Raw genomic sequence first — 60948 nt, 5'->3', positions numbered from 1 at the left:
AACTAAACAGTGCTGTGATAAAAATCACTGGAATACCACCTGAACAAATCACATCTGGTTTTCAATGCAGTGTGGATGCTGGTGGTTCCCATTTCAAAATGGATGGAATGTTCAGATGCTTATAAGGAACTGTGTAGATGTAAAATAATCAGAATATGCACCCTGTGATCATGCGTGTGTGTGTGTGTATGTGTGTGTGTGTGTGTGTGTGTGTGTGAGTGTGAGTGTGTGAGAGAGAGAGTGTGTGAGAGTGTGTGTGCGTTTGTGTGTGCGTTTGTGCATGTGTGTGTGTCTGTGTGTGTGTGTGTGTGTGTGTGTGTCTGTGTGTAAAAGAGAGAGAGAGAGATAGAGAGAGATTGAGAGAGAGAGAAAGAGAGAAGTGAAGAGAGATTGAGAGAGAGTGAGAGTGTGAGAGAAAAAGATGCGGGATATCCAGACAGCTGGTCTGAATCTCTGAATAGGGTATGATGTGCCAAACTCCCGCACCTTGAGTGAGTATAGACCTTGTGGGCTCCATGGCTATTGTTCTTGTGTCATTTGTTTTTCCTGATCAACAGAGCGAAGCTACTGCACAGCTGTCCTTATGGAGACCTGTGACCCTCTCCACACCAGCCATGTCCGTAACACCTGCAACAATAGGGACACAAACAAACAAACAAACAAACGTGCAAGCACATAAACACACACATATCACCATGATTAACAACAACAGTTAGTGTCATTATGAATCATGATGATGAAGAAGCACACCGACACTGCACATTTGTACACCCAGTTCATGAAGAGCTAGTTTTTGCCACAAATAAAAATTAGATGCAAATGAGGTGAGCAGGAAGTCATGGTCATGGAACATAAGATGTACCATCATTTTGAGTAATATTATTATTCAAAATGAAAGGAATCAAACAAATTAAACAGATTCAAATGTTGCAGAGTGAAGATGTTGGAAAGCTATCAGAGGAAATGTCATGTTTTCATGCAGACTTGTTTTAAAACTTGACAACTAGCACAGTAACTTTTACACACACACACACGCACACACGCACGCACGCACGCACACGCTCACGCACACGCACACACACACAAAGTGCGCACACACAAACATGACGCAGCAACAACTCCATTGTTTTTAGAATCTCTCCTTATTTTCTTCACAGCCACCAATATGTCACTGCTTTGGGTCACCTTTGTGATTGCAAGGACTTAAGAGTCTAAATCCCAAGTACTGCATAACTTTTCTGATAGCTGCCCAGCCTGTTGAAGTGTATCTTAGCTTTTAGCCCAAATACATAAATCAGTTGATTTTACTCTGAGATCATTCTGAGTCATACAGCTTTTGTGGCTTTGCTTGTTTTCCAAAGAAAGAATTGCTGATGTTCTAATCTCCTCTGATGGTGATTGGGTTAAGCCAAAGTACAAAGAGAAGGGGGAATGACTTATCTGGTTACAGAGTTACTAATTAACCAGACTAAGGGAAAATAAAAATGTAAGCACACAATGCTCTCAGATTCGACACACCATGGCTCTCCCTCTGTCTTCATCCAGAAAACCTGTTCGTTCTATCCCCCCTTACATTTTGACGTAGCTGTATATAACAGGAGCTGTTGGACCAAACAACGTCAGATTCCTGGTAAGATGTCTTCCCAGCCATGTTTCTGGTGGGTGAAACTGAACTTTGCACTTAGCATACAGTGTGCTGCCACTGAATTCATACCTTTCATAGATGTAAGTGGTCTAACACTTGCTTTCAGAATTCAGTCTAACACCGATCTTAAATGTATCATTTACAAGTGGCTTTACTAGATACTCTGAGAGGTGCTTCGGGTTAGGAATGGTCAGTGTTGTTGTTATGCTACATAGTCTAACCCGTATAACACTGGATGTCTTTCTGTTTTGAACCAAAATAAGATCAGGTAGCCGTACCTGAGGTGATCTCTCTTAGTTTCCATTCAGAGAGGAATACGGAACTGGATTGTTCTCCATGGGGCTGGCAGTAACAACTTTACAGTAACAACCAAAGGTAAAACAAAATGCATAATCTGTACTCTATTCATCCTATCTATCAAGTGTGCATGCGCTTGAGGGTGAGAATTAGCCTGTAACTAACTTACACTGTAATGACATGACAAGACTGTAAATACAGGACATTATATATTGTCTGTATTGCATAAGCTAATGGAAACCACAAAATGGTTGAATCTTATCTAAGTATATTACATAACATTAAGGAAGCACAGGAAATTGCCCTCTCTCTGTGTACTGGGTGGTAAATTACAATGATATCATGTAATCTACCTGAGATTTAAAGCAAAGACAAGAGACTGTGTGTATGTACATGGGGGAAGGGAGGTACTTATGGGCTTGAGCACCAAGTTTCGCCGTGGGGGTCAAGTGAAGGACTCTTTGTGTGAGATTTCCGCACTTTGCGCCGTCTGACGAGACGAAAGAAGCCTGGGGAACACATTAAATCCCACTCTTACCAACAACTGGTCAGAGTAAGATAAGGGACGGAGTGTCTGATGCTTTACTGTGGTGGTGGGAAAGATGCTTACTGTACAGGAAAGAGAGCGCAGTACTTTTAAAGTTCCGCATAGGCCCACATAAAACGTATAGACCATTATAGTATGACATAGAAAAGCTTGCAGACATGATTAACTGATGTTTGAAATGTTTTAAAATATATTACAAGAAAGAGGAAGTTAGAGATTGCATGAGCACAAACATGATTTAGGACATACTATTACGCCTGTGGACATTTACTTAAAAAAAAAAAACTGAATTATACACACACACACACACACACACACACACACACACACACACACACACACACACACACACACACACACACACAAACGTGCGCGCACACACATGCACACACTAAAACACTCACTCACTCACTCTCTATCTCTCTCTCACCCTCTCTCTCTCCCTCTCTCTCACAAACACACACACACACACACGTGCGCGCACACACATGCACACACTAAAACACTCACTCACTCCCTCTCTATCTCTCTCTCGCCCTCTCTCTCTCCCTCTCTCTCTCTCTCTCTCTCTCTCTCACACACACACACACACACACACACACACACACACACACACACACACACACACACACACACACACACACACACACAAAAAGCCACTCCTGCTTCACCTCACAGGCTGCAGGGTGCAGCGCGATGTGTTGTTGTGCCTGTGAGCAGAGCAGGGACAGGAAGAGATAATGGGAGCCCCTAACGAGTGTTTACAGCCAACAATGCCGAATTCAATAGCAGGAGGGAGAGAGGGGAAGAGGTCTAATAACAGACCAGGCCCCTCGCTGAAAAATGGCTTCTGTGCCAAGAGGGGTCTACAAGACTAGGGGTGCACACGTACACAGACCTATGGGAGGCATAGGGCATTGTGGTATTGCAACACTTTCAGTCCATGCAGCTCTATAGTCAGTTTGCAATGTGCACTTAGGCGGACCATGCAGGTTATTTCAGCTGTTTTCAAAGCATTGACATTGTCCAAGTGATCAAATTGCCAGTTTTGTGACAACAAATATAGCATGAAATGGTACTGTAATTTAAACCTTTACCCAGAACTGGAAACATTGGCGACTCTCACTCAAGGCATAGTTAAATGACATGCGCTTAGATGTTTCAAATTCTTGCAACAGCACTTTCCATGATCAGCAGACACCTCTCAATGCTGTCAATGTTGAACATGATTCATCGTATTGCCAAAGTTACTCCAACACTGCTCCACTTGTGCACACTGTTAAAAAGTCAAAAGTAAAAAAAAAAGACACTTTCCTCATCTGTTTCCACATGTTCTGTTTGAGAGGTAGCCTATTGTAACTTGAGCGGTAGAGTAACTTGTGAAATTGCCTGGCAAGTTCTCATGCAGACTAAGAGAACAGATCATTTTGTGTTTATGTAATTTTACAACATATGTGTGTGTGTTGAGTTTTGTATTCTGTATTGATTTCTCTATATGATGGGAACTCTATTGATTTATGGATGGAACTGCTAATAACGTTTGAACGCTGTTCTTATAGCAGTTCATTTATAAAGCAGTTCATATAAACTTACTGACCAGCTGGAAAATGCAAGACATTTTACAGAACCAGAAAAGTGAAAATGAAAAGGTCTTGTCATTCAGAGCAGGGTGTTTATGAGAATAGAAGTCAGATACAGCATTAAACTAGATTAATATGTGATTGCCACAAAACGACATTGGGTAAATGGTACTGTCCAGCATTAAATTATGTCAATAGATATTGATTTTCTTTTACACTGCTGGTTAATGATGACTCTGACTCTGACTCTAACTCTATTCTGTCTGTTATCAAGACACACATCTCTAGACCTTTTGGTTTAATGATAACTTCTCCTCCACACCCAACACATAACCCTGTACTATCATCTTCTATTGTTTGCCTGTTTTTTGTATAGTCGTTGTATTGTTGTATTTTCTTATTTTCTTGTGTCTTCTTTGTTTGTACTGTTTCTCTTGGGTTTGAGAAAGGCGCTATATAAAATAAACATATTATTATCATTATTATGGAGGATCTTTAATTTACAGTGACTACATGTCCAGACTGCGAGACAGAGGCCATCATCATTAGTCAGACTGGTATTTGTTATCTTTGGTTGAACTGTGATTTTTTTTTCTCAGGAAGCAGGGGGAGGATGGGGTCGTGGGGTCACCTGGTCTGTGTGTCCCTGCTTCTGTGCGTTTCTGCCACTGTCACAGACGGCTCCCTCCATAGCGTTGGCCCCTGCTTGGTGGACACAGGCAAGGTGTGTGGAAAACATTTGCTTTTTTACCCCTTTTGTTCTCCAGACCACTGAGTGGATAACAGGACTGGGAATATCCTGTTTGTAGGCACAAATTTCCTGTTTTTGATGACAAGTTGACTCTGGAGCAAGGTCTTGTCTAAAGTGTCACGGCACGGGACCTTATGGTGTAATGATTTCACTGTGCCGTTCTCAGTGTAAGCCCTTTTGGTCCTTATAAACATACCCAGAACAATAATTTGGTTGGTTAATATTCAAATGAGTGATTAACAAAAATGATTTAATGAACAGACCATCAACTAAATATGATTTAACTTCAGGTTTGTCTATATATAGATGCAATTGTTTTAATTGATTTATATGTATAAGTTTGATAAAGTATTATGAATATGTCTTAAGTGTGTCTTCATGACTTCTTTGACAGTTCAATAGATATTTTACTTGTGTTCTGATGTTACAGAAATGTTAAACAACATTGTGGGGTTAAATGTATCCTTCCTGTGCAATTCCTGTGCAATTCAGGCATCATTCCACTGTAGTCAGAAGAAGCTCACAAAGATTCCAGAAGAAATATGGACCAATGTGACCAGACTGGACCTCTCAAAGAATGGTCTTATCCTGAGCCATCCCGACACTCCGAGAACACTGCAGAGGTTTGAGAAGCTGGTCCATCTGAATCTGTCAGCTAACTACCTCCCCCTGCTGGCCAGAGGCTTATTCAGCAGTCTCCCATCTCTGGAAGTCCTGGACCTCAGCTGGTGCCAGCTCTCTGTAGTGGACACAGAAGCCTTTGAAGGCATGCCAAGATTGCAGAGGCTCTTTCTAGGGCACAACAGACTGCAACCTTCAGTGTCTACCACCTTGAAGGAACTTAGAGGTGTCCTATCCTACCTGGACCTGCAAGGCAATCCTCGTGACAGTTTTGCACCACATGAAGGGCCAAAGGGAGCCCAGAAAGTGACCAGATTCAAAGCATCAAAAGGACATGTACATGACCATGGCCATGAAGGTTAGCCCTATAATATTCACCTCAGACAGCAGCTCAATTAACTCAAGTAAATGTGTCATATAACAGTTTGGTTTGTGTGTAACTTTCTCAGGGTTCAAGGAGACACATATCAGCGGAAAAGTAAACCACAGGAAACTACTAGCTGAAGATCCCTTCTATTCCACTCCAGCTCCAACAAGCACAACCCTTAATGGTAAGCATTCACCTCTCAATACACTGACAAATATGTTATACAGATCTGTGGGTGACATCTCATTTTCCATCAACAGACACTACAGCTGGTCGCGTTCCCCCTCACAACTGGAAGTTTCTAGTGGGAGTGCTGATTACAGCCATAACACTGTCCATCATCATTGCAGTACTGGCCAAATGCAAACTCCTCCACCAGTACCTGGCCAGCTATCGTCACTCACGCTTTACTAACGTCGACTCGGAAAGCAACTATGACCCAGATGTGTATGAGGTGGGCTTTGCCTCGCAGGGAGGAGCATCCATGGTATCAAATGGAATAGCAGATCATGATGAAGAGGAAGAGGACGAGGAAGAGGATGAGGAAGATGATGATGGCTTCATTGAAGACAATTATATACAGCCAATTGAGAGAGAGAGGGCGGCAAGAGCAGCACAGCAACAGGCGAAAGAAGAGGTGGAGGATCTGGATGATGAGCTGGGTGATGATATGGAGTTCACCATTGGATAAGGATTTTTGACTTGGATTGGAATAAAAGTATGGAGGATGGCCAAAAATCCTGTACTTTTTTTTCCTGGAAAAATGGTAGTCTCTCATATTTGGAATTATGCTTTGTAAGTTGAGCTGAACAGCTCTGAGCTGCCATAAGCACACAACAACTGCCATAAGCACACAACAACTAACACACTCATACAATTCAATGACATCCTTACTTGGAGAATCTGTAAAACAAAAATAACCTCTGATTGCCACTCTGACTTGAAAATGTGCACTCCTTTGTAAATAGTTTGACTAATGTCTTGTGACAGATTATTGAACTTTTCACTCCAGTTTTGAATAAAATATTTTCCTGTTTTCATCTTTCTGATTTCATGACACATTTCAAAAGAATTCTGGTTTTGCAGTTTGGCCTTTCTTACATTGGCCTCTTCGTTTTTCTTATAGAGTAACTCAGTTTGTTATATTATAATTGGGCCATAGCAAGCCTATTGAAATTGGGTGGGGGAGGGGTCATAATTATCCAGAATATTTCCATCTATCCAAAATAATTAGTAATGAACATCAGTAGTCATTGAGCAGGAAAAAAAGTTCATTCATCACGCTTATTTTATGTTCTCAGATCTGATTAACACTTGCAATTATAAACTGTAGACGTTGCCCCTTAAATTTGGGCTCTTCGAGTTTTGCCTAGTCGCAAGCCATGATTCTAACAGGGAATCGATTCGAGGAAGTCACTTGGTAAGACTCGAGTGAAAATTGGAATTAGCAGCAATGTTTCAAGTTCTGTTTCTAGCAGACGCAGATAGGGATAAGGTTCAGAAAAACAACGTTATTTCGGAGTCATCATCTTGGTTTAGGAGAGATGTACTTACCAACTGCTTCAAGGATGGAGAAAAAGTTTGTATCGCATATGGACTCTGCGCTCTGTCTGCACTTGTGTCAGCCGTCGCATGTTTACTGTGAGTAGCCTAGGCCACATATAGGCATTCATCAGTGACATTTAGGCACAAATATGACGCGATCACCCAATTTATCTCAAACTACTCTTTTTCTGTAGCCTGACATACCAAAGATGCTATTTGAGAAAGCAAATTACGGCCGACGCTGCCACCTGCGCCATCTATTGTCTCCTTGGCCATTTGTGCCACAGTGTTGGAGCGTTTCTTTCCAAGCAGTTGTCCTTTCAGGTGAGAATGAGATGTTTTGTATAATGATTGACTTCTGATGTAGCCTATAGTTTTTGTGAGTAAGTGTCAATGTTGTCTTTGGTTTGTTTACAGGTCTTAATGGGTGCGTTTTGGGCAGTGTTGGAGTTCATTACTCTCTTCGCCGTCTTGCTCCCTATGTGCTTGTTTTCTCGCTCGGAAAAGGGTAAGCCCAGAGGACCACTGGGCTTCTTATTTGTGAAATATCGTTTGGGAGCCTCCTAAAAAGCAAATATATGATGTGTAAATGTTTGATTGAAGTACCACCTCTTACGCAAATGGTTATATAGGTCAAGTTTATATAGCCTATTTTTAGAGTCGTGGACTGTGTTGATTGCGAGGAGGATGAGGTGGACAGTATCTGTTATTATACCATAAACTGCTGAATTTACTTTGAAAATGTTGCATTTTATTAATTACCTGTTGAAATCTTTAGCACTGTACTGTTTTCATTCATTGACATTATTATGATGATGTCCATAACTTGCCCATCTGATTGGCAACTTGATATGCAACATACCAGTTAGAACATCTGCTGTCTAATTAGGAAAGAGGCTGAGGATGATGAAGAAAAGGAGGAGACAGAACCTGTTGAGTGTGTGTCTCCTGTTAACGGTGGTCGGAGGGGGAATGCACCTGACAGCCAGGAGTCATGCCCACCCCGTGGACACCTACGGCCCTCATGGGAGACGACTATTAAGTATCATTGTTCAAGTGAGTCAGTGTCATGTGAAATGCACAATTAATACTAAGTGAATACTCTAGAGGTCAGTAAATACACCAGAACTGTTCCACAATGTCTTTCAGCGACACAATTTGTGCACTCAGTTCCAGCCTTAATCTATTGGGTTGTACTGGATAAAACATTAGAATATGTAATATAAACCATTAATGATGGTCTGTTGATGAACTGTAGGCCTATAGATATCTGAACAGTCTTCTCATATTTTCATATCCAATAATATTATGCAAAGAAGTTTAACGTGTCAGTGCTGAGCAATTTGAATATTGTTTTTGATAAAGGACAGTTTGGAGCTCCTGGGTTACGTTCTTGGTCTCCTGAGTTTTGTGATCAGCTGGACCTCCCGTTTTCCAGCTTTTGTGATTGTTGTAAGTGATGCAACATCTGAAATCCAGAAATGTCATAACTGACTGGTAAACAGCTACACTTGCATTATGTTTCAGGTTGTCACCTGTTATATAAAGCTGACAGTTAATAGTGTTTGTATGACTTTTAAGAAATTGTTCAAAATTAACAAAAGACGTGATGGAGGCATTTTATTTACAACTCTTTTATTTACAACTCTGTCTTGCATTGACAAAAATACAACTTCCTAGTACAACAGAAAGCAAAGAGGAGCAATTCATTCCATGGCTGGGATTTTGTATGCTGTGGCTGGTGGCCTTTATGCAGCTGCCATCTTGATCCATGATACAAGACTTCCATTTGTTGTCAAAGCCTTGCCATGGATTATGTCCTCAACATGTTGGGGAGTCTTGGAACTCCTTGTATCCTTTGCCTCTTTTAAGCCAACATAGGAATGGTTTTTACGTATAAAGAAGACCTACTGTAAATGCAAAAGAACTGGAAAGCCTTTGCCTAATTTTTAATGCAATTATTTATTTTCTTAAGCTATGGGATGGCTGATCCACCTCACCCGGTTACCCATGAGGTTGACCAATGTTACTCAAACCTGTTACTCCTCTGGTCTCTTCTTACTTATGGGATCATCAATTCTGGTAGTTAGTACATTATGTAAACAAGTCTTAAATGCATCAAGATCATACAATGATGAATATGTATTTAATCAGCATAATTTGTTATGTTCACTGGATCAAAGTGAAATGTAATGCCCAGGTTGCTTAAGTGCCTTAAGTTCTGACCCCTCAGCTCCTGGCCCTGTCCCTTAGCAGAAGGAGATCTGTCCGTCATCAGACTGTGAGATCTCTCAGCTCGGACACTGTGGCCTTGTTATCTAATGGCAGACACAAAGGGAAGGGGCCCAGGAAACGCAAGGTAAATTGCCATCCAACAATTTCCACTCGATCTTTGATTGAAAAGGAGAAATGAAATGAAACTAAACTTAAAAAAATAAAATAAAATAAAAAAGTCTGCTAAACTTAGTCCATTACTCTTGTGTAAAGTTGTTGATATTTGAGCACAATAGCCAATGTTAGCACCCTCATTTCCACGCTGATGAAGAAATGTGTTGATTGGCTGGAACTACATGGCTATTTCTAAGCTACTATGTTTGTTTCCTATTTACAGAATATGACTGTACAAACATTTTGTTTAGCGTTCACACAGTACACAGACCGCTAGAAGAGCTGAGTTTAGCATAAAGTGCATTGGATAAGAATCACAGAAATATGAGCAGTCCCAAGGCATGTCAGGAAACACGTTAGTGGCACTTGCTGGTCAGACAACCTTTGTGCCCTATCAACACTGAATTTAAATCCAGCAGCAGGGCTGTCTGATGAGCATTTTATTGTGTGCTCCATCCATCCTGTCTAGACTGGGTTTTAGAGGTGGTGGTGGTGGTGGTGGTGACAGCAGGTGTAGCTTGCAAAAATCAAGCTCTTTGCTATATCATCTAACGTTACATTAAAAAAGAAATTAATACAATAAATAATCACTGAAAACATGTTTTCAGCTTTGCATTTGACTGGTTTCTGATCAATATATTTTCAACAGATTTATCAACTTTGAGAGCTGTGTAAAAATAACTGATTGTTGTTATAGCTCCAGGACAAAGATGCACATCCTTTTTACCCAACGACTAACTGTAATCTACCTAAGAGGACTGAGATGGGACACTACATGGATGTTAACATTCAGCCTGTACGCAAGGTGAGTTGTTAGGCTCTGACACAATCTACATATAGTCTGTCTGGACCAGGGATGATACATATGTTTAAAATGTATTTCAAATACAAACTGTAATTTGTATTTTATGGGGTTGAAGAAAATGGCTTCGTACTTTGTATCAAAAATACTTGGGTATGTTTAGGTATGTATTTCAGTTTAGAAACGCTGCCAAATATTTTTGGTAAAACCAATACATCTGTTGATATGAAGACATCATAAAAGTGCAGGACAATGAATATAGCCTCTAACTGGTGCTGCTTGTAATGTGTTGTGATCAGGATATTGAGATTCATGAGGATGATCCAGTGCAAGATGAGTAACGTGCAGGTTGCACACGCACACACACAACCTCAAGTTTGTTGAGAACTTTAATCATCCAATTGAAACACATGGAACTGTATGTGGTTACCATGCAACATTGCTATAAAAGTCGCCCCTTATATCATGCACCTAAAGCAACACAATGATCATATTTATGCCCCTTGATGTCAATACACTGTCCACTTAATCTACAGAGTCATACTGATGAAGGCATAGATTAAATAGACTGATATGGAAGGTTTGTAAAATTATTTCATGCTCCCTGTAAAGACTATTTTTAGTATTTTCAAAATACATGGCATAGTTTGGCCTGGCTACTGTATTTTGTAGTTTATTTTATATACTTAAAATTAGGGGATCTGATATTTTATTTTAAATGTAGTAGCTGATTTGATTTGCATTGAGCTCAATGAGCATCAAACTAATAGGCTAACTGAACAAAACTAAACAAAACACCATACCAATCTCCCATGTTAAATTCCCATAGGGTTACATAGGGGTGCCAATATTTTTGACCCCAGTATTTTGGTTTATTTATTCATAATACATTGTTCATTCACAAAGAAAATTGGTGTCCTTAAAAGTTGGATTTTTCCTCATTGTATTACTTTAAAATTAAAATCAATTTCCAAAAGATCCCTTTTTAGTCAACTTCAGCATGGGGTGGCAACATTTTCAACCATGACTGTATATATAAACTTTTTTTTATTGTTGTAAAAACGGCATATCAGAAGCTGAAGGTGATTATTGAAACAATGCTTCAAATCTGTGTTTCTCCAGCATGGTCGCTGTTGCAGCAATCACTTCGTAACATCTGTCACTGCATCTGTTACGTTTACCAAGCAACATGTTCAATCAAACGTGCTCAGCTGAGGAGATAGAAATGTACAGAAACACTGCCTGCTACATTCAGTGGAGGAGGGGTGCTATAAAATAAAATAAACATGTGCTGTATTTTACATGCTTATATAAACTTAATGCATTAAATTGCTGCATCAGCTTAGAGATGCATTAGAAGCAGTAACAAACCTTGTTTAGTTGGATTCGTCATGGAGTAATACAGAGAGGATATCAATGTCATGACTTCCCCTTTGAGCACTTCACACCTGTTTGCTCTGCAGGTGTGTCTGAAGGAAGTGACGGTGTCCCGTGAGGGTCAGTGTGGGAGTGAGCCGCTCAAGAGGACGGTGAAAGTGGTCAGGGTCGATGACGCCTGTTCCTCAGGCAGCTCCTCAGACTCCTCCTCATTCTACTCTGACGACCTAGAGGTTAGCAGCCATTTCCTCACCAGGCAGTTGCAGGCAACGGTGAATGCACTCTCTTAAGCACTGTTTTTTTTGTGCTGGTGTAAAGGGTGGTTAAAAGGTACAAATTGAGGTTCAGGATGAAGGCATATGAAATGAGAGTGGAAATTCAATTTGTTCGTCACACATGGGAAGTTTTATATTATTATATACTATATATTGTTTTCCCAAATGGCTTACAAAAACAAGCAGAGAATCTCCCTAATATAATATTCAGGTTCAAATATTTGGATGCAAGTATAGATTCCGCCAATAGATGGCGACAAATTGAAGAAATGACTGACTAATGTTGAATTACAATGGAATGTACAGTAGGGCTATATGTATGCTTAATAAATATAAACATTAATTTGAAGCTCTAAATATGGTCCTATGCCCTGACCAGTAAGACCTGTACACATATATATATATATATATATATATATATATATATATATATATATATATATATATATATATATATATATATATATTACATATATATTTTTTATAATAGAGATTTACAATTCAACAGTCTGTGGGAACAAACTGAATCCATAGGTGTTTTCATTTAGGGGTTTCAAAATGAATGTTAAAATGTGCGCTGTTGATTCTTTATGTGAAATATTTTGTGAGATTTGGCCATGGAGTGTTGGCCTCACTCTGATCATGCCAAAAGCTTTCCCAGTGCATGACTCTCTGAGAAGGCCAGTGATGGAGGATGTCATTTAATTCGAGACAAAGGCAAAAGAACTTGGAGTGCTAACAATCGGTACTTTATGCAGTTCACTAAACAGGAAAAGGCAACGCATGTGAGCCTCCCACAAACAAAAGTGTGGCTAAGAATGTGGCACAATGTGCTTTTTGCTTTTCATGTTCCAACTTTAGTGATAATCGGCAATTTGGATGTTTAAAATGTCATTTTGTCCCGGTCCCTGGCAAAGGTCGTACGATAAGATCCAGTGACACCTCCCACTCATACCTTCTCTGTTCCAAAAACGTTCCTCGAAATCTTACCCTGGATTCTGTCATTGGACTGGTCATTGCGTGAAATGTGATTTTAGAAAAAAGTTAACTAAAACAATATTTAGTAGTAACTGACCAGTAACTAAAGATGTACACTCTCTCTGATCAACCCATCTTAGTCTGGTTAAGGAATATTTTCTCTGTCACTTGTCTTGAGCAGTCTCATTTGGACTTGACTGGAATTGTTTAATGACCCGATTGTTCTTCTGTGATAACGTTATGATTAAAATCCGGGGCTGGACCCCTTTTGTTTCGGAAGTAGTACAAAATGGTGAGGTAGGACTCCCTGCTCTGCTATTTTTGGGAGTTGAGTTTAACCTTGTCTCTAGAGAGCAGCGTTAGAAAGACATTATGATGACATGCCTTTCAAAGGAAGTAACTGTCTAGACATGAGCTTGTGCTCCATTAAGTGTGGCACTCATCTAGATGACTGCATCTGAACACCTCTTTTGTTAGGGTGGGCAAATGTCCAGTTGGCAGACATCCAGTATGTCCATGTTCTGTACTTTATAAATGTATCCCATGGCTAATCTCGGTGTTATTCTCACTTCAGTGCCTTGTGTCAAGTCTTTGATTGGTCGATGCATGTTGTATTTCTAAAACAACGTGCTGACTGGCGGTTGTAAACTATCTTTACTCAAATGTGGTCTGTGCAGTGGGATTTTGAGGAGGCGGCTTCTACGCAGTGGTGCAAGGTTTCAAAGGCGCAGGATGACACGGAGGCTTTTCCTCTGCAGCCGTGGACAGTGAAGCCAACCCTGACCGCCAGCACCCAACCAGGATCCCACTGCTCTTGTGACCAGGGTTTGGCCAACAAAAATGGCTGCTGATGGACTGACAGACTGTGAGAAGACTGAGTCAAGCTCTGGGAAATAACTGGAGAGCCCTTGCTGACCAACACAGTCGTTTGTGCGCATGGGCTACACCTAAGAGTAGAAAACAACCTTGGACTACCACATTGTCATGGGATTACACTATATAATAAAAAAAAAACCAACCATAATTATTGTTATCAATGGCTTCATTGGTGTATTTGAATTGCTAATGCATACCACAGTTTGATACAACTTACCCAACGATTCTGTAACAGATCCACCTGGAATTTAGTTGCCAAATAACTGTCTAAATTATTATATATTCTGTAATATATTTCATAGATTGGATGTTGAGACATACAGGAAATGCATTTAGTATTTGTGAATGCTGCTACAAAAGATGTTTCTTGATATTAGCTACTTGCACTTTTTGTTATTGTGGGAAAACAACTCTCTGGAATTCTCAGTAGGGCTTCAATGGTTCAGCCACACTGACAAGTATCAATATGTTTTCCATGGACATCCCTGCTTGGCAATTAGCTTTTGTGCACACAGCACTTCTGACATTTTCCAGAAACCACTAATGTTGCTTGCAGCAGTTTTAAGTCACAGAATCGCAACACATCGAGATGGTTCTTTGGATCGAAACTCTGATCTGACTTGCCAGGCAGCTCATTTGGTCAGCACTCCACTTTCACTCGCATTGGCTCCAGGCGTGGTTTCCTTCCTCTGAGCCAAACCACTGATTGATGGGATGGCACCAAAATAATAATAATAATATTTAAAAAAACAAACACTATTGCTCACTGTTTTTGTGTAGATGGCACTAAATAGTGACAAATGGAGGGAGGTGTCACATTGTCTGCCATAATAAAGCGAGTGCGTCCACTTACAGTCTGTTCAAGTCAAGGGGTCGCTTCCTTTATTTTGATAGCTGCCTGTTTATCAGGGCTGGACTGGAAAAAGCTCAGCTACTCTTGATAAGAGGCAGACTAGATGGCCAGAGCCAGTGCTTTTTTTTCTCTCACTTCGTAATAGGCTCTCTTCTGCTTGTCTTGTCTTTTAACTCAGAGGCTCAGCCTCATTGTGTCTGGTTGCTAGTCTTGTTTTAACAGATGGACTTTGACAAGACTTCCCTTCCAGTCTGATACCAGGACAATGTGCAGATTAGATGCAAGTCTTGTAGCACATTCTTTGCTTCCCCATTACATTTACCCATGGTGATGTGTTTAATATGGATAAATAGAGCTAAGTATTCCCTATTATTTGCCTTTGACTGGACAAGCAAAGCAGTGACTTTCTAGAATCTCGATCATGACCTATGCCTTTTTCTCTCTGCTTAAACAGGCTATTTTATCACTGGCAAGCTCTACTACAGGCTGTGCAGTGTTTCTTATGCATAGGCCTATAGCCCATAATTGGGAGCAGGCTTAGTGGCCTTTGATGTCAGACTCCTTAGGCCTACTTCCACTCCTCCTGAGCTTTATCTTGGTACTTCAACCAAAAGTTCAGAAATGGTACCTCTCAATTTATGCTCGCTGCACTTGGTTAGGCTACTAGAAAAGGAGAGGTGATGCTAAATGAACAATTCCTGACTTGGCAGAAAGTAAAGCAGGCCTATAGACCCCTATGTCAAAAACTCTGATGTCATTTCATTTGCTTTACTAAGCAGTTGGCTTCTGGGTGTCTACAGTAGGGCTTGAGGTTAATCCCATCTCTCTTTAGAGACTCAAGGCAAAAAACTAACAAACTCCAGCATACCCAGATTGGTGGAATTTTGTTTTTACAACTTTCAGAGAGGCAGAAAGGACATCAAAACGAAAATTGTGAATGGGCTTTCCGTGCTTTTCTTTCTTATTCCCCAAGTGTTTAATGCGTCACTACAGGCAAAGGAGAGGGATATTCGCACCAGAAATACCCCACATTTGCTCGCTCACCAATCAGGGCATATGCCACTGCAGCTGATAGTGTATCACGCATAATGCCCAACACATTGCAATAACAGCTACTCTGCTGCAGCAATAGGTAACAACTCGCAGAAAGGAACATGATAGAAAACGCACAGCTCAGCCGTGGTATAATGACTTACATAAAGACCGACACTTTTACCTTCTCAATAATGATGCCAGTTTGCGCATTTTCACCTGACCCTGAGTGTGTCTGTAGTGATCTCACATCCTGTGCCTCACTTCCTCCGATCGTCAGCTAGCAGCAAGCTTTTAGGCAGTCAATCCCCCACCACGACACGTTTGTTCCTCCGACGAGCTGTCAACAGACCACACGCTCCGTCTGACAGACATAGGCTGCCGACTACAAAACTTAATTTGAGTCTCAACGGTCCTCGACGGATTGTCCTTCTTTGAAACGAGATCAAATCGTCTCATTATGACTCTGAGGTGATCCTTAAAGTGTCCAGGTGGATCTGGTAAGATTCGTCTTTATTTCGTTTTGGGCACTCACAGCATGTGCTGTGCGATGCTAGTGTAGTCACCAGCCATTGAGTCCGCCCTCGGTTGAGGTGGATAGGATAGGAAGGAGTATTTGCATGTGTCACGAAGTAGGAATTCCGTTGTGATGAAACTCACTGTAAGCGTCTGGGGTGTAACGTTAGCTAGTTTTGGCGGTGAACTCTTGGTCGAACAGCCACTTTACTTAGTCGTTAAGGAACGTATTTTCTCCGATACGTACAGTGTCAAAACATGAGCTGTCAATGCTAACGTATAATTATGTAGTAGATGTATTCAAAGACTTTGAGATAGATAGCTGACATTGGAAACCAATTGCCACTGGCTAGTCCTGAATAACTGCTACCATATATGTTAGGTACGCGGAGGCATCTCTAAACCAAGCGGTGTTCAATACGTTCTGGCTTGACCGTGTTAGGTTAAGAGAAGTCAACGTGGGGGTGTTTATAATAGCCTGTCAGTGTTCGTTAGCCAGTGTTTGGCTACACGTTTACAGACTACTCTCTAGTTTCCCCAAGGTAGTACTGTAACGTTATCATTAGGATATCCAGTTAGCCACTGTATAGGTTATTTTTCTGTTTACATTGAGTACCATTAGCTTGTTACGTTTGCTAGCCTACATTGAATTCCACTGCCACGCGCTAATATTAGCTGTGTTGGTGAGCTAGCGAGCTAGCTATCGCTCAAATGGTTGAACAACATGGTACCAGACACAGTGGTGATGTGCAAGCAGGTTTTCCGATTACTAGGGTGGCAAGCTGGATCCTACACTAGTTTGATAATCATGGAGAGTCAATTATGGAGATGAATCAATTCAACATGGTTAAACTTACGTATTGTTACTTTAATCAGATAGCAAAACAGTACTCGCTATACAGTGCTGTTCATGACAGCCTGCACCAATGAGTATGGCTTTGCGCCAAATGCAAATGGGAAGCTAGCCAAATATCTGATGGGCAGTAGCTAGCATAACTATATGTACTGTAGCTCGCCGACGCCGAGGGATAGTAGCCTGCACATGTGTCGCCTGATAGTTTGACAAAAAGTCTCTGAGAGAAAAAAAATCCCCGCCACTTTAATGCACATTTACTCGTTATTCGATGTCGCAAAGAACTTAAGCACTATAATCTGATCCAGCGCTGACCGTTCTCTGTTCACCCAGTCAACGCGAAGTTCTGTTGACCTTATTTCACTTGTCTGATCAGTGTGCCGTTTTTCGGCGTCATCAGGTGTGATAAAAGGTTACAGTAGGGCAGGATCTGTTCACAGTTACCTGCAGTGGGACTTGAAGGCGCCTTTCAAATCTGTTGCGAACGCATGACCTTATATGCATATCATAGGGCCTACACGAGTTCTCTTTCATAAACATTTCATAGTCCGCTAGTTCGTTATTAAAGGTGTGAAGTGGAAGAGCTGCCAAGGCTGCTAATTTCTCTGAAATTCTGTAACTACTTCGTAATTTTTCTTGTATCTATTTATTTATTTATGTTTTTAAATGATGTAGCATTTCTTTCACCGGTACATTTAATTGTTGAGTACTTATCATAGTGGAGTGTTGAGTGCATGCTGTAACCTACACTCAAGTGTACATGTCAACCTGAAGTGTCTGTCCTACATATTCTGTAAAAGTGTTGTCCATGTCTTTCTGGTGTTGAGTAGTTTACTTGCGATGAGGTCCTGAGAGATCCAGATGCCAAAATTCGTTCAGCAGAGTAGGCTACACAAGTACACAACCCTCTAATGGACGTGTATGGTGTTGTTTTTTTCTTGTATTTTTGCCCCTATAATTTGGCTGAATACAGTATTTCCTCATTTTGAAAGCAACCTTACTTGAAATTAGTAGAAGTTATTAGTAGTTTTCCTTAGAAAAAAAAAGAATTTCTGTGCCTCATTCCTTGGTTCCTTTTGGAAATCATTGCTCAAGAAAAGAAACATATTGTACAGCGACTTGGGCTACACAAATCATTCATTCATAGACAGCAGTCGCTTCACTATTCTGCAACTGTTTAAGTGTGTTTTCCCACGTTTTTGCAAGATTTGTGCAGAATATGTCTGTAGGCAATTTATATTTGCATTTAGCAGAGGCTTCTGTCCAAAGCGATTTACAAGCGAATCTCATCTCTATTACAAGTCTCTGGAGCAACTCAGGGTTCAGTGCCTTGCTCAGATCACAACAGTGGAAGCGGGGAATTGAACCCATAACTTTCTGGCTACTGCACATCAGCCCAGCTCCTTTATCACTGCGCTACCACCACCCCATGGCTATTTTTTTTTAGTGTACTGAATCCTCGCTTTAAGCAGTTGAGTAAATATTGTGGCCATGGAGCTGGGGACATAGAAACAAGTGGGCGTTCCTTCAGTAGATGGAATCATTCAGGGCAAAAGCAATCAAATATGATGAGCCTCAAAAGGAAGCAGAGGACCAACCCACAATGCACAGTTTTGTTTGTCCTTCATTGGGTGGTCTAATCATGCCATATTCTTGAGAAATGTCATTCTTTTCATACTCTACTCACAAGAAGTTACAAAAAGCACTGAAACACTGAACTGTTGGACATTCAAATGTCTAGAGAAGGTCACATTAAGTTCACCAGTGAAGGTTATAGTAGATTTTAGGTTCATCCGGAAATTTCACCTGAAAGCTGAATATCCGACTTTTTGTGAGTAGTTGTTTTGATCTCCACTGTTCTCTCTGAATTTGACACCATTGTAAACAATACAAATCATGTTTATAATATTACCATTCTGTAACTCCAGTAAGTCCTTTGGTACAAAGCCATCGATATCTCAAAGTTGCGACACTACCGTTGACTCCCGCGAACAAACAATGGCGGCACTTCCGGGAACTATTCCATTGAGAATGAATGAATATAATACGACTTTTCTACATGACTTATAGTCGTGTGCAATATAATGCATTTTCATTGAGTAATGTATATGTATGTGGAAATGCAGTTTATAGTCATTTTCATCGAGTATTCACCGTAAATATTAATGCGATCGCTGCTGTCAATCCCGTAGTAAACCAGGGACCGAGGGAACTACCGAGTCTACCCACTAACCACGTGACCGCTCTAATCTGGCTTTAACATGGAAGTCAACGGCTGTCGCAACTTTGAGATATCGATGGCTTTGCTTTGGTATTTTCTCACTTTTGTTGTCACATTTTTCTCTAAAGAGCTCCCCCTACAGCTTTGGGGTACATATTTCACAACCTTGTCTTTGGTCTTTTTGCTGACTTATCCATGACTAGGGTTGGGTATCATTTGATTTTGAATGATTCCGATTCCGATTTCGATTTCGATTCCTTGTTTCGATTCTGGTTCCTAACGATTCTCGATTCCGATTCTTGTAAGAGGCAGGGTCAATAAAGTTTAGGAAGTTTAGATATCTCATGGGACTTCCTGAGACTTCCTTGAGACTACTCAGACACTGCCGGCACGCTATTGTAGATCTTGCCAGGCTGGTTTTCCGCTAGGAGACGGTAGGGGGAACAGGGGGAACAGGTATTTTAATCAGCACAATGATTTCTAAACTGTTTTATTAACTTGGAAAAGTTGGAATGATTGCATAATTCCCCTTTAAAACACAGGTTTCAACTTAGTAATCACTATCTGTGCCATTCTTAAGTATGATGGGGTGAGGCTGAGTCTACTCACTTGCATTCTTATGAATATCATAAACAGCTCAAATGGAAATGCTGAGCATGGCCGGATCTGTTGTCCTTTGGACAGTGCATGTTGTCTTGTTGTAGTTTGATGTGGCCAGAAATGGCTTTGGTCTTGTGACCAGGATTTGATGGCAATTGGCAACTATTTGGATTTTTCAATGTAGATCACAGAGTTCTATTCCCATAGTGTGACAAGAACGTACTGGACATTTCTGTTGGTTTGAATCAACAACAGTGTTCAGCTCCGCATTCAGGAGGCATCAGATTTATGCTTGAACTTCAAAATGAGCTACTCCGCTAACTGCTCATACCCACAGGTAAGCCCTATTTCCTCATGGGTACCTGTGGACATTAGTTAGTTCTGTGGACACTTTTTTCTGAAAGGTTGAACTCCCGCTATTTTAGTGTATTCAACTGAAAGTCCTTCATTTGTAGAGGCCCTTGGGTTTTCTTTCCAGCCTCTCCTCCCAGACTTTGATACCATTCTAGTCAATAAGGTAATGCGGTCACACCTGAATGCCTGAGCAGTAGGACTATAGGGGTTCTGTTTAACATATTAGATTAGTCATATATATCCTGTGAAGTTAATTTATTGTGTGAAAGTGGAAGTCAAAAACATCGGCCAGGCCTAGGCTGTTGAGAATTACTTCCCCTTAAAGCCTGTCATGAGGCAGGCAAGCCATATGCTAACTGGAAGTGAATGACATGAAATTGTGTTACATAAGACCTGTTGCTTAAAAATGGGCACACTTCCTGATCTGCCGTGAGATGGTTGGAGACCGTTCTTGACCAGACCCGCCAAATGAGGTCATTATACGTCCCATAGCTGCTATCAACAAATGTCGTAATCCTTCAGGATATTGTATTCTGCTTTGAAGTTGCAGGGGTTGTGATGACGTTTTGTATTGCGTTCAAGGCCGATGCCCTGCAGAAAGAGTAATCAAGAAGCCATATAAGAAAATTCCCAGTGTTCCTAGATTAACAAATGGACATGGTCTTTGTTCTGCTTTGTTCTGCGGCCCTTCTCAGCTGGAGAAATTAACACTGGATTCAACCGGAATGCTCAACTCTGAAGTTAAGGCAAAAGTTAGGGTTATTAAGGCCGAGTTCATGTGCACTCCCTCAAGTCGAGTTCTGTCAACTGCTTGCACTTAATCTATGGAGGAACATTGATTTTGGCAGTTGGCCTATAAGGACCAGTTTTGTTCGTTTCTTGTGTGGCCTTCAAGCCTAGTCATACAATGTAGCCTGTCTGACATTTAAAGTAGAAAGAGCACACTGATGCGGCGCACAGACCTGACCTCTGCCAGCTTGGGTATGAAAGGGCACCAAAAGCACATCTCGTTTTGCTTGCATTGTTTGGGTTTTTCCTTGCTTAAACACCTGCAAATGTGGTGTGACACCGCAATGGGTCACACTCACATCATCAACCTCAAGCCACAGGGGCCATCCTGTCTCTCAATGCCAAGGTTAAACTGGAGTCAGCATTTGAGACCAGACCTTTAATTACTCCCCCCCCCCCCCCCCTTGGCACACCAGTGACCAAAACACCCACCCTAGCCTGACGGCCGATGATGTCAATTGAGGATTAAGAGCCTTTGGAATGAGCTACGGAGGCGCCACAAGCGGTTTGTCCTGGGGGCCTTTGTGCCTGAGCCGAATGTGATTTTCACAGGTGCGCTCCAAGACAGCAGCCCATGATAGAAAGGCTGCCAGTGTTGAATCAGAGCTGGCTTGAGAAATGTCCTGACATGGTGCAAGTCCCTTGAGCAGCTGAGCCGTGTTTGCTCACGCTGACGCGGGGACGGACTGTGAAGAGGGAGGCCTTTCTAGTGCCCTGCCTGCGGTTTACCTCCGACAAGGCCAAGATAAACCGGCCCTCCGTTTCGGGGGCGTGATGAAGTGTTTTGGATGAAAATAGAAACAAATGTGAAATTTGGGAAGACCGTGCGAAGCACAAAGTTCAAAATTCAAACTCTTCTTTCCTGAAAAAGAACAGAACTGATAGAGGAGATCAGTGAAGCACAACCTCAGTGTTCAAACACTCTAAACTTTTGATAATGTAGCCTAATAAGAATTGTGTGCCAACTCAATTTGTTACTGTTCAGGAGAATACAATTTCTGGATGTGGTAAAATAGAAGATCAAGGAATGTGTCATTCTCGTTCAGCTTGTACATCAATAACTTGCTCATAATGTCTTGCTTCAAAACAGTCACAGACTCCTTTCAAGTTACACGGTCACAAGGTTGTTATATTCTACAGAGAATGTCTGTGCTTCTCTTTCCTTTTGTATTCAGCATGGAAGATAGTAGTGTCTTCTTAAGAAGAGCACTGGATCCACCACAGCCCTTACCTGTCGCGGGGCAAAGTGGCGGCTACTCCGACCTCTGTAACAATTATGAGTTATGTAAAAAGGAAGCTTAATCTGGTCAAGGTTTATCGAGAGGTTTTTTTTTTTTTCCCTCTCCTTCCTAGACTGTAGCTCAGTATCACTAATCCAGGAACATGTGGCCTGACTTAAGGGTCCAAGGCTGTTAGATCTTAAAAGATTTGAAGTGTTCCTTTCTCTCTCTTCGGTTTCTGTCTCTCTCACACTCTTAATGTGTGACTCGCTGTGTACAGTGAGGTGCGACGCATCACAAGGCTCGACTCAAGTCCTGCCCTGTCCCTCATCTCCTTCAGTGTTCACTCTCCTCACCAGGCAGTGGACGTCTGCCATCCGCATTGGCTATAAAGTTTAGAGGATTTCTCAATTACGGTATTGTTCGGTCCGGCCGAAGGTGCTTGTTATTGCAGGTGTATAACTCAGGGAAGATTGTAAATGTTGTGGAGACGTCCTGATATTTAGCGGAAAGCACAATAAGGTGGGTTATCTTTTTAATCCCCTCTCGGTTGGAGAACATGTAAGTGTATTGTACATGCTTAGACACAAGTGCAATATATAGTAGAAAGTGATGCAAGTTGTAATTTGTGAGAGGATGAAGTTCAGTCTTCGTGTGTTGAATAACTCAATTACTTTTTTAATGTCTCGAAGAAATTGCCATTGCAGAATGGACATAATTGTTTAGACTGATGTTTAAGTCCATGCATGAGAGGGGCTATTTTCTCAACATCATTTTCACTTTGATCACACCCCCAATGCAAGTTATTGACCCCCAATCGGATTAACATTATCAGCTTGGCTGTGTAATCGGCTTACAATTAAAAATAAACTTGTCAGGGAAAATCATATTTTTTTTAAATACCAGTGCTAGCTGATCGGGTGCTCTTGTGTTGTACCAGTTCAGGATGTCATTGCCTGATGACTGATCGCAATAGTGGAATTTTTCCTTCCAGGAAGTTCAGATAATTACAAAGATAGTCAGTAAATAATCCTATCTGGCAACAATTCAGATTCAAGCAGTGTGCAGTAAGACAGAGTTACCATATGTCCTTGTTTGTCCACACGCACGTTTTTTTTAATAGTCAAAACCTCTGTGTGATAACATACATGCTAATTATATTTTAGTTGTAGGCTAATGAACCAGAGTTGTCAGTCTGTGGTGAGTGATGAATCAGATGTGTGTGAAAGCAGTACAGCTGTCTGAACATTTGCTCATCTCCTTGTCTTGTGGCGATGACAGTGGTTGGCCATGTGTTGTCATTCTTATAATCGACACATATGGGTAGTGACTAATTATATGTACAGTACCCTGTTTACTGTAGGCTCTATATAGCCTACCCAAGTTTTGGAGTCAGTGGTCTAAGTTTGGTCTCTGAGATGGCCAGGTCTTTTTTTGCCTCTGAATTCCCTCCTCTGGCTGTAAGTACTGTAGTGTTTTATTCTTTGTCTTTGAAAGATTCAGTAGTTTTTGAATATTCTTTATAGGCCCACTTCTGTGCAGCTTGTATTTCTCACCAAGAGCTTGCTGACTTAGAGGAAGGAATGCAGACAGTTATGATGGAGCTCCCGCTGTCAGCGGTTGAACAGTATGGCTTTGGGGTCACACCATGACTGCAGGGCCCACCCAGCTGTTGAATGGTGTCTGACAGCATGAGCCCATGAATGAGTGGTTTGGGTTGGAGGCTTATCAGTGTCCTCAGTGAGCATTCTTCCACTCAGCTTCTAATTCAATTTCCTCTTCTATCGCTCGCAATTCTGGCCAATTCAATTCATGAAGATTTATTGACTTCTTTGCTTCTTTTTGTCTCTCTCACTCTCACACACACACACGCACACACACACAAACACCTGCCTTACCCATTTTCCTCTTACTTTCACGCACATTTACGGTAAGTGAGCGAAGACTGGGTGTGTGAGTGCGGGGTGCAGGTCTTGGCGGTGACCTCAGTGACAGGAAGAGGGGCCGCGTGACTGCGGGACAGGGCAACGGGTCGGGGGTGATATATGGCGGCGCGGTGCGGCAAACCCCGGCCGAACGGGGACAGTAGCCGCCCCAGCCCCCCCTCCCCACCGTGCCAGAATAGATTGTGATTAGACCGGGAAGCGATAAAGAAAAGCAGATTGAGCTCCGAGTATGATCGCAGGCATAGAGGGAGAGGGAGAGAAAAAAAAGGGCCCTTCCTCTGAAAGTTTCCTAGAATTCTTGTCCTGGTCATTAAGTCATGCTCATTGTTAGAGATTGCGGCCTCATTGTCCGCAGATGGAGTGAGGGGGCAAGTGCATGTGCCCCAGGCACTCGGGCCGTCTAATCTCCACTAAATCGCTGAAATTTCTCTTCCTGATTAGGCGCTGGAGAGACGGGGCAGAGCATGCAAAGCCCTGCTGAAGTTTTGCCTCAATCGCGGCGTTGAAGTTTCATGAACCTGGTGGTCTCTCTCTCTGACTGACACAAGGGTGGCTCGCCACGGCCTGTTTTTGAAATGCCCTCGAAAATGTCCCGCTAACCTGCTCGTGCTGTCACACTCACAGATGCAGTGCGCGGTTAATTGGCAATCCGTTCCCGCTGAGCCTAGTCATCCTTTTTTTTTTTTTTTTTTTTTTTTTGTCATTGTAATTGGCTGCATCCATTCTAATGCACCCGTTCAAATTGAAGATTAGTTCAGGAAGACTCTGAGCATTTTTGTCAATGATGCTCTCAGACATGAGAGAGAGACTAATGTCTGTGGTGTTTATCACTAGAGGCCTGGGAGGATCGTCCCCAACGCTCCCCTCTGCCACATTGCCACCTGAGGGGACGCATCTTTGTCCCTGGTGGTTGGTTTGGCCAGCTCGTAACGGACTAATCAAATAAGACGAGAAGAAGTGCAGTGGTCATCATTTGTGCGTTGTGTTGTTTGACCCTGGTCTATGTTTAGACTTCTTTTTTCAGCAATCTGAATCTTGTTAGGCGATAACCAATGCCTATAAGAATAGGCGTTTTTTTTAACCATAAGTGCTTTGGGGCGGTGTTGGAAGTAGACCTATTTTTAAGTATTGGCATGATATTCAGAATTAGCAGTACAGTCAGTAGATTGTTTGTGTTGGTACGGTGTCATGAGTAGTCCTCAGTAGTGTCATGGCCGCAGTGTCCTAAGCCCTCAGTGACAGAGTAATGTGTGATGGGTCATGTGGCCGTGTTAACCAGAATGATGTCCTGAGTCACTTTTTCTTCTGATATAAAGGGATACCAGGAATGCAACGTCATTATTGAACAAGTTGCGCTCTCTTTAACTTCATGTACCTCTGTAGATTAAAAAAAAACAAAAAACTTCATTGTTCATTAAACTGAAGTGTTCTGGACGTGCAAGATTTATCTGGAGCAAACTGACCTGACCAGTGAACAGTGCAACAATAGGGTGTGTGATGAGGAAAGAGTTTGGAGTGTGTGTGTGTGTGTGTGTGTGTGTGTGTGTGTGTGTGTGTGTGTGTGTGTGTGTGCGTGTGCGTGTGAGAGAGAGAAATCACTCAAAAGTCTCCCTCGTGTTCTTGGCTTGCAGGGGTCCAGGTTTGTGCCGTGAGAGAGCTCTTCTTGTCTGAAGGCTATCCTGGGCCATCGCGTCCCAGGTGTGCAGGTAAGACCGCTCTTTCAGGTGATTGAATCATGCAGGTGTTGGCTGCTCTGGGTTTGGTTAAATTGTCAGCTCTCCTGGGTAAACAGTTGAGATGGGTTTTGATGAGGAGCATGTTTGAGCACTGATTCAGATGGTTGTCTTGCAGTTTCATGACACTTCAGTGGGAATTCATGATTATTAATCGATTCCAATGTGACATTTACCTTCACTGTAATGAAAACCCATTAGCTGAATGACGTCGCTTGCTATGAGTTTCAGCTTTTGTTTGCGGGGTCTTTGTCCTCGTCTTTGTTTAGACATGAGGGTAAAGCCGGCCTCCCACCCTCCCTCCCTCCAAGCATTAAAAAAAAACAATGTCATTTGTCTGCTTAAACAGTTCTTAAAAATTTGCTCGGGCCAATTTTTTCCCTCCCTTATTATTGTCATCAGAAACGTGCTAGCCTAGCGCCTGGCCTCCTGGCAATAAATACGAGGAAGGGCTTGGCCCCAAGCAAAATTTCCCCTTGTGTGGCTGTGAAAGAACGGGGGGCCGATAACATCAAGGCCTGTGGCACAGCACTGGGACAGGGGCTTCGTGAGGGGGGGGCGGGGGGGTTGGTGGCGGTGATGCAGTCAGCCGCCCAAGCGACGCTCTCGAGCCCGGCTGCCTCCACTGTGCGACAGCCTTCAATTGTTAAGACGGCGGCAAGTTCTGCCAAGAGCCACGACACCAGCACACACACACACACACACACACACACACACACACAGACACAGACACACAGCCACCGCCAACTAGCTGGGTCTCCTTTGCGCTCGCTGCCACTATACTGGTCCCTTTATCTGTCGTGTTCGCCTTCTTTTTCTTCTTGTCCTCCTCTCTTCCGAACACTCATTGTTTCTGTCTTGCATGCACTGTGCTTGTTTGTCTGCCTATCTTTTTATTTCTTTTCCACTCTCTCTCTCTCTCTCTTTCTTTCTCTTTCTCACTCTTTTGTTCTTTCTTCTTTCTCTTGTTCTTTCTTCTTCGGTCTCTTGAGCGCTTTATAATGACCTTTTCTTGTGTTGGTTTTCCCTCTCTCTCTAATCCGTCATTTTACTCTGTCATTCTCTGTTGTTTCAGCAGAGCTGTCAGTATAAAATGTGATTTCCTTATCTGTAATCTCTCCTTGCCCCCCCCCCTTTTGTCTATGTTTCTGTTTGTCTCTGTCTAAGTCTGTGTGTCTCTCTCTCACTGTCTCGGTTCGTCCAAGTAGGTGGAGGCTGCATTGCTGCCATGCAGCCGTACATAACTGCTCAGTGCTGAGTTTGACCAGTGTCTCTGATTTACATTTCGGGTTCCCTCGTTCCTCAACTCAGTGTTGTGTTGTGGCGTGTCCTACTCTCACATGAATGGTAAGGGCTACCTCTGACCTCTAATACTCAACATCTGTGAATCATTCATAATTAGCGAATGAATCGCTAACCGCATAGGTTAGCCTTTGTAAGTGTGCCGTGACTTGTGGATGGGTAATTGGATTATCGGTAGTTTCCATTGCAGGGTAGGAGTGCTTTCATCACATTCCTTCATGGAATGGAATGATAAGGGCATTTCATGTGAAATTGGTGGAGTATCTGAAATCTGCATTCTTTCCATGGGAACGGCTGCCGGTGTGGTGCTGTGAGTGAGTGATTGTGTGTGTGTGTGAGTGTGTCAGAGAGAGAGAGAGAGAGAAAGTTGGGGGGGAGGGAAAGAGATTTTGTGCGTCCACATGTGTGCACGCATGCCCTCACATGTGTGGTTGGGTGTGTGTGTGTGTGTGTGAGTGTGTGTGTGTGTGGGACCGGCCTTCTGTGCCCCTGCTAATCACAGACAAGCACAGGCAGGCCCGTTTCCTCCCCGGCCTGTGGCCCTCGGCGCGGCTAAATCTCCCTGATCTGGCCTTTCATGCAACGCAAACAGCGCCACATACAAAGAGAGGATAGACCCCCTCTGGGCGCTATACCGCTCCGGAGCATGTGTTTGGTATTTTTGTGGGCTGGTGAAAAGCACCTGGCACAATGTGTTTTTTTTTTTTTTTTTTTTTTTAATAATAATTATTTATTTACGAGTGGAGCCCGGGCACCCACACATGCCCTCCTGCAGGGCGCTGATGGTTGGCACTAGAGCCAGCTGTGTGTGTGTGTGTGTGTGTGTGTGTGTGTGTGTGTGTGTATTTGTGTGTAAGTGTAGATGTGAGGTGGAGGGCAGATCGTGAGAGGTAGGCCAGGTGTAGTATTATGTTTTGTCTTGTCAGAAATTCCCACAAGGAGTATGGAGAGGAACCAAAAGGCTCTGTGTGGTTGCATAACTTGTCAAATTCAGACCATTCAGTCATTCTTTTTTTTATTATTATTATTTACTTATTTATTTTGCCGTGTTGGTGGAAATTATAGAAGAAGATCCTTTTGGCCTGTGTCCCACTGAGGTACAGGCTGTGTCCAGAGGTTGCGCTAACCAAATATTTTCTTAAACCATTTTTTTTAAACCATGACGTAAAAATGTGATGGCTGTCCATCATTTTTAGAGATTAGAACTGATTCTAGCAGAGGTCATAGCTTTAACCAACACTTAGTTCAGACCAAAGATATGACTAAAACCGGGGGTACAAACCGCAGGAATAGCTTGCAACAGCATTTTAATTTATTATAAACTGCTTCATTCAAGTTAACTCTGCTAAGGTCTTATCATTACATAGTAAAATGGGGAGATTAAGTTCAATTATGCAATCAAGCTGTCTCAGCTAACGTTACTATGAATACTATTTGGATGTTGACCTTAGCATGCTTAGTTACAGTTGCTTGTCAATTTCAACTCCTGCAGGGCTCTATTCATTTTATTGACTGTTGACTGTTTTTATTGACTCTGACATTGACTGAATGTTTAGTTTGCAAAATCCCAATGTAAATGAAAAAGTGTTTTCCAAGACTCAAAAGTGCTTGTCCCAAGGCAAATAAGTATGGATGTTTATTTTAAATAACTACATAGGAAACATTAAATATCAGTTAGCCTTTTAACTGAGTTAAAACTGCAAAAGTTCCTCCCTCACAAACGTCACATCACTTATCATAATGGATAAGGCGATGCACTGCCGTGCCATTCATGCACAATTATACCGGCATTTCGTTGTGTTTCTACTTGTACTCGGCACAATGACAATAAAGTTGAATATCATTTAATCTAATCTAATCTTAAAGTGATGTTCTAAAAAAAATGAGATAAGGAGTTAGTAACCCCATCTCTCCTGATCAAAACTCTTTGTCATTGACTGACAAAACGTCTCAAAAGTCAAAGACTGAGATTTCACACAAGGATCATGTTGCAAGGGAGCTATGAAAACTGTTTTCAAAGTTAGTATTTGACATTTCCTTGTGCAAGTCCTTAGCTAAATTCTTGAGAGATTAATTAATATCTGAGAGTATCTTCACAGTAATTTCCTACAGTAGGCGAGTGATTGTTTCACTTAAATTTGGGGAATATGATGTTTCACCAACTGACATTAAACAGTAGTTAGGGGGGCATTCAGGGTCTGATTTGGGCCCTCAACTGTTGGTTCTTTGGATCTTATATAATGGTCCTTACATCTGCAGGTTTATCTCATGGAACTAAGCCTAACACTTGGCATGGAAAAGTAGTTTGTGTTAGAGGTGCTGAATGAACCCCCACCCGACCCCCCCTTAACTCTGTCTTTAAAGCACACACACACACACACACACACACACACACACACACACACACACACAAACACACAATCTCACTTTCTGCCCCACAGTAACCAGCCACTGGCATACTCCTTTCCAATAGTCCTCCTCAATGCACACTTCTATCTCTGTCTCTCTCTCTCTCTCACACGCACACACACACCCACACACACCCTCACTTATACTCACAGACATACAGAAGGGTTGAGGTTAGGTTACTGTCAGGCTGCAGTGTCCCGGTCACCCTGAAGACAACTGCAATGTGGGCTCTGACTGTGTCATCAAATGTGTGCCAGCCGGAGCGATCCAGAGTCTCCTCTTAGAGGCCTCAGCTGTCTCGGGGCACTGGGGCCGGAAATGCTTTGCATGCACACTCGCATTTATGTGTGTGTGTGTGTGCGTGTGTGCGTGCGTGTGTGCGTGCGTGTGTGTGTGTGTGTGTGTGTGTGTGTGTGTGTGTGCTCGCATATCTTTATGTGTCGGTGAGCATTTCTATATCCAGGGTGTGTCCTGGTGTGGTGGCCAGCAGGCAGCGTGTGTAATTTAGTCCCAGCTCCGCTCCGCTCCACGTTGACCTCGTGTGCTGGCGTGACGGCTGAACCCCCTCCGCGTGCCTGCACATTGAAGGCCTTTCCATCTGTGGCCCTTACGCGTACTGTACCCTTGATCTCTGGCCCCAATATAATCAGAACACACACACACACACACACACACACACACACACGGGTCAGATATGGAATACGAAGCCTCGAGAGTGACCAGGTGTGTGGAGAGTGACAACAGCAGTTTTGATATACTGCTGATCCGTTTCACAGCTCTGGCTGTCTCGCCTTCGTTTTTATTAGAAGTTGTTTGAGTTCTTTCAAGGGTTGTGGAAAAACTTTCATCAGTTGTTTTTTTTTACTGGGTCTTTAATATGCTCTGGATGGTCTCTTTTTTTTCTGCTGCAGGTAAGCAGCTGTGGTTTGGGCTGGACTCTGCTTCACCATGGAGGACTTGAAGATCGTCAACAAGGGACTGGAGGACGAGATGGTATGTCTAAGTGCATGGAGAGCTGGGTAAATATGGACGGACGAACACGGAGGGAGAGGGAGGGAGGGAGACGAGTGGAAAAAGCAGAATAGCGGTGCATGGAGAGTGGCTTTGGAGATGTGGGAATAGGCAGAGAGAGTTATAGATCAACAGGAAAAACTCTGCGATCTTTAATAACAAGAATTTATAGGACTCGCAGCAGCCAAGGTCTTCTCTGGTGGTCTGGGCCACTAAAAAGCTGTTCTCGGCTCAGGTCTTCGGTTCCCTTGAGAGCCTAAACAGAGAGCTACAAGCACGCGCGCACGAGCACACCCGCACCCACACATGTGCGCTCCCTGCATAGTTTCCAGAGAGACATCCTCCAGATCCACTCGACTGGTTCCCAGCATAATGACTTTGGCAAATCCAATCTAATTTGCGTCTGCTCATTACCGCGGGGCCAATCACATTTGCGCGGGACATGGCCGAGGCGCTGTGCGAAATGGGCATCCAGCCGTGACCACCGCCTAGCCACACAGACCTTCAGACTTCTCGTCTTCGGATGCGCCCAGACCACTGTGGGCTTTGCGTGTTTGGAAACAGCATGCTTGAATATGTCTTTAAAAAAAAAAAAAAAAAAAAAAACAGTTCAGCGGACTTTTGTGTTTGCTTTTGGAGACCAGAGCTATGAAAAATGATGAGGTCTTGGTATTTTTAATTTATTTGAGGAACAAGGCTTTTTATGTGAATCCGAGCCGCCGTTAGGACAGATTGCCAGCCTGCTGCCGTAGTAACGCTCGGTACAGAGGCTTGTGTTTGTGTGTTTGTTTTGTATTTGTTTTTGTTTTTCTGGAAGTGTGATTCTCACCCCTCCTCCTCCCCTCCTCCCCCCTGCCCGCGTAGGAGATCGGCGGGTACCGTCTGTGCCGCTGGAAGCTGGCTCTGGTGGGGGTGGGGGTGGTGTGCACCGGCGGCTTCCTGCTGCTGCTGCTCTACTGGATGCCTGAGTGGTGCGTCAAGGCCACCTGCACCCGCACCACCGTCAAGGAGGCAGAGATGGTGCTACTCCAGTCCACAGTAAGGGACACACACACACACACACACACACACACACACATATACGTAAGCACACAGAAATTACTATGCATAAACTCACATAACGACACATAAACACTGACTAATTCAAACACACACACACACACACACACACACACACACACACACACTCAGACACACACTTTGTACCTCCATATTAGGGGATGAGATGGTGCTGTGCCACCCCAACACACACACGCACACACACTCACACTCACTAATGCTTGTCTAAACTGTTTTGGTTCACTTTTACATATGTCCCAGTTGGTGCCACAGCAAGTGTGTGTGTGTGTGTGTGTTTCAGGACGAGTTCAAACGCTGGTTCCTGGCTAAGGTGCGCGTGATGCTGGCCCCTGGCAGGAATGCGTTTGACAACCTGGACTCTCAGACCACCTCGACTTCCGTGGCCAACGGCCACACCCCCCACGACCCCCAAAGCCCTGCCCAGGAGTTCATCCACAACAAGTATGCAGAGTACCAGCCTGTGCAGGTAACACACACACGCACACACGCACACACACACGCACACGCACACACGCACACACAAATGTGTACTTTCATACACACACAGACGTAGGTCTGACATGATGCATATTATGCACATACTCATTATCTTTATAAATACATTTGCCCCACACACTTCAAGACGCATTCTGAACGTAAATGTGTTTCGGATAAGAAGAAAGAGAAATAAATCTCTCTGACCAAGGCACTCCATAAAGTTTAAAATGTCTTTAAACTGAAAATAACATGTCCATACAAGGACCTGAAAAATGTGTTTCTTTTAAACCTGCTCACGTTGGTTTCCTCACTGTCCCCCAGATCCGCTACTTCACACTCCACAGCACAAAGTACTACTGGAGTGACGCGTCCCAGAATTTTGAAGTGTTCACGTAAGTGTTCCTGCTTTCGCCCCACGCACATAACAATTGTTTTAGCTCAAAGTCCAGAGCTGCCCGGTGACAGTGAAGTGACCCCTTGCTGTAACGTCCAGTCCCGCTGCGTTAAGTTATTGAAGTTGCTGTCTTGTCTCTGCCATCTCTCCGTCTCCCTCGCCGTGTAGTGGCCTGGAGGATCTGGAGGTGACCTGCTCCACCGTCCACTCGAAGCACAGCGCAGGGCTCTCAAGGAACCAGCAGGAGTATAGGTAAACCCCCCCCCCCAACACACACACACACACACACACACACACGCATGCACACTCTCACACACTCACACTCACACTCACACACTCATTCATGCTCACATACACAATCATACACACTTTCTCACACAAACACACTCACACTCATTCATGCTCACATACAGTACACAATTACACACTTTCACACTTTCACACACACACACACACACACACTCAATACAGTGTGCACTGTGCGCAGTGTAATCACAGGGCTCCTTAATAAATGCACCTCCACCGAGTGGCCCGGGCCCGTGAGGTGGAGCCGGTGAGTCCCGGTACCGTGGCTGGTTAGATAAGCATCGCCCCGCACCGCGCCGCACCGCTAAATCCTGCCGGCGAGCCGAGGAGATCCCCCGAGAGGGATTGGACGAGGCAGGTCAGCCAAGCCTCCCAGACACACCGCTGCAGATCAGCTTATCTGATCACGGTTGGAAAATTAGCCGGCAGTGCCAGATCCGTGTCTCCATGGAAGAGCCATCGAAGCGTCTGCTGAAGACTGAAGCTTTGCACTTTTATAGCGCATTGAATAGCCTCAGGGAACCTCTTTTGCCACTCGAGGGTTCTCTGTGAAAACAAATCTCCAAACGTCCCTGTTGAAGTATTCCTCAGATCTTTATAGGAGCACCCCTTGCTCCAGTCCCAGTGTGGGCGGGTAGGAGCCGATTCGCTCGCTGAGCCTTTAACGTTGCTCCCTGTGGCCACGCCAGAGCTAACACCCTTTACCTGCTCTCTACACCTGACCAGCTTTCCCCTCACCTGAGTAGATTAGGGCTTCGCTCGGAGCAGTGGAGGTGCTAGAGGTTCTTCTGCTCAGGAGGAACACTGATTACACACACACACACACACACACACACACACACACATACACACAAAACTGTGCAATGCTAATTTGCTAATTTGTTCCTTTATGTGTTCTTATCATTGGAACAGGAGATTATTTTTTGGAGTGAATGAAATTGCAGTGAAAGTGCCTTCTGTTTTCAAGCTGCTAATTAAGGAGGTAGGTGTGTGTGTGTGTGTTTGTGTCTGTAGAGCATGTGTGTGAGATATAGGATACCCCCTTAGCCCTGAATTGCTCATGCAGCAAACGCATCATATTACCCCTTATAGGCCTGTGATCATCTAGCCAAAGATGTTGATGATTGCATCATTAATTATTCATTTACGTCCAGAGTTGATCTAAAGTATACTTAAACGCATGCCTCGATCAAAGTGCTGTAAAGTGGGTAAAGGCTGAATATAAATCTCCCCTCTGCTTGTCTTTCCTCCTCTCCACACCTCTCCCCCTACTTCCTCCTCTAATGTTCCCCATTGACGTTTCATTTTGCACGTGACAAACTCTTGCTCTTCTGCTGACTCTCTTCTCTCGTTTCTCTTTCTTGTTTCCCCCTTCATTCATGGCCTTTGTTCATCTCTCTCTCTCTCTACTCTCTCTAACTGTCTCTCTCTCTCTGTCTCTGTCTCTCTCTGTCTGTCTCTGTGTGTCTCTCTCTCTCTGTCTGTCTCTCTCTCTCTCTGTCTGTCTGTCTCTCTCTCTCTCTCCCCCAGGTCCTCAACCCCTTCTACATCTTCCAGCTCTTCAGCGTAATCCTCTGGAGTGCGGACGAGTACTACTACTACGCCGCGGCCATCGTCTTTATGTCTGTCATATCGATAGCTACCTCCCTGTACACCATCAAAAAGGTGAGCGCCCCTCGGCAGCCCCCACCAAGTCCCCCGCGCACTAAGCCCCTGCGTCAGACACGGAGAGAGCCTGTCTAATCCGGAGCCATTCACACACGCACGGGCCCATCTCGGCACGGTCTGCTGCCCAGGGTGACCGTGGGGTCACACGGCCCCCGGGGGGGCTCACAGCCAGGCTGGACGGACCGCGCTGGCTGGCCCGGACAAAGAAGGGTTTCGTTCTGGTTCCCTGTAGAAGAGCTTCTAGCGGTTCTTCTGAAAGAGTCTGGTTGATTTTAACTTCTGTTAGAAGAAGATTCATTGTAGAGGCTCTGTTAAGAAGGAACAACAATGAAGCGTCAGTGAGCTAGACTACATCTTTGTGCTGAGCTTTTCGGTCTCTAAATTAACAGAAGCTTGATTTTTTTTTTGTTCTTTGAGAGTGAATTTGGATGAAAGTGTTTGGATGAAAGTGTAGCAAATGATAAAAAAGAATTGTAAAAAAAAAAAACAGACATAAACTGTTTAGCTGTGTTAGTGGTGCTGAGTGCATGACTCAGGTGAGCTCAGCAGTGTAGCTCTGACGGAGAGAGTGCTCCAGTGGGGCGAGTCAGTCAGGCCACCTCTCCTATCAAATAGCAGAGCTGGCGCGAGCCTTTCCGCTGTCTAAGCCTTTCCTACTGGCCACGGACTGGAACGGCCAAGCTGCGGAATTGGTCCGAGGCACAGAGCGTGGCGGGAGTGTTCTGCGGAGTTCCTCAACTTGGCACGGAACCGACTCAACTTACGCCCGCCGCTGGTTTTTACTGTACCGCTGTTCGGCAATAAAAGGCCCAAGAACAGAGACCATAAAAGTCTTGTTATAATTCCTCCAGTCATTCTGCCTCTGAAATCTTTTTTATTAACAAACAATAATAATAATGATAATAATGATAATAATGATAATAATGATAATAATTATAGCTTTTATTATAAGCGCCTTTTAAGTCACCCAAGGACACTGTGTAATCAAAAACAGCTCAAGCACATTATACATTACATACAGACAGATGTGCAGAACACACTGTAAAGTTCAAGGACACTTTACGCAACACACAGTACAGACACAGAGGACACTGCACGACCGAGACCAAGGATACACTGACACAGGGTGTAGTGGAAAGAAAACATTGTGTGAACAGTACAGCAAAAGCACTGCACGTGATTGGTGGAGGAGGTCATACAGAAGTAAATGAAATAGGTACAAAAAAAAAGAAACGGCAGTTTTTACAGTTTATCTTTTGAAAAACATGACCAGCTATTTATTTATTTGAATTGATGTATCCTTAAATACTTTCTGTCGTTCTTTCTACAGCAATACGTCATGCTTCATGACATGGTGGCAGCTCACAGTATTGTCCGAGTTTCCGTCATCAGAGCCAATAATGGTAAGAGCCCTTTTCTCTCCGCCAGCCTGAGCAGATTAAGTCCAATTGCCCAGGTTTTCTCTGCCCTCTCTCTGATCCACTCGCATTGTTACCCAGCACAGTGTGAACCCCTAGATATAATGGGAGCTAAAGTGAAAATGCCCCCCCTGAGCAGACTGGAGTGTGTGTACTGTAACGGTATCGAGTCGGACCACACAAGAGAGCTCTGAATGGGTCAGAGAAGGAGCCGGGAGACGTTATCTAAGCCCGGCCCGTATCTGTGTGGAAAGAGCGCTGCTCAGACTTTTATGTGGCCGACTCCCAGAAGTGCCTCAGCGCTTTCTGAGTGGTGTGTGCGTGTGTGTGTGTGTGTGTGTGTGTGTGTTGCTGTGTCATGTGGTTGTGTCGTGTGGAAGTATGTGTGCATGATGCAGATATGTGTGCGTGTCAGGGAGAGTAAGAGACAGAGAGCGAGGGATAGAGAGCGCGATAGACAGACAGAGATGGGGACAGAGGAAGTGAGAGCGACATGGATAGAGGGATGCAGAGAGGGCTGTTGGGAGGGCTGGTGGTGGTGGTGGTGGTGTACTACCTGGTGCACTGGCCTCCACTGCCAGTGACTCAGCAGTGCGCCTGCTGCCCAGAGGAGCGTGAGGAATGAGGGAACTGCTGAGCCAGAGGGAGAGGGAGAGAGGAGGGGGATGGGTGGAGGAGAGGGGGATGGGAGGAAGAGAGGGGGATGGAGAAGGGTGGAGTGAGGGGAGAGAGAGGGAGGGAGGGAGAGAGAGAGAAGTTGAGCTGGGAGGGGAAGAGGTGGCCTGATGCGCTGGTCTCTCTGTCTCCTATCTGTTGTTTTGTCTGTCTGTGGCCCCGCTTTTGTCTGCCCTGCTCAGTCTCTGTCTCTCTCTCTCCTCTCTCCCCCTCTCTGTCTATCTCTCTCTCTCTCTCTCCTCTCTCTCTCCCCCTCTCTGTCTATCTCTCTCTCTCTCTCCTCTCTCCCTCCCTCCCTCTGTCTATCTCTCTCTCTGTCCTTTGGCCCTTTCTGTTCTGACCTCTCTTTGGCATTGCTCTCCATTACTTCTGTCTCCCCTGATTTCCCCTCCCTCCCTCTCTCACTGTTCTGTCCTTCCCCTCACTCACCCTCCCACCCTCTCTTTTGCACACAATCCTGCACTCGTTCTGTCCCCTGACCTGTCTTATTGACTCTCCCTCCCTCTCTCTCTCTATCTCTCTATCTCTCTCTTTCCTATTCCTCCTCTCACCGCAGACATCGAGGAGGCCATGTCCACTGACCTCGTCCCGGGTGATGTCATGGTGATCCCCAGCAACGGGACCATCATGCCTTGCGACGCCGTGCTGATCAGTGGAACCTGCATCGTCAATGAGAGCATGCTCACAGGTCAGCACCTGGCACTGAAAAAGAAACAAAGAAACGAATCCTCTTCTGCAACATGTTCCTCTTCAATGTTCTTTTACATCCCAGCATGTTTGAAAGCAAAGACTTTCTATAAAGGTCATGGTTGTCTGAGTGTTGTTTCAGAGATTAAGTGCAGTTAAGTACATATTGGATCTCTGTAACGAAGCTGATTAAAATAAACGGCCTGTATTTACACTTGCCTCCCATGGGAATGTGTCCTGTGTGACTCAGACTACCCCCGTGAGATACAAAAAATACATTTTCGTATCACTGGTGCTGTTCAAAAATGGGTTCTTATACGGAGTTGTGCCCTCGTGTATCCCTGGTCTGTGTAGGTGAGAGCGTGCCCGTCACCAAGACCAACCTGCCCAACCCGCGCCAGGGGGAGAAGGGGGCCGAGGGCGACGGCCTCTACTGCACGGAGGAGCACAAGAGGCACACTCTCTTCTGCGGCACCAATGTCATCCAGACCCGCTTCTACTCAGGGGAGCTGGTCAAAGCCGTGGTGGTCCGCACTGGTGAGGAAGACATGCACACACACATGCACACACACATGCACACACACATGCGCGCACACACACACACACACACACACACACACAATGCAGCATCTTACATGTGCGTGTACATGTGTGTTTGCTCTGCATTTGTGTGTGTGTGACTGTGTGCATTGTGGTGTTAGTTCTCACATGTAGGATTTACGCTCGGTGATATTTGCATAACAAATTGTCTTGATAAGCATTCAAGCTGGTCTGTGTGTGTGTGTGAACGGAACTGTGGTTTTGAGGGTGTGCGTATCTGTGGGTGTGCACGTCAGTCATTCTTGGATGGGCTGAAGTGGTGTGTTTGTGGGTGTGTTTGTGTGTGTGTGTGTGTGTCTCTGTTTGTGTGTGTGTTTGTGCTCTCTCAGCATGTTGATTACATTAACTTGAGACCATCTGGCTCGGAGAGCATCCACCCAGCAGCAGCCTGAATGCGCTCTTTGTAGCTGCTGTGTGTTTGGGAGTTGTGTTTGTGTGAGCACTCTGTGTATTTTAGTGCTGCTGGGAGTTTTGAGAGAGTTGATGACCTGTTTTGTGTATCGCAGCATTTAATGGGCCAGTGGTACATTTCATTCTATGTTTGTGTGCATTTTGGGTGTGCGTGTCTTTGTCTGCCAGTAGATCAGTTTGTGCTCTGTTTTAACTTAAGGTGCTGTTCTTCTGTCAAGATTAGGGTAACTAATGCAGTCAGTTCCTGCTCTCTCTCTATATCTCACTCTCTCACTCTCGCTCTCTCGCACACTCTCTCTCTCTCTCACTCTTGTTTGTTTCTTTCTTGTGCTCTTTCTCTCATTCTCTCTCTCGATTAAATAAAAGCCAATTATTGGGATGACTAAAGATCCAACATTGCCAAAGCATTAATACAAGTTACAATATAAGCATGAGTACTATATAATAACATAAATTAACAATTTAAAAATAAATGAATATATGATGATGGTACCTAAAATATCAGTTTTGATAGATTGATTGTTTCTCTCTCTCTCTCTCTCTTACTCTGTGTCAGTGTAAGGTACTCATAGTGGCATCCTCTCCCCTCTCTCTCTCTCCAGGCTTCAGCACAGCCAAAGGGCAGCTGGTGCGCTCCATCCTCTACCCCAAGCCCACGGACTTCAAGCTGTACCGCGACGCCTCCCTCTTCCTGCTCTGCCTGGTGGCCGTGGCCGGCGTCGGCTTCATCTACTCCATCGTCCTCAGCATCATGAACCAGGTGAGGTCACTCAGCACAAACACTCACGAGGAGTTATGGCTCCTTCTGGGCAGGATAAAAAAAAGAAAGAAAAAAAGGGATGGGTATATGCGTATGTCTTAGAATTAAGAGCGGTGTGTGCGGCTGTGTTGTCGACTCTTTATGGGAGGAAATCAATAATCAATAATTGCATTGAGGCCATTAAGCTGCATGTTTGTGGTCGACTCCCCTCTCCACCGCCAGGTCTCCGTTCTCATTTCTCATTTCTCCTCTTTCCTCTCCCTTCAGGTGCCGGCTAAGACCATCATCATCGAGTCTCTGGACATCATCACCATCACGGTGCCGCCTGCCCTCCCGGCGGCCATGACGGCGGGCATCGTCTACGCCCAGCGCCGCCTCAAGCAGATCGGCATCTTCTGCATCAGCCCGCAGCGCATCAACATCTGCGGCCAGCTCAACCTGGTCTGCTTCGACAAGGTCAGCGCTCCACACACACACTCACACCTCTCACACACTCACACACAAGTGCAATCTGCCTAAGACAACATTTGTTATATCTTGAGCCAAGACTCAAAGCCATAAATTTCCACCACAACGACATGACGTTTCACAACAAAGGGATGGTATTCAGACTCAGTCACCGAGTTGACATGGAGGTACTGAATGTTTGCACGTCTCAGTCATCACACCGATTCAGTCAAACCAGTTCTGTCCAGTTCTCCAGCTGAAGGTCGTCCGAAGAACAACTCCCAGTGCGCAAACAAGCAGCCCTCCTCCGCAAGTGTCTGTGAACGGAGTTGAACTGGGTTATCTGCTAATCTGGGCCGGCACGCGTGGTTACAGTTTAACGTTTTAGCACTGTGGGACCGGTTGGGAGAGTGAAGGAATGCCGTAAGCGTCTCCCTCCACCCCTCGAACCTTTTCCGGAGAAACTGCGGAGAACAGCTGACTTGTGCTTCCCCGTGCGATCTGTTAACTGTTCGAGAGCACCGTCTTATTTAGGTCCTGTTATGTCGAGTCGTCATCTCTGCCCAATGCCCACATGTTGCTAAGCCTGTTTGATTGTTTAACGTTATGTCTCGATGTCTGTGCTTTACGGTTACGCTGGCGAGTACGACGCTCCGCCCGGTATCTCGTTTCTGATTATTGTTTATTATTTGTTCATTTGTCTGTTTATATCTTGATGTCTGTGTGGAGCACTTTGGAGTGCACTATGTGCACATAAAATGCTCTGTCTAAATAAACTTGCCTGACCTCTGAACCCCTCTTCCTCTCTCTTGTAGACGGGCACCCTCACGGAGGATGGCCTGGACCTGTGGGGAGTCCAGAGAGTGGAGAACAAAAGGTGAGATGCTGCCTTCATCATCACCATCCTCCTCCTCCTCCTCCTCCTCCTCCTCCTCCTCCTCCTCTGTCTCAGTGTTTTTGCTTAAGGCATGTTGATAAGGTCACTGCTGCTGTTGCGTTGTGTAGTTGCCTGTGCTACAACCGTAATAAAGACGTTTGCCTGCTCAACATAACAGCAGTGCAGAAGGCAGAAAACCGGATGGTTGTGCCTTGTCAGCAGCAGCTTTTGTTCCTTTTGGAGTACACACACACACACACACACACACACACACACACACACACGACTGTAGACCTCACGCCGCCTGAGACCTGAGAGAACAGCATTATCATGTTCAATGAGGCATAACACATCCTGCTCTACACACACAAGCACACATCTACAGTACTCACACCTACACACACACCCACACACACACAGGCGCACACAGACGCACACAGACACACCTTGCCACTCCCCTCACTCTAATGATGGCAAACGCTCAGGCCAAGACGTGTCCCCATTGTAAAGCCCCGTCGCCTCCATTGTGGTGTGGTGTTTCAGCTTCCTGCTGTCGGAGGAAAACCCCTACAAGGAGAGCCTGGTGAAGTCCCCGTTTGTGGCGTGCATGGCCGCCTGCCACTCCCTCACCAAGATCGAGGGCCAGATCTCTGGGGACCCGCTGGACCTCAAGATGTTTGAGGCCACTGGCTGGGTGAGTAGGGACCCCCCACCTAAACACCAAAACCCCCATTCACGCACAGTATACAGTCATCTCCTGTGTATTAGCCACATTGTGTGTAAGCCACAGGACAGTGTTTTATGTCAGTTAAGAGAAACAAAACCATATTAATACCATTATTAACTGTCCCCATGTGTTAACCTCATAGCTGATGAAATTTAGTGATGAAATGATTTCAACTTTGATTAATTTGCTGTTTGTATATACTATTACAGTATAATCGCTGAATTACATGACATGGTTTCTTGCCGTCATTCACTGTATATGTGAATGGGCCTAAGCACAGTGACCCTCTAGTCTTCAAATGGCAAGTCTAGGTTTACACGTTATCTCCAACTACCGAGTCTGAAATATTGCGGAGCTTTTAGTGGGTTTGTTTATTTGGCATGAACACCCAAGCAGGCCAGGCCAAAAGTCTGGTTAGATGAGTCGCTGCTAGTTGTAAAGAGCACACTTACGACATGTCATAGCCGCTGAGATGATGAACTCCAGATGTGCGTGCCTGCCTGTCAGGATTTTTGGGACCGCAGTCTTCATAACTATTCATCTTGGTCATGTGATAATGAATTACAGTTTATGCGGAAACCAAGACCTCACCATTTAAATCCCATAAAGCACAAGCATTCATACAAGTATAGTTGTTATTATAAAATGACTTTCCCGTCGCTAATGGAGTTGACTGATTGATTAACAGAGCCCCCAGCACAGCCTTTAGTGCTAGCACACTTATTAATCAAAAGTTGTTTTCCTGGCGGGTGTAAATAATTACACGCAACGTCAGCGAGCATGCGACTTGGTTGTCAGCCACACAATTACAGAATGGAACACTCAGATCTGTGCTGGCTTCATACAGCGATGCCGCATTTTGTTGAGTTGTTTTGTCTAGTTTAGCTGAAGGCAGGGTTAGTTGAAGCCCAGTTAGCGCTGCAACCCTGCTGGCTAGTCACGTTCAAGGTCACGTGCGCTAGTATGCTAGTATGTATGGTGCATTAGGGCATGCCGATGCATTTGTACTCACGTGGACTTGGGCAAATCAGGCATTTGAGGTGGCTTCATCTTTCAAAAGTATACATGTATGCTCTGAAGTGAGCTTTTAGCCTGACATACAGTAGGCCTGTGGCAGGCAGCAGGCTTGTTTTATGTCCTCCAGCAGGAATCTGTGGTTTATGGCTGCGGCTGTATTTAGGCCCTGGGAGACCTGGACTCGCCTGTAATTTGGGTTATGATTATGATTTGTGTGTGTGTTTCTGTGTACACGTGGCTTTTCATTTTCGCTATTTGCATTTTGCTTTAAATTTGTCCCTGTGTGTGTCTGTGTGTGTCTGCGTGCGTGCGTGCGTGTGTGTGTGCGCGCGCGTGTCTGTGTGTGTGTGCGCGTGTCTGTGTGTGTGTGTGTGTGTGTGTGTGTGTGTGTGTGTGTGTGTGTGTGTGTGTGTGTGCGTGTGTGTGTGTGTGTGTGTGCGAGCGCGTGTCTGTGTGTGTGTGTGTGTGTGTGTGTGTGTGTGTGTGTGTGTGTGTGTGTGTGATCAGATCCTGGAGGAGGCCACAGAGGAGGAGACGGCGCTCCATAACCGCATCATGCCCACTGTGGTGCGGCCGCCCAAGCAGCTCCTCCCGGAACCCATCATGTCACCTGATCAGGATATGGTACAGTTGCTAAATGCACACAATCACTACGCACACACACGCACACACACTCACACACACACACACAGGCTCCAGAATGGTTTCATGATGCGGATAGTGTTTGCATGTCACAGTTCTGTTGGATTAAATCTTCTATAATGATCCCTCGTTGTCCTCAATATATAGAACTTGACAAATTCTCTGGCACAGCAAAATGATATGCATACTTGGCTTACTTTTGAGATCTGTCACATTTCACAGATTCTGATTTCACTTCTTATGCACACTGAGATTTGGAAGTAGTAACTGCTTACTACTTAAAGTATAGTGGTAATAGTGTTGTGTAACCGTAGACCTGTCTGATTTCCCTGACCTGAGGTCAGCTAATGGCTAACCCTCACACTGCACTGAGCTGATTGACTCACTCTAATGACTCTCTCTCTCCCACTCTCACTCTCTCCCCCTCGCTGCCACAGGAGCTGTATGAGTTGTCGGTGAGTTGACACACGAGACCAGACAAGTCGCACCAGCACCAGACACATGAATCTTGCATAGCAGCGTTTCGCAGTTAGCACAAAAGGCGGCTCGCTCACTCGCTCCGCTGCTTCTTTTCTCTCTTTTTTTCCAGCAGACTGGCTACGAGATCGGGATCGTGCGGCAGTTCCCCTTCTCCTCGGCGCTGCAGCGGATGTGCGTGGTGACGCGGACGCTCGGGGAGAAGCGCATGGACGCCTTCCTCAAGGGCGCCCCCGAGGTGGTGGCCAGCCTCTGCAAGAAGGACTCAGGTGGGCACGCGAGGGATGCTCTTCCTTCCCCCCAGGTCCTAGTGCCTGTTAAGGGCCGTTCACACCAAGAACGATAACTATAAACAAATATCGCTCGCAGTAATATGAATGACAACGTTCACACATAAACTATAATGATAACGACATGAAGAATGATATCATAAGGGATCACTTTCCGACCGATGTTGAGAACAATAAAAAGATAACAGTCAATCAGAATCCATTACATTTTAGCTGTCACATTCATTAACACAAAAAGAAACTTGTCGTTATTGCTTGTCAGTGTGGGCGCTTTTATTGTTATGGTTATACTGTAGTTATCGTTCTTGGTGTGAATACTGCGTTGCTCTGATCAGACGCATCTCGAAACTGAACACTCCCATTGTCAGTGGTGTGGATGTCCAGTGTTATTTCACAGGTATATTATTTGGCTACGGGAATGTTGCATACCCAGAAAATTAAACACGCTGCGATTTCTGTGACTAACTCTTTTGAGGACAAATAGCTCCGCTCGAGAGATCATTCAGTGCTCATTACAGAAGTGGTTAACTGATTAGACCAGAAATAAATCCAAAGCCTTATTCTTGACCCTATGAAATATCCTTTGTTATTTTTTCCCCCATGATGCAGTGCCCGAGGATTTTGCGGAGGTACTGGAGGATTACACAAAACAGGGCTTCCGGGTCATTGCCCTGGCACACCGACGCCTGGAGTCCAAGCTGACCTGGCACAAAGTCCAGAACGTGAACCGGTAAGTCTTTAAAGGACACAGACAGACCTGTGTGTGTGTGGGGGTGTGTGTTTGTTTGAGGAACGAGAGGAAGGCCCTCTCTACTCTCGGTGTAGTTCATAGTTAAACTTTTACAATGGACGAGCAATCTGATTCACCTCACACTTGCTGTATAATGTGTAACCCACACGACACTTTGATCACAGCAGCGTGTGTTTACATTTCTTGCTGTTGTTTGACCTGAATTGACCTTTCGCAAAACAAACAGCTACACCATATGCGTGGCCTGCTGGTGTAAGTCTATTGTTCTCTCTCTCTCTGTCTCTCTCTCTCTCTCTCTCTCTCTCCCCCTCTCTCTCACTCACTCACTCTCTCTCTCTCCCCCACGTGTGATGTCTGTGTTTAGGGATCATATCGAGGCCAACATGGAGTTCCTCGGCCTGATCATCATGCAAAACAAATTGAAGCCAGAGACCCCTGGTGTGCTAGAGGACCTCCGACGAGCCCACATCCGCACCGTCATGGTCACAGGTACGAGTGTGTGCCGTTTGAGCGCTCGGCCCCTCGGCACAGAAATGGTGGGCACTACTGTACAGAGCGGGCGGCTTTGCATTGGCATGCATGAGCGTCCGTCAAGCGCAGGCTTGCCTACTCTTCAAAAGACCTTTTAATTTAGTGCCGTCTTTTACTGCATTCCAGAGCTCCTGTCGGATCTTGCTGTGACTTGAGTCATTAATGAAAGGATTTTATATAGAACACAAGCAAGTGTTGATGTGCGGAGGGTTTTTTTTTTTTTGGACACACTTTAGACACACCCCCTCCCCCCACCTGCTGTACCTTAGTAGCTCGTATTGGCTGTGATTGCCATCAGTGAGCCAAAGGGAACCAGGCAAGATCAAACGTGCCTCCTCATTTCTATAGGTGACTTATAGGTGAGATGCATATGCTAAAAGCCTAATTAAATATGGCTTAATAGTCTTATGGGCCACCACTGTTGACAGCGCTGCCACCATCGACTTCAAGGCACTTAACCTTAACCCTAACCCCTGCCTTACCCATGCACCTTCCAGGCAGTGCTGCCTTGACGTCGACGGTGGGGGCCCAAAAGACCATATAACTTGGATATGTCACCCATGTGTTTGAGTGAGGTAAATAGGTTGCCCTTCCCAATGGGTGCATCTTACCCAAGTGGCAGTGCCCCCCTCCCCCCCCTGTTCACCCACCTGTCTGGGGCGTGCGGTTTGAGCGGGTGGGCATCGGTAGAACAAAGGAGAGGTCGAGGGGAGCGAAGGGTGCTTGTTTTTCCTGCGAGGCTCAGGGCTTAATTCCGCCCGCATTTGCGAGGCATTCCTGGAATCCCGTCTAATAAAGCGTTCAGTGCTGCGGCTTAAAGTCAAAGAGCTCCAAAGTCCAGAGCCCGAGGAGAGGCCGGCTAGCAACCCCCCCCCCTCCCCCTTCCCACCCCCTGCCATTGTAAATGTAATCATGCTCTTAGATTGAGTTTCGCCTCTAACGCCGCCACCACCACCACCACTGTTGCCGCCCGCCCGCTCGCTCTCCCTCGCTCGCCCCCGCACACAACCTGGTCAGGGACATGCAGCCCGTTTGGGCGAGGGCCAGAGTGCTTATATAACCGTGCTGTGTCTGGGAACAAGGCGGCTAGGAATGAAAGCACCCCGTTTACCTCCACCTAGTCGAGCCATGTGAAAAACGAGGGCTTTCTTTTGGTCTCTTTCTCCAGTGTCTTGTATATCTCTCTCTCTCTCTCTCTCTCTCTCTCGGCCCTCTTCTCTTCCTATTTCTCACTCTCTCCTCTCTCTCCTCTGGTGTGTTTGTTTTTCTCCATGTCTGATTGGCTCAGGTGACAACATGCTGACGGCCATATCTGTAGCACGGGACTGCGGGATGATCCCGCCCGAGGACCGGGTCATCATCGCCGACGCACTGCCCCCCAAGGACGGCCAGGCGGCCAAGATCAACTGGCGCTACGCGGACAACTCCACCAAGCACTCCACCAAGGCTCCACGGCTGGAGGTCAGCGCCCTCTGTTGGTCATATAAGAGCATCACAGTTTACAGCATCTCATGATGAGAATAGATGCCAGATTAGAAACCAGCCCACACTATGTAACGTTACTCACTATGTAACAATTTTCTTTATTAAGCATCGTTGAGTTGCTTGGAAATGCCATGACTAAGCAGGGGTTGGTTTGTCATTCCAACCAGCATACTGTAAGGGTTACGAATACAGAGAACATGGGATCAGCGGGCTCTTCTAGAACACAGGATCAGCTTGCCCTGGCACAGTTGACATTCAAGCACACAGACGCCTCATTGAGACACATCACTTTCTCCAGGCCTCTGATGCCCCCACCTGTTTGTGTGAACGACCTGGGATTAGCTTCAGATCCAGTCGTAGCCCTGACCTCGACTTCCTCAAGTTGCACAAACACACTAATCTTGAGTGTCAGTCAAAGGCTTACTCTGTGTGTGGTTTGTTGTGGTGTGTGTGTGTGTGTGTGTGTGTGTGTGTGTGTCTGACATCAGTGTTCAAAATTGGCAGTGACGTTGGATGCGAGGAATGAATGAATGTGTTTTGTTGGTCTCCAAAGTGGCCCATGGAGGCCATGCTGTCTGGCTGCTTGTGAAAACAACACACACACACACACACACACACACACACACACACACCCATAGCATTCAGACCAGAGGAAGTAGGGGGTGTTTCCTCTTCATGTAAATCCTGAAGGTGTGTTGGCGCTGCCAGGGTTACATTTGCATGACTCAAATGACCTGTCAAAAGCGTTTGTATGGATTTGTTTATCCTGCATTGCCATTGTGAGTTGATTTTCATAGATAGATACTGTAGATCCATAGTTTTCATGAGCTCGTATACTTCAGAAGTCTTTCTGTAGTTTGGGCTCTTTATAACAAATGGTACCCACCTAGCCAGCTATCACAGCCAGAATAACACTTGGCATGGTGCTAACCTTCAACATGCCCTCATACCCTCAACTCTCTTTCTGACCCCCTGACGTCTGCACCGAAACCGCAGTGCTATGGTGATATCCTGGAAGCAAAACCTGTTTCACACCTGTCTGTCTGTCTGTGGCTTCCTGTGTGCGCAGGAAGTGGAGATCAGCCTGGAGGACGTGACCCAGGGCGACGAACTCAAACCGCAGGAGAGCTACCACTTTGCCATGAGCGGCAAGGCCTTCGCCGTCATCACCGAGCACTTCCAGGACCTGCTGCCCAAGGTAGCGACCACACCAGCGCAGCCCTCGTGACTGTTTGCATGGAAATAGTCTGGCTGTGAACGGGCCATTATTTTGTGTCTGTGAACACTTTATCCCATACTTTGTTGTTGGTGTGTAGTGGGCCAAGTGGCAAGGCTACTTACAGGGCCGAGAGAGAGAGAGAGAGAGAGAGAGAGAGAGAGAGAGAGAGAGAGAGAGAGAGAGAGAGAGAGAGAGAGAGAGAGAGAGAGAGAGAGAGAGAGAGAGAGAGAGAGAGAGAGAGAGAGAGAGAGAGAGAGAGAGAGAGAGAGAGAGAGAGAGAGAGAGAGAGAGAGAGAGAGAGAGAGAGAGAGAGAGAGAGAGAGAGAGAGAGAGAGAGAGAGAGAGAGAGAGAGAGAGAGAGAGAGAGAGAGAGAGAGAGAGAGAGAGAGAGAGAGAGAGAGAGAGAGAGAGGCCATTAGACATGGCACTAGAAATGTTGGTTGCTGTTGCGGTTTAGAATGTTGGCTGGCATGTCTCTCATCACTTTTTCATTGCCCGTTTAAATGAGTGTTCCGTGTCCCGTTCCACACATCGTCGGAGGAGCCTGCTTCTCCAAACGAGCCACATTCCAGAGCCCGCATCATTCGGCCACGGTCCTGTAATCTGTGAGTGCGATCTGAAGTGCCGCTGATCTCCTTTGTCTGCTTGATTGACAGCTGGTGCTCCACGGCACCGTGTTTGCCCGGATGGCGCCGGATCAGAAGACGCAGCTAGTGGAGGCACTGCAGAGCGTGGAGTGAGTGTACATGCACACACACACACACACACATACACACACACACACACATACACACACACACATAGATATTTGTATAGGATAAGCAGCACACCCACACACTCAATCACTGGAGAATGTAGTTTCACAGAGAATATACATTCCAGCGGGGGGAGGGGTAGTCACACACTGTACACACATGTTTATGCACACATACACACCCACATATGTATATGTGATGCAACCTACTGTATGTCCTGGCTTGTATAGCATAAGTTCTTCTCTTTCCTCCTTTGCAGCTATTTTGTGGGAATGTGTGGTGATGGTGCAAACGACTGTGGTGTAAGAGGCTTTTTTTCCCTTCATTCACAAATTTAATTTTCATTGCACACACACACGCACCCACACTCAGACTCTTGTATGTACGGTACTTTCCCCTAAATGTGTTATATCCACCATAGATGACATGACTGAAGTTTCCGAAGTGATTTCTTTATTTATTAACTGATAATTAATAGTTAATGAATGACAATATGTTGATGTTATCAGTAGTGAACAGACTTTCACTTGTTCCTTTCTGTCTTGGGGTGACACTTATTTGGAATGTTTACATTTTAAAGCCTGACTTAAAAAAAAAACATTAACAGATTGCAGTGTGTGTGTGAGTACACTATGTGTGTCTCTGTCTGTGTGTGTGTGTGTGTGCGCGCGCACATGCTCTGACTGCCCGTGGTGCATCTGTCTTGGACACTTCAGGCGCTGAAGAGAGCCCACGGGGGCATCTCTCTGTCGGAGCTGGAGGCGTCCGTGGCCTCCCCCTTCACCTCTCGAACACCCAACATCTCCTGCGTGCCCAACCTCATCAGGTACACACACCACCGCACACGCACAAACACACACACACACACACACACACATACACGTCCTGTGCAGCTCAGGACCATCCCAGGACCCTTTTAGTGGATGTAGTAGGCCCTTGATATTAAACCATGTTTTGATGTACACTCTTTATAATATTGTGACAAATTAAAGTGTAGATGCATCATCAAGTGCTTTGTACTTTTACATTGCCAGAGCACTCAGCGTTAGTACTGTAGGTCTCAGATATTTTGTTCCACTTGTAAAATGGTACAGGTGGTACTGTAAAATGTGCTCATTACCTGGTAATTCATGGGTTTCATCAGGTCCCTTTCCACAGGTGGGTTAATCAAGCACCATGCAGTCTGCATTCATAATCAAGGTGCTTGATTTAATACACCTGTGGAAAGGGACTGGATGAAACCCATGAATAAGCAAACGGAGACTGACTTAATAAGTTCATCTGAAGTGCTAAGAGTTGCAGCTGTGTGGAAGTGAATAAAGGAAGTGGGTGGGGCCACTGTGTCAGTAACTCCTCCTCCCTACGCTCCTCCCCACAGGGAAGGCCGGGCCGCCCTCATCACGTCCTTCTGTGTGTTCAAGTTCATGGCCCTCTACAGCATCATCCAGTACATCAGCGTCACGCTGCTCTACTCTGTAAGTGCCCAGTCCCACTGCATCCTCCTCCTCCTCCTCCTCCACAGCTCCCAGCTCCCACGGGACTGACCCCCGGGGGTGTGTCTGTGTGTGTGGCAGGGGGGTGGGGTGGGGTGGGGTGGGCGGGTGCGGGCACAAGCTGCTGTACCTCTGTGGAGACCCCACTGTCTGCTCTCTGGGTGTTTTTTTGTGGCGGGCGGTCTTGTGCTGACGGGGGCGTCTTGTGTTTTCAGATCCTCAGCAATCTGGGAGACTTTCAGTTCCTCTTCATCGACATCGCCATCATCCTCATCATCGTCTTCACCAGTAAGTGTGTGACAAGTTGCACATTTCTCCGCAGATGAAATGTTTTATGTGATTTTTCATGTGGTCTTCTACTGTCCTTGGAAAAAAGTTGTGATTGTGTATTTATGTGTTGGCATGTGGTACTCCCATTGGTTTGCTTGTTCCTATCTGTGTGTCTGTGTCTGTGTGTCTGTATTTGCTCTTATGTGTCTCTGTGTGTGTGTGGTCTGGTGTTGTCTGTCCGTTTTTGCTCTTATGTGTGTCTGTTTGTGTTGCTCTTATGCGTCTGTGTGTGTGAGTATGTGTTTGTGTCTGTCTGTATTTGCTTGTGTGTGTGTGTCTGTCTGTCTGTCTGTATTTGCTCTTCTGTGTCTCTGTGTGTGTGGTCTGGTGTCTGTCTGTCTGTCTGTCTGTCTGTCTGTATTTGTACTTATGTGTCTGTCTGTCTGTCTGTATTTGTACTTATGTGTCTGTGTGAATGTGTGTTTGTGTCTGTCTGTATTTGCTTGTGTGTGTCTGTCTGTCTGTATTTGTGTCTCTGTGTGTGTCTGTCTGTATCTATTCTGTTCTTGTGTGTGTGTGTGTGTGTGTGTCGGTCTGTCTGTGTGTCTGTCTGTATCTGTTCTTATGTGTAATGTGTGTGTGTCCGCTCCAGTGAGTCTGAACCCGTCATGGAAGGAGCTGGTCCCGCGGCGGCCCCCGTCCGGCCTGATCTCGGGGCCGCTGCTCTTCTCCGTGCTCACCCAGATCCTCATCTGCCTGGGCTTCCAAACGCTCGCCTTCCTCTGGGTCAGCCAGCAGAGCTGGTACAGCAAGTGGACGCCCTCGTCTGAGTGAGTACCCCACCCTGCCCGGGCTGGCGGCCAGAGGCTGCCCGGACTCTAATCCCTTGGGGGTGGTGGGGGTGGTGGTGAGGGGGGCGTATTCACATCTTTTCTGTCTCATTATGACGGGGTAAACTTTTCCGGTTCTATGGTGCTGTTGACAGAACAAACACCATACAGTCCTCTCTATGCAGTTGACTCATGAAAAAAAAGTAGATTAGTGTGTCGTAATGTACTGTACGTCATTTCAATAAATTGTGATGTCCAGTCAGTTTCCCATGTTATGAGATCACAAAGAATGTAGGAGCTAAAATTTTGAAGTTGACCTGTTCAGTTGGAAAATGGTAACCATATCAACTCAAAGCAGTCGATTACTATTTTGTGTTTTAGATTAATGTAACATGTCATTTTAACACAATGGTTGTTCTCTGTATGTTGTAGTGCCTGCAACCTGACCTCCTCCAGCAACATCTCTGTCGAGCACAATGACACAGAGCTGGACGACCACAACATTAAGAACTACGAGAACACTACCCTCTTCTACATCTCCTCGTTCCAGTACCTCATCGTGGCCATTGTCTTCTCCAAGGGGAAGCCCTTCCGACAGCCAAGCTATAAGAACTGTGAGTGGCAAACTAAAGCTTTGTTCAGAATATACTTCATTTGCCATAGCAGAGCCCATACTGAGAGCGCAGCAGTGCCAGGCCCAATGAGCGAAAAAATGTAAACAGCACCACAGACATGTCCAGGCATGCCTCGGTACTTGATGTTCCAATTGAAATCCATTATAAACAAAGCCCTTTGCCTGGCACAATGAAGTGTGATGACAAAAGAATGGCTCTGTCAGAGCCTTTGTTTGCACAACCCAAAAGGCACCTACTGTACAAGGTCTGACTGTGCCAGACCCAAAGTGCCTGCAATGAATGTTTTATTGCTTGCTAGTGTTCTGAACATGAGTGAAATGACAGTTTGTGGAGAATGCACTGAGCGAGGGGGCTCTTGTCTCTCTCTCCCCAGGGCCTTTCGTGCTGTCGGCGTGCGGCCTGTATGCCTTCCTGCTCTTCCTCCTGTTCTACCGCAACAGTGCCATCGACGACTTTTTGGAGGTCAGTGCTTTGTGGCTTTACCTCAGACTGCGGATTGATACGCTTTTTACAAATGGCTGTCAGTCGTTTTGCTTACACACGCTTAAAGGTCTGAGAGGCTATCTGGACATGATATCCTGAGAGGAAATGTACTGAAAATGTCCTGAAATACTCCCCCCATTGATTCGCCCCCAGATTGTGTGTGTTCCTATGGAATGGCGCCTGAACATACTGTTTATCATCTTCCTCAATGCTGTTGTCTCTATCATTGTGGAGGTAAGACATTTTCTTTACAAACTGTAGACTTTTCCTGATCAACTTTCATATAAGATTACAGACTGACTTGAAGTTGAGTTTTTATTCTAATGTACTACAAGCTATTGTCACGTACCGTACAGTGTCACAGTGCTTGCTGACATTCAGTTTATGTCCGTTAAGTATGTAGTTTGTTGTTTTCTATGTCAGCTCTACAGTATGTTTTAACACCTGACTGTAACCCAATGAAACAGCTACTGCACCTGGCCTCACCACTCTCTCACACACACACACACACACACACACACACAGAGACACACACTCACACACACAACCTCTCTCACACACTCGCTCAACAGCATTCATTTGCTTTTTGGTATATGCCATGTCCCAACACTCACACACCCCCTCAGTCTATCACACTCACACATGCCCTGACTCTCACACCAACAGTCATCAGCTATCTGGCATATATCTCAACACACATTCAACTATAAAACATAATTACTTCATGCTATGTCATTCATACCAGATACCATTGTCATACCAGATTTTGTAGTGTGGATGTTCATAGTTATTCTATTTCCAGTTCTTTTTTTATCTTGCCTGAAACTGAGAGATGGAGAGAATCAGTTGGTCTCTCTCCGGAATGGGCAGACTACAGTGCTCAACTCTGATTGGCTGTGTCCACCCATGGCTTGCCCTGCGCTGTGCCGCTAGCCCTAGTGATAACCCCCTCCCCCTCTAGATGCTAGTAAGACAATCAGCCAATGCCGCCGCGGCTTGGCCTCTGCACCTATCAAGCATCCAATCAGTGTGGACAGAGTTTGTCCAATCATGTGTTTTTACCTCATAAAATCCTCAACACACAGTGATTCAGTGTCTTCTAGTTGATGAGTTTTGCTAACAATAATGATCACCTAAATTATTGTTGTTGTTGTTGTTGTTTTTTTCTGTAAAGTGCGCAACATCCTCTCTGCCTCTTCTTATGACTAATTCACTGCCTGAATCACCACCAGTAAAGCAAACACAAAGCAAGCAACAGGGTGTTGTAGCGTCTATTCTAAATGTTCAAGACTGGGTCAAACAAACAAACAAGCAAACAAACACAAACAAATCTTGAATGAACCAGCAGTGTGATCAGTAGCTCTCTCCGTTCTTCCCGCTCCACCACGGCCTCGTTCCATAGACCCTCGTCCTTGACGTCGTCTTATGGAAGCTTGTGTTCAGCCGAGACAAGCAGGGCAGCTACGCCGCCAGCCCTGCCGCCCCGACACCACAGGTTCGGACACTCACACCTCCTTCCTCCCTCCCTCTCTCCGCTCCTCTCCTCCTTTCTCCTCTCCCCACCTCCCTGCTCCTTCACTGATACCTCTCTTCTCTAGACCAGAGGAGTATACAGGGCACATGCAGTGTATAAAGAGCACGTATGCACATTCCTCCGTGTGTATTTTCATATAGTCTATTTCCATATGTACAGTTATTTCCCGCACATAAGCGGCATTGTGTATAAGCCGCAGGACAGTTTTTTTGTGCAAGTTAAAAGAAACAAAACCATATTAACACCATAAAGAGGAATAATGCAAGATTGGCGATTTCATCTCTGGTTTCGGTTTCGTTTTTAGTTTTCGCTCGTTTTATGCTTGCATATTTCTCTGCAGAGCTTCCCCGACAGCTTTAGCGGGTATATTTATACATAATATAGGCTATATATAAATATATAAATTGCAAGCGTGGTTCTTCTTGTTCCTTTCGCGTCTCTGACTTCCAGATGTAAACAGCAAACGATCGTTTATCAGAAAGTTGCAAGGTTGTAATAGCGGAGAGGGACACTAGGGGCGGGAGGAAATGTGACTGTTTTCGATAAAACTGGTCAGTCAAGCAAAACAACGATTTCTAAGCGATTTTATGACCATGAAAAAGTTGCATAGGGTCTCTTTAACTGCCCCCCTGTATTAACCTCATAGCTGAAGAAATTTTGCTAAATCAATGTATAAGCCGCGGCTAATAGTCGAGAAATTACCGTACAAGCTGCTAGCTGCTCACTTGAGCCGGCAGCTTCTCAGTGTTATTACTCTTCCTGCGCTTGCTTGTCCATTAGTTTCTATATGTCCTGACTGATGTGGCTCTTTAGAATAGTCACAGTGTGTACCACGCAGATAGATAACACGTGTGTGGGTTCTGACTTCACATTAGACTGTTAGAGCTGTGTGCTTGTAATCGTGGTTGATTTGTAGTAAGCTGATGGAAGGCGCTAGACCTTGTGACGTAGGCCTAGTTAGTAGTCAACTGATAAGGCCAATGTCCAGTGTCTCTGGCACTGTAACGGTCAAGTAGAGTGCTTGACATTTCTTTCCTCTGAAGTCAGGGTACGATAGAGTGCAAGACATTTCTATAAAAAGTCTTCACTTTTATTTGTGAAAGTATGAGTAAACATAGTAGTACTCAATGAAAAATAATCCTTGAGGAATGTGAACATGTATTCTTCTTAGTAATTGTGATTACTAGTCATACTTGCGATACAACACATTAAAGAGTAATTCCTCGGTCCAGCTGCCTTGTTAAAAAAAGGCAGTTGTGGTTCAAGCAGTGAAATCCTGAATGCATTTTTGACTATTGCAGGCTCTTTATACTTCTGCAGTGTATGTAATCCCATCTGGTCTGGGCTGTTTGTACCCCCCCTCCCCTCACACCACACTCCTCCTAACCTCTGCCTCTGCATGCTCCAACATGATTTTCCTCCATGTGCTCTTCGCCCCCTAGTGGCCTGTTGCTGCTGTTGCAGCTCAGGGGGAACGATTACCCCTGCTCCTTCTGTCTGTGTACTGTACCTTCCTTCTGTCCCGTGGCTACAGCATTGCTGCATGCCTATCAGGCCTCTGTCTCTCTGGTATGTGTGTGTGTGTGTGTGTGTGTGTGTGTGTGTGTGTGTGTGTGTGGGGGGATGCATGTGTGTGTGTGTGTGAGTTTATACACTGGTGTATTTGAATAAGCAACGTGACACAGGTACGTATCTCTTCCAGTGCTGAGCATGCACTTGGCATGCTTACTGAGCTTTTGGTAATAGCGTTTGACCCAGATGATGGTTATTGGCGGGCAATGGAGGCTGAACGAACATCATCTTCGTGCATAATTGAGGACAGTGTCCCAGTTTTGCACGAGTACATTGATACATGTGATGCAGCCATGCTTTGAAGTGTCACCTTGATGGTTTGACTGCCACGTGACTTTGAAAATTGTTTATGAGAATTGTCCACTACCAAGCTTTTCTAACTGTCAGCAGTCCTATAGGTATGTAACTGATAGTTTGCAACTGCGTAGCATGGAAAGTTTTGCTTTCAAATGGTAAAAGTTTAGATGAAAGGGTGCAGTCTTGCTCCTTGTATTATATATATATTCGTTAAAAAAGTTCCTTTCCTTGTCCTTTCATCAGAGAAAGCATTTTAAAAGTCTGCATCTTTTGGATTTGAGTGTATTTTTTGTTCTTCTACTACTTTTACTCCCTCACCCCCCCTCTCTCTATCTCTATCTCTCTCTTTCTCTCTCTCTCTCTCTCTCTCTCTCTCTCTCTCTCTCTCTCTCTCTCTCTCTCTCTCTCTCTCTCTCTCCCTCTCCGTTTCCTCCTTGGCACCTGTCTCTGCGTGTCCGTCTCTCTAGGGCAGCGTTGATATGTGGGGCAGCCGGTGTGTGTCGTGGCTGACCTGCCGGAGGAGGAAGGTGCCCAAAGCGCGTTATATGCACCTGGCCCAGGAGCTCCGCGTGGACCCCGACTGGCCCCCCAAGCCCAAAACCACCACGGAGGCCAAGCCCCCGCCTCGGCCCGAGAACGGCTCGTACCAGATCATCCCCGCATCCTAGCACCCCCCCGCCCCCATATTCTACTCTTCCTCCCCCCCAAAACTCCCCAAGACTACTAGTGCCCCCCACCTGTTGCCCATGCTTAAATTGGGACCAGAACAGCAGACGTGTGTTGAAAACGGTCAACATTATAAAAGATGCCCTAGACGCAAACAGTGACTGAAAAAAAACAACCCAGGTTTGGGAAAAGAAACACACGGACAAACAACAATGACCAGAACTGAAAGAGTTATACTGTACCTCCTACTCCGACACCTGCAGCTGTGGCCATGGACACAACTATGGCTGTGTGCTTTTTCCTTGTGTTTTGTCTCTGCTCAGACTCGACCCCCCCCCCTCGTGCTGAGTGGTGGCCCCAGGCTGGGAACTGTGGGTCAGCCACACAGAGAGTCTGGAAACACTGGGGAGCCTGCTACTGTGTTATCCAACTTCAATGGTATGGCTTTGAAACCCAATGTATTTTTATTTTATTTTTTTTCCTTTTTTTACAATGCTGAGATCCTGTGCAACGCACAACTGTTTTCTCTCTCTCTTTTTTTTTTTGGTTATCAAAAATTGAAAGAAAAAATAAGAACGACAAACAGGCAGTCTGTGCTTTTGCAGTGCACTTTCCTTTTCTTACACGACGACACCCCTTGCCCACCTCTCTCCAGCAGCCAGCCATCCTCACCGTGGAGTAGAGAGGTCTCCAGGCGTTCTGATGCAATTGTAAACCGGTTGTTTAAATTAGGCTGTTTATATACAGGCTGCATGCCAAAGGTTTGCGTTCACAAGCAACTACTCATGCATGTGAAATCATGAAACTCCCGTAAGTTATTAACAGAAAAAAACCTTGATGGATCTGCAAGCCAGTCATTTTTATTACACCTATATATTTATCATTTTTTCTTTTTTCTTTCATTTCTTCCCATGGAAGAATTTAGTATGATGATGCAGATTAAAAGGCCAGGCATTGTGAAAAAAAAAAAAAAGTCCCTTCGCTGTGCGCACTTTCTCTGTCAAACAAACACATGGACTGGGTTTGCTACTGACGAGGTGGACACATTTGTTAGAGCTGGACTCTTCAGAATGAGAATCAAACTCACCGCCGGCAGCACCAATCAGAGGTCTGGGGCTGCCCTCCCAATTAGAGCACATTGTTCCATACAGGCGAAGGAGGCCTGAGAGGGGACCGGGAAGAGGCTTCGGTTTGAGGTGTTATTGCGGCCCTTCCTGCAAGAGTGCTGTTTGTGTGTGTGTCTCTCTCTCTCTCTCTCTCTCTCTCTCTTTCTCTCTCTCGCCGGCATTTCATGCCGTGTATGCGTCGCAGGCGAGGCGAGGAATTTTGGCCAGCAGTGTTCGATGTCTGTTAAAAGCCACACGTCTGTCCTGTATGTAATTGATTTTTTTTTATTTCGTTATTTTTTATTTCTTTTTGGTTGAATTGTTTTGTTTTCCTCTCTTTTTAAATGGTAACATATCATGCCAGAATCCAGTGTGTGTCCACTTAGGGAAAGCATCAGCTTAAATACAGCACATGTCCATGTGTGGTATTTTTTTAAAAAAAGGTCTTTTTATATATATATAGTATACGTCGCGTCTTGTTCAAAAATTGACATCAAAAATTTAAGCAGCAGTGTATGTGTCCTGAGCCTTTTTCACTCTGCACAAGTGGCCCCTCTGTCTCGCTGTATTCTCCAAATCATCTCATCTTTGGTCCTCCGACTACAAGCACCTCTTTACTATCCTGCAGTGGGGCTTCCTGAGCAATTTATTTGTCTATTCACATGAAAGTCAGTATAGGAGAACCCAACTGAACATCTTATTTTACAGTCAAGTATTGTAGACTGGTGTGTGCGAGTCCATACAGTAGGTGCTGTTGTTGTAATGGCAGCAATACGCGATACGGATGAACGGTAGATGTCGGCACTGGTTTTAGTCAGGTGCGAACAAGGAAGAGTTTTTTTCCTCAGACATGTATTCATGGTTGGTATTTCAAGAAAAGTCAATACATTTTATGATGAGTAATGTAATCATGGACCTATAATGTGTTGCAGTTTGACCATGTGATTTAATGATGGTGAAAATATGATTTTCCCAAAATAAAGATTGTTTAGAAGACTTGTTCAGCAGAAAATTCCAGTCATCTTAATCTCATTTGATTTCACATAGTCTCCAACTCATAACGGACCTATTCCAATTTGTCTCCAGTTAGTCTATTGAGGATCAGAGAGGCAACTTTTTCAAACTTGTTTGAACTGGTCTGCTATGATTCTTCCTATTTTGAGTTGTGAGATATGCTTTCAGCATTACAATATCGATTTATACGGATTCCAAAGTGTTCAATTAAAATGCTGGAAATATCAAATTTACCGAAAGAATGTCCCACCATTACTCCAAAATGTGTTGGAATATTTGAGTGTGTCCAAATATGTGGACTGACAAAACTTTAACTTCGGCTGTATATTTGTTTGAGATGTACATTTATTCATGTATTTAAATTAAGCTTTTTGAAATGGAATTGTTTAGGTGTGTTAGACAATTCTAGTTTTTTCCTTTAATATCAGAGTAAGGGCTTTTTTTATGTTCTTTTGTTCTTTGGGTTTTTTTGGTACTGTTTGGTCATAGATTGTCCAGATCAGATGTCTGTATATTTTTGTGCTGTTGGGATGATGATGTAAATGTCTTGTCACGTGTGGAAAGAGGGCTGGTGTGCGTTTTGATCTCTTGTTGTTCTCAGTGTACATCTACTGGGCATTTCCCCCCCGTCTCCCTTTTTCTTTTTTTGTCAGCGAGGTTTATAAAATAACATTTGGCTCTTTAACTGATCTTTTTAAAAGGTCAACGTCTACCTATTTAAGTCATCACCACAATGCCGTGCCCATTTTTATTTAAAACATGAAATAAGGGATTCCACTGTAAACGGGAGCGATTCATTCACGTCAGACACCTAAATTAGATGGAGAGTTCTACAATCTGTTATTGGATGTGTTTCTTTTTCTCATGGTCTTTGTTATATGATTCTGTCTTTGTTTGCCTTTTCCTCTATCTTTCTAACAGTGGTTAGACCCCACTACAAATGTACTCTTGGGTGAAAACTGTTTTCTTAATTGTTGCTGCAGATTTTTTATTTATATACTGTTGAACACCTTATCTTGTGGAAGTGCTTTGTGTCAATATCTCTTCCTACTTGTGCCCGTATACGGGACCATGTGGTTGCTAGGGGGGCTTTATACAGTCTGTCGTCATACAAGAAGCCGGGCACCTTACTCACAGTCTTTAATCAAATGTAATTAGCAAATCTGGAAGCAGACACCAAAATCAAATAATTTTATCTTTAAGATGTCCCATACCCTTAATCACAGCTGTAATCTAACATGCTATACTCCATACTCCATAGAAAGGTACATAGGAAACAAACTGAAGACAAATATGTTGTATGTGTATCATTTTTACTGTGTGTTCTAACTACACATCAAGAGGCATTTTGTGTCTGTCTAAAGAACAGTTCAGCCACTAGGACTTACAAACCTTGAGTGGTTTTACATCCTCAGGGAAATGTACATGTATTTGTAATAAATGATTGATTAAATGAAAAATGGAGCCGAATTAAAGGACAATGACCATAAAACAGAACAACAGGGCCTTTGTGTCTGTGCTTTTATTTTGTTTTCTTTATGTTAGTGTCCAGACTCCTTTTCACTCCTACAGCCAAAATGGATTTTTTCCCCCTTTTTGGGGTGGTGGTTTGTTTCTCTCTTTAAAGATGGAACACATGTTTTTCTAAATCATGTTTTGCAGATATGTAAATTGCTTTTCTATGTCTAATTTATTTTTAATTTATTTTTTATTTGTATCTGTTTTCCAATGATTCAAGTTCTCAGAGCTATCCAAGTTATTTTTGATTTCTCTTGCCCCCTTATTCTTTGCAATAAAATCATCAAGAGTCTCATACTCTTTTGACTGAGTATTTTTACAGGCATTTCTTTGCATGTTTTGCAGGCAGACACAGTTAAAAAAAAAGACAGAAAGAAAGAAAGTCCTTTTAACTATTTAAGCTGGTTTGAAGCACTTGCTTCAGTCTGCCTAATTCTACCAAATCAGTGTACATGTAAAGTGTCCCTCTGGTTCAGACATTGCTCAAAGCTAGTGGCGGGACTGCATGACTGTAGCACACTGCAGTCATGCATCCCTCTAATCATACAACCTTCCATGGACATACAGTAGCATGATATCGTGTGACTTGCATGCATACAGTATGATCTCTGACATATCTGAGTAGTCAAATTAAACTGCACATGTTGAATGTAAGGTGCATGTGTTCACTTCTGGTATGACTGAAATCCAGGTCACTTTACCACATAGCCAGCAAAAGTGGGTCTCATGTTCTCCACTTCATTACTTTCCATTTAGACTGCACAATGTGCCTGTGCGGCAAATGCATTGCGTCAGTTATTAGCAGACGGAAGAGTCCAAATGTCCTCATTTTATTTATATTTTATATATTTTGTTCATATATTATGTGTGTGTAATTGTTGGGAGGATGTGTGCGCCTGCATGTTGGAAAACTCTGATAAGATCCATTTCACAGCTGTTAGTTCTAAC

General features: G+C 44.7%; 3 protein-coding genes across 11 annotated transcripts; all 3 read left to right on the top strand.

The window, feature by feature from the left end:
* Positions 1-1493: 1493 nt before the first annotated feature.
* c15h1orf210 (chromosome 15 C1orf210 homolog) lies at positions 1494-6844 on the top strand. Of its 3 annotated transcripts, none has more exons than XM_062556598.1 (6): positions 1494-1630; positions 1909-2020; positions 4669-4793; positions 5313-5799; positions 5891-5992; positions 6069-6844. In XM_062556598.1, the coding sequence occupies exons 3-6, from the start codon at positions 4683-4685 to the stop codon at positions 6497-6499; spliced, it is 1131 nt and encodes a 376-aa protein (XP_062412582.1). In that variant the 5' UTR covers positions 1494-1630; positions 1909-2020; positions 4669-4682; the 3' UTR covers positions 6500-6844. The 3 variants fall into 3 exon arrangements, with proteins under 3 accessions (XP_062412582.1, XP_062412584.1, XP_062412583.1); XM_062556600.1 differs by having other exon boundaries at positions 1506-1630; positions 1914-2020; XM_062556599.1 differs by having other exon boundaries at positions 1536-1658.
* A 204-nt stretch (positions 6845-7048) lies between these two features.
* On the top strand, positions 7049-14751 carry tmem44 (transmembrane protein 44). Of its 2 annotated transcripts, none has more exons than XM_062556597.1 (10): positions 7049-7449; positions 7548-7677; positions 7771-7861; positions 8243-8409; positions 8719-8805; positions 9034-9204; positions 9587-9712; positions 10439-10546; positions 12007-12153; positions 13851-14751. In XM_062556597.1, exons 1-10 carry the CDS (start codon positions 7262-7264, stop codon positions 14022-14024), a joined length of 1389 nt encoding a protein of 462 aa, XP_062412581.1. In that variant the 5' UTR covers positions 7049-7261; the 3' UTR covers positions 14025-14751. The 2 variants fall into 2 exon arrangements, with proteins under 2 accessions (XP_062412581.1, XP_062412580.1); XM_062556596.1 differs by having other exon boundaries at positions 7051-7449; positions 12007-12192; positions 13851-14750.
* Positions 14752-16201: 1450 nt separating this feature from the next.
* On the top strand, positions 16202-60292 carry atp13a3 (ATPase 13A3). 6 transcript variants are annotated; one of them, XM_062555552.1, is made up of 34 exons: positions 16202-16434; positions 26065-26139; positions 30789-30870; positions 31753-31926; positions 32249-32434; positions 32767-32837; positions 33008-33091; positions 34058-34127; positions 34676-34810; positions 36144-36216; positions 37463-37594; positions 37948-38130; positions 39207-39364; positions 39632-39820; positions 40627-40688; positions 41232-41382; positions 42940-43056; positions 43512-43529; positions 43667-43820; positions 44451-44571; positions 44957-45081; positions 46412-46584; positions 47678-47806; positions 48484-48563; positions 48842-48884; positions 49299-49408; positions 49961-50057; positions 50291-50363; positions 50998-51175; positions 51608-51789; positions 52184-52272; positions 52447-52527; positions 53696-53788; positions 56164-60292. In XM_062555552.1, exons 3-34 carry the CDS (start codon positions 30826-30828, stop codon positions 56362-56364), a joined length of 3777 nt encoding a protein of 1258 aa, XP_062411536.1. In that variant the 5' UTR covers positions 16202-16434; positions 26065-26139; positions 30789-30825; the 3' UTR covers positions 56365-60292. The 6 variants fall into 6 exon arrangements, with proteins under 6 accessions (XP_062411536.1, XP_062411534.1, XP_062411535.1 ...); XM_062555550.1 differs by having other exon boundaries at positions 43664-43820; XM_062555551.1 differs by lacking the exon at positions 26065-26139 and having other exon boundaries at positions 43664-43820.
* The last annotated feature ends 656 nt before the right edge of the window (positions 60293-60948 follow it).

The sequence above is a fragment of the Sardina pilchardus genome, chromosome 15 (genome assembly GCF_963854185.1).
Source record: "Sardina pilchardus chromosome 15, fSarPil1.1, whole genome shotgun sequence".
Lineage (NCBI taxonomy): Eukaryota > Metazoa > Chordata > Actinopteri > Clupeiformes > Clupeidae > Sardina > Sardina pilchardus.
The sequence above is the reverse complement of the archived record's forward strand: the minus strand, read 5'-3'. Positions and strand labels throughout refer to the sequence as shown.

Coding starts and splice junctions, on each gene's coding strand:
- c15h1orf210 (XM_062556598.1), top strand. CDS start 4,683: ATGGGGTCGTGGGGTCACCTGGTCTGTGTGTCCCTGCTTCTGTGCGTT. Junction 4,794..5,312: donor GCTTGGTGGACACAGGCAAG/GTGTGTGGAAAA, acceptor TGTGCAATTCAG/GCATCATTCCACTGTAGTCA. Junction 5,993..6,068: donor AACAAGCACAACCCTTAATG/GTAAGCATTCAC, acceptor TTCCATCAACAG/ACACTACAGCTGGTCGCGTT.
- tmem44 (XM_062556596.1), top strand. CDS start 7,262: ATGTTTCAAGTTCTGTTTCTAGCAGACGCAGATAGGGATAAGGTTCAG. Junction 7,450..7,547: donor TCAGCCGTCGCATGTTTACT/GTGAGTAGCCTA, acceptor CTTTTTCTGTAG/CCTGACATACCAAAGATGCT. Junction 9,713..10,438: donor AGGGGCCCAGGAAACGCAAG/GTAAATTGCCAT, acceptor TTGTTGTTATAG/CTCCAGGACAAAGATGCACA.
- atp13a3 (XM_062555551.1), top strand. CDS start 30,826: ATGGAGGACTTGAAGATCGTCAACAAGGGACTGGAGGACGAGATG. Junction 31,927..32,248: donor TGGTGCTACTCCAGTCCACA/GTAAGGGACACA, acceptor TGTGTGTTTCAG/GACGAGTTCAAACGCTGGTT. Junction 48,564..48,841: donor GAGGCACTGCAGAGCGTGGA/GTGAGTGTACAT, acceptor CCTCCTTTGCAG/CTATTTTGTGGGAATGTGTG.